This window comes from Tachysurus vachellii, chromosome 23, assembly GCF_030014155.1.
Source record: "Tachysurus vachellii isolate PV-2020 chromosome 23, HZAU_Pvac_v1, whole genome shotgun sequence".
Lineage (NCBI taxonomy): Eukaryota > Metazoa > Chordata > Actinopteri > Siluriformes > Bagridae > Tachysurus > Tachysurus vachellii.
In genome coordinates, this window is record NC_083482.1 from 2,809,851 (window position 1) to 2,881,939 (window position 72,089).

Here is a 72,089-nt window from a genome sequence, read left to right on the forward strand (position 1 = left end):
ATTTGTGTATCACCCAAAGATAAAAAAAATAAAGAAACAAAATGAACTGAGAGTAAAAGTACAAAGAGGAAATAAAAATAAGACTATAAACTCTGCCATACAGGTAGCATAGGCTATGTGTGAGCCTCTCAATCTTGGACCATCACACAGCTTTTCTCATTCTGTAGAGCTATTTTCATACATTTTTATTGACTTCTCCAGGGGCTGCATTTTACGGTACGTCCAAAAATATCGAATGAGAAAATGAAAAATGAGAAGCTGTCTATGAGAAGATAGATCCTGAAAACATTCCTCACTTCTATTATCACACAAAGAAAAAAAAATAATTCAAGTGCACAAACATCTAAGAATATAAAGCATCAGATTCTCAAGCTTCCAAATAAAGTGCTGCGGAGTTTCCCAGTGTGTATCGAACGCTCTGAGAGAGGGGTCTCCGTGTGTCCCCGTCAAAATGTATGCGGGAAATTCAGTCAGCCATATAAGGAGGAATGATAGGACCTTTCCAGCTCGTAAGAAGATAAAATTTTCCATAATGCACAAACGGTATTCTGATTCCTTGGTGAAAGTTCTCCCAGGAGAGCAACATGTAAAAAATTATAAATAATAAATGCCAGAAACAAAGTTCACAGGCAAGACTATTTAGGTCCAAAGTACAAAAAAATTCCTCAGATTAGTTCTCATAATGAAATCAAGTGTTTAAGCCGAACACCCCAAAATGGAAATCAGGCTTTGGAGGACAAAAAAAAAGCCAGGTGCTGCACAAAATAACCGTGTTCTCCGTACGAAAAAAGGCCCACAGAGGTTTTTTTTCCCAGAGCAACTCCAACTGAAGTAGAACCTGGCAATAGGTCTGGACTTATTGGACGTATTGAACGCCAGTTGGGATGTTTTCAGTTTATTCTCCAAAAAATGGAGCAACTGAAGCAAAACCACCTGATCCACCATGGAGAACAGTTTTATTGGGCCACCAGATCCTCGAGACCAATCTGCCATGCAGCGTCCAGGAAAAAAGTGTCCACTTGGCAAATGGGCTCCAGATCAGAACAGCTCCTTCGATTCCCACTCCAAAGCAGTGTTTCATTACGGCTTTCGCTACTAGTCAACTTAAAAATATGTCTCACCTACGTCAGCCGAGTGACCTCGGAGCGGCGTGCAGAAACCATCACTCCACTTAAAGTGATTTCCTAGGAGCCCAATTCCTTGAAAACAATATCGTCGTATCAGCGTTGCTAACTCGCTAGCGGAGGAACGTGACAATTAACATCAAACACACCGTGTACAGATGGAGTGACCCAATTGAGAAACACAACACAGCAAATTTATTGCGTAGTGTGTGTTCTGCTCCTGAGGTTTATAGTAGTTAACTCAATGCCTCAGTGCCACTGAGTTCCAAGAAATTATCTAACAAGTTTCCCCAAAGCTCATAAAACGTAGGAAAAGCTTTTAGAAGTGCAACAGAGATTCAGACAAAGTGAAATGACTAAAGAACCATGACAAAACCTTTTCTTCTAGAGCCACATCTATGGAACCATTAACAGTTCCTCAAAGGTAAAACCGTAGAAGCTAAGTCTCTGGACTTTTGTAAGCGTTTACAAATTTTTTTCTTAAAGTGACACTCGGACTTTTAGTTGAGCCTTCGAAGCTTCTACATGCCTTTAAAGACCACAGTGTTGTTATGTATCACCAATTATTATGCTGTAAGTATTCTTCTAATTTCTAAAACATCAGTTCTTCCAGCTAGCGCACTACACACCAGCTATATGGTGACCAACTGATCGGGTGAGTGCATGTTCAGGCTGAGACGTAGCTTTGTAGTTTTCAACACACAAAGTCTCCAGATTTCCCCAGTATGCTTTAATTTCTGTTTTAAACAGTGATCAGGGCCTTAAGCTAATAATAATAACATATTTTACTTTCAAAACTTTGTTATGCAAGAATTTTGATATGATTTTCACTAAAAACTTAACAATATTTTTTACCAGTTACTGTGCTGTTTTGTTTTAAACAAAAAACAAGATTGCGTTTTAAATTTACAATTTAAAATTTATAAGTACAACAATTTTTTTGAAACCTCCTTTTTTTTAATCCTTTTTTAATTTTCCTTTTCTTTATCCCTTTGAGCTATTCGTGTTTTTCCAATTAATACGCATTTTTGTTGTTGAAACAAAGGTATGTACATATTTATGGTCCTAGCTAACTGGTGCAAAATCCGATAACGATATTGTGGGACCATTTGAACATAAACATACATGACATAATGCTGGGTTCCATTTTAATCAGTCGTGTGCAAATGTTTACGTTTGTAAAAATAAAAAGTAAAAAAAAAAATCTGTAATTCTGATTTCTTCATACTCACACACACATGCTGAAGAAAGCTGATTTAACATGCAGCTCATTTGCATTTAGTGATGCACAAAACTCCATATAAGGGATAGATTCAGTCACAGTGACTCGAAAATATGAGATGAGAATTCAAAATATAAATAAATAAAAATCCAAGGCAGAAATGGAAGTTATTTTAATTCACATCTCATTTTTTACCGCTTATCCGAACTACCTCGGGTCACGGGGAGCCTGTGCCTATCTCAGGCGTCATCGGGCATCAAGGCAGGATACACCCTGGACGGAGTGCCAACCCATCGCAGGGCACACACACACACACACTCTCATCCACTCACGCACTCACACACTAGGGACAATTTTCCAGAGATGCCAGTCAACCTACCATGCATGTCTTTGGACCGAGGGAGGAAACCAGAGTACCCGGAGGAAACCCCCGAGACACGGGGAGAACATGCAAACTCCACACACACAAGGCGGAGGCGGGAATCGAACCCCCAACCCTGGAGGTATGAGGCGAACGTGCTAACCACTAAGCCACCGTGCCCCTCACATCTCAGTCAATTAAAACATATATATAACCGAGCAGCATACTGACTAAAAGGTGAATAAGATGTGAATTAACTGAGGTGAAAAGGAAATGGTTTGACGTGACTGTATATTTTTTCCCCCCAGATGAACAGAATTGTCATGAATACTACATTTATTCTGTCCAAACGATATGCGAAGGAATTTCATTTGATAAATGAGGCCTATTATTTTGATCAAGATTTGATTTCATTTCGTTCCACTTTCTCATGTTCCCAGGCTACTAATTGTGATTGCACAAGATTTTGGCATAAGAAATTCGCTGCATATTATTTCTCTTGTGATTTCAGGTGAATTATGTGTAACCAGGAAAAAAATACTTTTTTTTTTTTTTTTTTAAAGGTGGTCAGCCAAAAGGAAATTGAAGCCAATAAATCTGATCAACATTGTTGCTTTTAAACAACTCAGTGATGTTTAAATAACTAAACTCCAAGAGCGTGTACGGAGGTGATGTTATCTGTGCCGGGTAACAGGTCAGTAACCATTCCCCGTTTGTTTTCTTTTAGTTTATATGAAGAGAAAGCAGATGATTGGGTAATGTGTTTAAAATGCAGAAAGAAGAATTGAAGAGGGTTTGAAGAGATTTTGTAGAATTTTTTTTCTCTCACTGTCACAGCCTTTCAATGCATGAAGAAAATTTGATTTTCTACATCAGGAAAAAGCATAATTTAATTGACGTATCAGTTATTTAAGCTACCGGAGAAGTACATTACCACAACAAAGTCGTGAAGATACGTTACCACATTGTGACTAGTGCCGAGTCACATGGTAATGGAGTTACATAGCAACAACATGACCAGTACGGTTACATCGTTCTTAGATTCCGTTATCACGTTAGTACTAATTCACAATGCTGCGTAGTTTCACTGCTACGTCGCAAATATGACAGATTGACGTTATTGTGGTGTTGCATTGTCACAATTTGATTGGTGAAGATAGTAGATTGACTAGTTCACTAGTAAGTTCACGTAGTTGTTAGTTTACTGTATCACAACATGATTATTATAACTTCACAATGTTGTGGAAATTTATTTACACAAAGTCACTATAGCGCTGATACACAATGTTGTAGAATTCTGCTGCCACATTGTGATTATTGCCGACTCAAGTTGTTGCGATGTTGCTCTGACACGACGTAACTAGTATTGATTCACATTCTCGCAGTGTTGACGTTGTATTCTTATAGGTTATGTTAACACAACACGACTAGTGCTAATTCACAATGCTGTAGTGAAACATTGCCTCAAAATAACTAGTATTTGTTCGCAAACTTGAAGAGTTACGTTGCCAAAACCACACAAGTACCAATTCACAACATTGTGCAGTTTCGTTGCCACAGCGACCAGTGATTATTAACGATTCTCATATTTGTAAAATTCTGCTGCCTCAGTGGGACTGTTAACATCAACACACCATCACAACGTTGCTACAACTTTTGATTTTAGTTCTCACATCATAAACGTTTTACATTACGCCATTTTACCAGAAACCTTTCTTCATCCAGAGTGACTGACAGAAGTGCTCTGAAGTCTCTATCAATCAATACATCAGTACTGGTTCACTGGGTCACAGACTAATACCGTCACTCTGTTTTTAAGTAGTTCAGGAAAAGGTAGCTGTTTAAACATCATTAAGTTATTATGTTGGGGAACAGAAAACACCGCGGCAACGTAATGACCGTGTCTTTTGGTGTTCTGGCCTGTCACTTGTGCCAGCTGTAATATGTCTGATCTTAATAAAGACATATATCATGAAGATGGTGTAAGTGACAGATGTTTTTGGAATTCAGTTCCAGAAACAGAACTAGCCTGAAAAAGAAAGTATAATGAGAAAACAACCCAATAAAGAAACAACCCAATAAACTAAAGCTACTAAAACCTACATTCTACTCATAACTTCCGGACAGGATCACAGGGGTTGATTTTGGTATGAAATTCACTCAAAAAACTTTTCAGTACAAAAAAGGTAAAAAAAACAAAAAAACAAACTGCGTTTATAAAAAAAAAAATCACCTTATTTCAAGATTTGTGAGACATTAAATTCTGTCATTGATTAAAAACATGCAATTTGAGCATTCAAATCTATTAAAGGGACTTGTTTATTAAAATGACTCTGGAGTTTGTGCTGGCAGTAATTCCATCTCCATGGAAAAACACCCTTAAGTCCAAACTGGATTTCACAGAACAGACATTTTTAGCCATTTTGTGTCATTTAAACAAGTAAAGACCTCTCCTGTATTTTCGCCAACTGGCGCCTGACGAGCCATTGTAGGCCGCGGTCTATCGGGACACACAGCCTTCGAGGCACCGGCAAATCCGTTATTAGACTATTGTTTTGTTATCGTTAGCGCCGGTGATTCAGACAGAGTGGCTACTTTTCCATCCATTTCTCACTCTCCCACCTGTGATCGGTAATGACCAATACAGCAGGCGGCGGCTTAGCGTGAACACATTCCTCTCTTTGTTATTCGGACATTTCCTCCTTAGCGCCATGCTGAGCCTGTTTCCAATTTACTCGGGCCGGGTGGAGCGGCTGCCCTCGCTGTAGCCATCCTGTTCTGAGCGCTAATTACTAATAGATGTGCTGCTTGGCAGGTCACGCTGACCCGAGCCATCCGTCATAATTCTCATGCTAAATTTATTGTAAACTTCACCTTATGATTTAAACGTATCTGAATTATTATGAAATAAAAGTTAGGTTTTTGGCTCCAGCTTCGCATGTGGCATTCAGTGTTGAGTTACATGACAAGATCTTCACCGCTGATTCATTTTCGAAAGCAGCCGCTCTGACAGAAGTGTAAAAGCAAATCACAGCTTTATCCAAATGTTCACATTTCACTGTCAGATTCTCGCAAGGCATGATGGGAATCCGCATGATATCTTGTATTTATTTCCAACAGTGCACGAAAATGTAATTTTATAAGTTAATAAAACTCAAAACAAACTCTCTGATACATGAGAATGTGTTTCTTTTTTCTCCACGGCATGAGGTGTACGGGACAGTAAATAAAATCTCTCGCTCTGTAGGAGGTAAAGATAAGAAAGAGGAAAAGGTCACGAATGTTTTGGAGACAATTTTGTGGATGAAAAGCAACTCATGCTAATTTAATTGTGTGTGTGTGTGTGTGTGTGTGTGTGTGTTTCGATTTTTCAGTGATTTTTAGATGATTTTAGTCTTTAAGTCTGATGATAAGAATAAAATAACATACAGTGATTTTGCCTCAAAGCTAATATGTGTAGATTTTTAAAATAAAAATGAACTCATTATTGAGTCAGAGCATGGAGAAATTCCTCTATAACACGTTCCTGAGCTTTGAGGAGTCAATCTGGAAATACTGTGTAAAAAAAAAAAAAAAAAAAAAAAAAGTAAGTAATTCACAGTATGAACTGAAATTGGCAGGCATTTTTCCAACATCCATTCCAGCTCACACTGGGCACATTGATGTGCATGATAACATTTCCACTCTACGAGAGAATTTTACACATTTGGCAGTTTCTCCTTATCCAGATCAACTTACATTTTATACAGCTGAGCAATTGAGGGTTAAGGGCCTTGCTCAGGGGCCCAGCAGTGGCAGCTTGGTGGATGTAGGATTTGAACTCACAACCATCCGATTGGTAGTCCAACACCTTAACCACAAGGCCACCGCATCCCTGTTTGCACTACGTCCTGATACATGGATCGATGTTCCGTGTGAAAGACGAAGCAGCTTGCAGAAAAATTCTTCTACCTGAGAGAGTAAAATTCCTAAATCTTACTTACAGCAGCTTTAAAGATGAGAGACTAATAAACAGCCAGACATTTAGTATTCAACTATTTCTAGTATTCCACACCGCTGTCAGAGTCTTCGATCAGAGATTTTTTTGTTCGTTCATTCATTCATTCGTTCTCATTACTAAGCTCTTTATCCCTGTCAGGATCGTGGTGGATCTCAGGAACACTGAGGCATTACATCACTTCAGATCGGACCATGAGATCACTGATCTAATACCCACCCTGTAATTTTATTTAAATTGTTTGTTATGGAAAACAACGGGAAATCCTACGAGACAGCGAGGTTTATTTCCCCTTTTGGAAAAGCGAGACACAAAGTTGCTTTGCCAAAAATAACGGATCCGCGAACAATACAGGGGACGAAATCCTTGAACGGGGGACACGTTTTATCTTTCAGCCTGTTATTATTCTGATTATAAACACAGTGTTGTTTTGAATCAGTCACCATTTGCACCGGTTTTAGTGAGTCCTAAAACACAGGAGTAAGACTGGGTTTAATCAAGCTGAGCATCCGCACTGACGGTTATCTTTATAACAACAAAAACATTACATTTATGCTGATCTGAATCAAACTTTATGAGTTTAACATTTCTATAAAGGACGCACTTATTCTTGCCATTCCTGATTCCTGTTTTTGTTTTGGTTCTTAGGTTGAAGGTCCTAATGTGGCCTTGTGAACTTGTTGTGTTACACCTTTATTCATTTGTGTATTCCAGCTCTGTACTACTGTATACTGATTGTTACTTTAACTGCTGTGGCACTGGGAGCCTCAGTGATACCTGTTCTGCTGTACATTCAGTATAGTTGAGTATCCTAATGTGTTCACATGTTCCGTGTTACAGCTCTGGCACTTTATGTTCCTGTTCACATGCTGCCCAAGTCCTGTTTTCTAATTCTTTTGACTCAGCTGCTTTTTTTCTTCCCCCATGGTCTGTTCTCTTATAAGACACTTTGATCCTAATGACTGGATTCACCAGTTTACAAGATAACAGTATATTATGTGACGTTTTTGTCCCATTTTAATTCATTTCCATGACATTGTACATATATATATATATATATATATATATATATATATATATATATATATATATATATATATATATATATATATATGTATACACTCACCGGCCACTTTATTAGGTGCACCTTACTAGTACCGGTGTGGTCTTCTGCTGCTGTAGCCCATCCGCCTCAAGGTTCGACGTGTTGTGCGTTCAGAGATGCTCTTCTGCATACCTCGGTTGTAACGAGTGGTTATTTGAGTTACTGTTGCCTTTCTATCAGCTCGAACCAGTCTGGCCATTCTCATTGGTTCCGCATTTAACACTATGCTCTTGGTGATGATTCACAATGTGTTTGATGCTTTCTATTTAAATTCTCAGCTAGTTTGCATAATATGTGTAATCAACCTTAATAATTAGCCCAAGAGTACATGACTAAAACACAATGATGAAAAGTCCCTTGAGTGTGTTACAGAGAAAAGGGAAGGCAATCCTGAACAAAACAGATCTGATGTCTGAAGTGTAAACTGTAAAGTAATAAATAATTAAAAATGTTTTTTTTTTTTTTTTTTCGTATTTAGAGTGAAGTGAAAAATGTTAAAAATGAGATTAATTTTGTTTATTTATGCAGTCAAGGGGAAAAAATACCTTAACTTAGATTATTTAAAATGAAAAAATATATATTGTTTATAGACTTTTTGAAAATTTAGCCAATAGAATGACTGTAAAAAAATGTATTATTATTTAAAACTGATTAAATAATTAAACCAGTAGATTTTTTTTTTAAATTGGAGTCACAGATCTTCATTTTATTTTTGTTTATTTATTTATTTATTTATTTATTTATTATAAAAATGGACATTTTAAATATTTTGTCTAGATTTGGATATATATTGTAAAACCTTGTACGCTACAATTTATAAAAGAGATTTTATATTTGGACAGATTTCTCCCACTTTAATATGATCCTCTTTGATAATGTAGGGGTATAAGCAAATAGTGAGAACTGTAATATTGACCATAGATGAAATTTATATGGATTTATACATCACCTTACATAAGTATTCACCCCCTCAGGCAAGGCTTGGTCAAATCACTTTTGTCTATATGTACATGGTGCACAATTACAATATTTCTAAACATAAATACTATATAATAATGCACATTCAAAATGATATCATAAGACAATAGGCAATAATTTGTGCTGGTAAACGCACTTTACCAGATAGAGGCTGTAAATGAACAATTAAATGATATCATTTGGTGCAATAAAATGTACAGGAAAAAAAAAATGACATTGTGCCATTATGTGCTATTCATAACACACACACACACACACACACACACACACAGTCTCGTAATCACTCTGGAGTCCAAAAAATGTCGATACGCATAAACACAGGAAATTGCATTGAATATAAAACAGCATGGCAGCACACTCGAGGTCAATGCAATATTGTTGATCAAAGGAAGCTCTTCCTTCAATGCACACTTGGAGTGTACAAAAAACAAGTCAAAGTGCACTTCCTATTGCAAGATTACTCGGTCACCACCCGGAGTCACAAAAAGGACTATAAAAGTGCCAGGACGCTTTTCAATACTCGGACGTTTTGGAGGGGATACGCAGCTTTGTTCTTTTGTCTGATTCACTGATCTGAAGGTGTGTCTTATACCGAGCACATATGAGGGCTGATTTATTGCTCTATGGTGTGGGACCATGTCAAAGGCTCACCTATAGACATATAACAACACACTCCTGCTTTATCCATCACTACAACGCCAATCTATACAGTGTGCATAATCACATGCTTTTCTTTGTTTTGTTTTTTTTTTTTTTTCAAACTTATTTTTTGGATTCTCTTATTGGTTTGTTGAAATATGTTCAGCATGAACTTTTAAATCTTTACACCCAAGGATAATTATGTTTAGTTTACGTATTTAGAATAAATAAAGGTTTTCCACATTTGTAGATTAAATATATAGAGAAGAGAAAGAGAGAGAGAGAGAGAGAGAGAGAGAGAGAGAGAGAGAGAGAGAGAATGAATGAATCATCTGGTGTTCTTTGCCCTCTGCTGTTGCAATTAAGATCAAGTTGCAATTACACATATAACATCACACAATTGCGCCCTTTTGCGCCCCCTAGTGGTTCATGCCTGTTGTACAACTACAGAGAGCCAGTAGTCTGAGACTTCAAAGTTTCTTTACACAAACACGCCCATTTTATTAGTACAGCTCCTGTGTTTCTGGTCTCTGGTCCAAAACTAGCAAGCAGAAATCAGACACTGATCTATATGTTTCATAATAAATGCACAACTACAATGCTAAGAGTATAGATATTAAGAAGCGGATGGATAAGCTAAAGTTGATCTGGAAAGTTATCTGCAAAGTACCATGACACTGGCTTCTAGACATAATAAATATTACACGGTTTATTTATTTGTTTTGGACTGGTAGTTTTTTGTTGTTGTTTTTAACCTCTTTTACCTTTATATTTAAGTAACTGACTCGACATACAGTATAATCTCTAAGGAAAAACGCTATTTTAAAGCACACTTACAATATTGTTTAGTTTGGATTGACTGAGCAGAAACCCAAACACTGTCCAAGTCAAGACCGAGACCCTTTTGAGATCTGAGCTGAGACAGTCAATTTAAACTAAATTAATTAACTTCAAGCTGAAATATACCTTTTAGTTGGTTTCAACAATGTTACCAGTTATGAAGAAATGAAATATTATCAGTAAATTCAAATCAGATTAAAAAAGAAAAGTGTATTAAAACATATCAAATGAACCAACACTTTCCTCCATTACGCTCTTTTCTATCCTCTGTGATCCAGGTAAACATTTCTAATGTCAGTCATGTATCAAGTATTTGCTTTATGATCAGAGACGCAAAAAATAATTCTGGCCTAAGAAATGTAATTAAAAAAAAATCTCAAGCAGTTACTGAAGCCAGTCAGTAATTAAAGAAACGTGTAAGATATAGTCTACGAGAAAAAATTAATAATCAAATGTCAAATAAAAAACTTAAAATTAAATTAAACATACTTTGATCATTGTTCCTATATTCCTTTTGTTTTACATTAACGACATAGGCAGCAGCAGATATATAATATATTGATATATTGATATATTGTATATATCGATACAAATAATTTTTCTGTTTACCGTATTTGAAGAAATATCAGATTGTGTTTAGATTAATACACGACAGATAAGACGGACATCAAGCGTAACAACCATAAAAAGAGAACTTAATACATTACTCGCACGTGGCCTGAGAGGCGTTTTTTTCTGCCCAGGCAAGTTCCAAACTGAGTTCTCTTTCGCAGCCTATTTCACTTTTAATTAACTCATTTAACATCAACCACATTCCTCTATGTATTTTCTTCATAGTCCATTTTCTTTAACCCCATAATGTTACGTTTAATATGCTAAAACGGGTGGAAAAAAAAGTCTACCTGTCTTTGAGCTTCCTCTTAACATGTCGACGGCGTTTGAAGCTCTACCCTTATAATTAAGTTGCTTTGTGCAGTACATTCATTTTTTTTTTAATGTCTGCATGGAGTTGAAAGTTTTGTGGATCACATTATGCGAACTTAATAATCGACGAGGTTTAAGACGTTCTCAAAACTCATATTGTGTAACGCACGTGCTCTCCATACAACCTCACGCAGGTAGAAGTCATGCACCAAAGAAAATATCGGATGTCAATCAAGTCATCATTTTAGATTTAAAAAAAATTGTGGCGAAAATGAGCTACTGCTACTACTACTAACTAACACTGGATCCAATCAATAACTACTTAGCTGTATGGGACTGAATAAAAATGAAATCAAATCATTAGAGATTTTAGGTACTTGTTTAGGTGAGATTTAAAGGGAATGAAATTCGAATTACAAATCAGACAGGACTTGACGAGAAACCATAAAAAGTAAAATATGACCACGTTCTGGTATAAAAATTAAATATACTTATTATACCCTGTAACCGCATTGTAAGGAAATGTACAAACATACTATTCTCATCCCTTTTCCTGCAGTGAAGGTATGTTCACACACTGGCAGTACCTTGGGTGGTACTGCCACACTGTGGTGATGCTGGGTGGTAATGCTCTTGAAACTGTGCTAGGAGAATCAACAAACCTCCTTGCAACAGCAGATATGGACATGCCATCCTGGTGAAGCTGGACTACTTTTACCTCTTCATTGGTTACTGCCTCATGTTACAAATTGTGACAAGGAACATAAAACACAAAACTCAGTCAAATCAGTCAGGAAGGATAAGGAGAGGGCAATTGTATGTGGCCACCACTTGCAAAACCATTTACGACATTTGGCCTTATCCAGATCAGTTTGCTTTTTTTTTTATACAACTGGGCAATTGAGATATAAAGGCCTTGCTCAAGGGCCCAGCAGTGGACATTTGGTAGACCTGGGATTCAAACTCATGATCTTCCAATCAGTGGCCAATACTTTAACCACTAGTCTAACACATCCCACATGGAACCACTTAATGTGAACATGTAATCGTCGCAGTCTAACTCCATCACCCAACAGCTAAACACCATACTCTACATACTATACCTAGTTTAGAACCCTGGTAAGTTAGGATGTCGAGGAATATTCTGGAGACAGACGAAATGCAAACTGAACTCTCATCTTGCGTTTATTCAGTTCATGATCTCGGCACACTTTCAAAAACTTTCAACAAAAGTCAAAACAGTTCAACAGAAACATTCACAGTTTTCTATCCATGCTCAGCTGATTCTCCCCATTGTGGGAGAGTAATCCGCCATGACCAACTGCACCCCTTGGCTGTGGGCCACCTCAATTTAAAAAATTTGAGAAACCAACGAGTGATCAGAAAGTTGACATACTTTCTGCCATGAAGCCATTTGAGTGGGGTAAGATGATGGCCAGAAACACTGTCTTTTTTCTTCGTTTCACTTGCCCAACACATCAGATTGCAGAACAAAAGGGAGAAAAATGTCAGTTGAATTTAACAGCGTGCCAACGAGTATAAACTTTTGATAATAGCCCCAGGAACTACCTGACACCTTATTTGTCTTGAATGTTGATGATCAATTTGGAGATGCCCTCATATGTTTTTAAGGCTGTTGGCAATCATTAGACAGCATGATTAGGGGATTAGGATTAGGTTAGGGACAACCTGGAAGAAAATGTGATACAGTAAATTGGTGTAATCCAAACAGCGTGGAAAATGCAATTTTTACAAGGGAATCTGTGAGGCCTCTTAGGTTAAGTCCAGTGTCAAATTAAAGTGAGCTGCACCTAACAAACTGACACACTATTGACACACCAAAACAGACCAACCCCTTGGCTTTAAGCACCAAAACTACCAGACTGCTCACATTGAGTATAGCCTTTAGCTTCATCTGAACCACGTTTTTCTGTGGTCAAACCACCAATATGAGCAGCTGCGCACAACCACACCCCCAACCACACCCCCTATACTCCTCCTCCTTGACCTTTCAGCAGCGTTTGATACGGTCAACTATAAGACTCTCTTAGCCACCCTCAGGAGTCTTGGGATTTGCGGATCACCTTGGGAATGGTTCGCTTCCTACCTGGAAGGACGCTCATATCAGGTAACATGGAGGGGAGTGACATCTGCTCCACGCAGACTCTCCACTGGCGTCCCACAAGGCTCAGTACTTGGTCCTCTTCTTTTCTCCCTGTATACTCACTCTCTTGGTGAAGTTATTTCCTCACATGGGTTCTCTTACCACTGCTATGCTGATGATACACAACTTATCTTCTCTTTCCCACCCGCAGATGCCACAGCTTCTGACCGGATCTCTGCATGTCTGGCAGAAATTTCATCATGGATGACTGCTCATCAGTTAAAGCTTAATCCTAGCAAAACTGAGCTGCTCTTCATCCCAGGTGATTCATCCCTCACTCGCTCATGTCGGTTTCTTCTCTACAACATTAGAAGGATTCGACCATTTCTGTCCACACAGGCTGCTCAGGTACTTGTTCAGTCTCTTGTCATTTCTAGACTGGATTACTGCAATGCACTGCTGGCAGGTCTACCTATGAACGCAATCCCTCCTCTGCAAATGATCCAAAATGCAGCTGCCCGGCTTGTTTTCAACCTGCCAAAGTTCTCTCATACCACCCCGCTGCTGCGATCCCCACACTGGCTTCCGGTAGCTGCACGCATCAGATTCAAAACACTGATGCTGGCCTACAAAGCCAAAAATGGACCAGCTCCGTCTTACCTCAAAGCCCTCATAACTCCTCGCACTGCACCCCGCACCCTCCGATCTACCAGCACTGCTCGACTGGTTCCACCATCTCTCAGGGTAAGAGGCAAGTATACTACAAGACTCTTCTCTGTACTGGCACCAAGGTGGTGGAACGAACTTCCCCTAGAGGTCCGGACAGCTGAGTCACTGGAAATTTTCAAGCGGTGGTTGAAGACCTACTTATTCAGGAAACACTTCAACTAGCACTTCTTTCATTATCTTTTGCATTTAAAAAAAAAAAAAAATAACACACCTTTGACACTTTCATTGTAACTTTGAACAAATGTTTTAAACTCATGGTATCTTAAGTATGTAACTTAGTGAGCCAGCATTAATGTATTCAATGTTAGAGATTTAAGCACTTATGTACGTCGCTCTGGATAAGGGCGTCTGCCAAATGCTGTAAATGTAAAAATGTAAAAATGTCTATAGGCATCTTGGTGTGGTGCTTTATGAGATGCAATTGATCTGCTAGAGGCAAAAACATATCAGAAAATTTCCCTTGCGAGCTGCCATCATATGCTCTCTGGGACAGTGTGATGTGGTCTCTAAAATAAACCTGCATTTGGGACTTGCCCCTGGTCCCAGCTCCTATCTCTCTGGAACCACCATCATTAGTGCCACATGGGCCTCTCTCCCTGGTTTCAGGAGACTGAGTTGGTATGTTTAGAGTGTATATACTGCAGTGTATGTAGAGTGCATAGTCTCTATCCATTCACCTGACCTAATAGTCGACTTTTCTGACTCTTTGTGTGACATTAAAGGGTTCTTGCCACTTTCCAAGTCATTTAGAGCTTGTGATAGGTAGTAAAACAAGTACTTCTTTTATCCAATGCAAATTCCCATAGCCAAGTACCTATCATACAGCTGGGATTGACAATCTAGTGCCTGAATGTACCGAATTTCATTTCTGCTGGTAGAAGATCCATTCTCTCAATTTTCTTAACGACATCTGGAATGGTGCATGGCTGTGTCCGTACAAGAATTTGAAATGGGAAAACTCCATGTAGGTTTGCAGAACCTCTGGTACTACAAATAACAATACATGCATCATCGTGAATTTGATTAAACTGTTCAACCTGCCAGTCCGTCAGTGTATGGTAAATGCCAGGGCAAATAAATTTAATAGCCAAGTTTCCAGTAGCTCTTTGGTACTAACTGTTGGGTTGTCTCTTCTTTAGGGCCTGAGTCACTTTATACAACCTCTTCCCCTCTCCTCAAAAAGTAAATGTGGGACAGCGGAACATTAGGCTGTATTGGACAACCATGCTTTCGAGGAAAGTCCCAAGGGGAATCCCTAACAATAAAGGAAAACCACCACACCAAAAAAAAACCCTGATAAGGATTTGTTGATGGCACCTGCCTTCCCAGTCAACCCTAAGCACATGCCACACCATATCTTGTGTTTATTGCAGAACCCATCCACAAATATTTCCCACTATTGCTTAAAGGCCTGACCAAGTCATTGTCACAACCAGGAAGGAGACAGACCGTACGCAGGATAGCTTCAAATGAATGGGGTTTAATAAATAATAAGACATAAAACAGGGACACAGACGAAAACTAAACAAAACAATGGACGATGAAATGAAGCCGTTACACAAACATGACAATGATGGTACACATGACGATGATTCCGCACTGCCATCGGGAACGCGGCATAATTAAATAGACATGATAATGACAACGGGAAACAGGTGTGTGGAGACTGGAGGAGCAGACGAAGGCGGGACAGACACGTGACGAGGAACATAAACAAAGGCAAATGACCAAAAGTCCAGGCTGAGTCCTGACAGTACCCCCCCTCGAGGCGCAGCTCCCGAAGTGCCAATCCCGTCTTAACGACAGTCCCGACCAGGTCCAGGAGGGGGTGAAGCACATGGCGAGGCAAAAAGGGGGGAGCAAGGCTCAAGGCGAGGCAGGCGGGTCCACAGCCGAGCAGAATGGCCGAGCGACATCCACAGCCGAGCAGAAGGGCAGAAGGGCCGAGCGACATTCACAGCCGAGCAGAAGGGCCAAGCGACGTCCACAGCCGAGCAGAAGGGCCGAGCGACGTCCACAGCCGAGCAGAAGGGCCGAGCGACGTCCACAGCCGAGCAGAAGGGCAGAAGGGCCGAGCGACATCCACAGCCGAGCAGAAGGGCCGAGCGACGTCCACAGCCGAGCAGAAGGGCCGAGCGACGTCCACAGCCGAGCAGAAGGGCCGAGCGACGTCCACAGCCGAGCAGAAGGGCCGAGCGACGTCCACAGCCGAGCAGAAGTGCCGAGCGACGTCCACAGCCGAGCAGAAGGGCCGAGCGACGTCCACAGCCGAGCAGAAGGGCCGAGCGACGTCCACAGCCGAGCTGAAGGGCCGAGCGAAGTGAGGAAGTGAGGGCCAAGGAAGTGAGGCGACGTCCTCCTTGGACGGAACCGGAAGTGGAGCCGCGTCCCTCACCGGAAAAGATGCGGGACGATGCCGCAGGGCACCAAAAAATAAAAAGGGGCAAAACCGGGATGGTGACATCATCCGCAGATGAAGTGAGGTGGCGTCCTCCTCGGACAGAACTGGAGGTGGAGCGGCATCACTCACCGGATAAAAATGCGACGCGATGTCATCAACAAAAGAAAACAGGTCCAGAAGAGAAGAAAAAAAAGCCGGTCCGAGCTAGAAGCTATCCTGCTGGGTCTTAGTTTGGGCGGAATCATTCTGTCACAACCGGGAAGGAAGGAGACAGAACCGTATGCAGGATAGCTTCAACTGAGTGGGGTTTAATAAATAATAAGACATGCAAGAGGAACACAGACGAAAACTAAACGAAATAAAGGCGTTACACGAACATGACAATGACGGTTCACACGATGACGATCGGCAACGTGGCACGATTAAATAGACATGATAATGACAACGGGAAACAGGTGTGTGGAGACGGGAGGAGCAGACGAAGGCGGGGCAGACACGTGACGAGGAACATAAACAAAGGCACATGGCCAAAAGTCCGGGCTGAGTCCTCACAGTCATCCTAAGAATGAGTGGATTTGTGAAGCAAGGACACAACACTACCTCTATGCTTTTTCCCCCTCAGAATTTAATCCTGTCTGACACATGTGGATATTTGTGAACAGCCTTGTGCACAAACTTCACCATCACCAACTTTGCATTTTCCAATTCCCCACATTGAATCTTTGGTGGCAGGTGGTCTGGATACACCCCAAATATCAGGCGCTGGTTACACCAAGGCCGATACGTACTCCCTTGTATACTAACTGACATGTTGTATGTTCCTGCTCTGGTGAGCACAAGATGTTCTCCCTGTGGAGAACAGCATGGTGAGACATTAGAGCGACAGAGAAAATAAAGCAAGGTGGGAACCGTAGCCCCAGCACCACAGATCCCTGTTCCTCAGAAGAGTTCTTTAACTGCATACAGATGGCAGCGGCGCTCCTCAGGTGTCTGACCTGACTGTCATCTACTGAAAAATGTAGCGACATGCGACAGCTATTTACAGCCAATATTATGTACAAAAAATAAAAATGGACAGATGAGTTCACAAAGAGTTTCATTAAATTTAAATGTTTATTGAGGGAGTTAATCAGCTGTCATTGGATTACAAATGAATGTGAAGTAAAAAGCTTTTCTGTTTTTCCTCTATCTTGGTTTAAGTTCTTGTTCTACAGATACAGTGCATAGAGATAAGTGGAAAATAAAAGCCCTTGTGTCATAGACATCATATGTGAAGGACTAAAACTCAGTTAAATGGAAATGAATAAAGTTAAAGAAATAGACTATTTGGCTAGTGGCACTTCAAGCTTTGGACCAATAGAGGGCACTAGTGATTCTAATTATTCATTCTATTCTGACAGTTTTTTAAAATACAGAAACGATAACACAATAGAACAAATAGAACAAAATGAGCTACAGCAGAAACTATAGAATCAGCACCTTCTGACCAATCAGAATCGAGAAAGCAGTGTACTGGGATAAGTCATCAAACCATAAACAAACCCTTAATAATGACCCTAATAATAATCTATATGGAATATAACTGGACAGTATACATGCCCACACACAGTGTTGTGTGTGTTTAAGTGCCTTCATTAGTGACACGACAGCCTTTAAAACCACTGGTGAAATTAAGAGTCATCTAAATGATAAATAAAGTCTCAACAAAATAAAAGTCTTATATTTATCACAAAAAAACAGATAAAGAAAGAGTATATAAAGAACTACAAACAGAAAACACCAAATTCTTTAGCATTAAAATATGATGGGACAAATATAAGGAAAAGCGTAGACAAAAAAAAAATTCTTTCTCAACCCGCATACACAATTTTTTAAGGTAAAACAGTATACAAGCACTACAATACACTACTATAGCATCAATACTGCTACTGATGAAATGCCAAAGCTGCCCCTCTTCTCTTAATCAGTTTAGATACAGAACAGTATGATCACATCTCTCTCAACTTTTGCTTTGTCTGGGGATTTTCTGGACCTTGCTGTAGATCTGAGACGTATCATCATCCTCTTCATCTGCCACAAGCCTGTAGAACAAAAGGAGGTCATTTACAAATAAGGTATAGTATTAAATTTATAATCAGTCACTAAATGGACTTAATGATGTTGACTGAGCAGCACAGTTACTGTTGTTATAATGATAATGATTTGCTCACTGGATAGTAGCAGTTCTCCTGCTAACGTTCACTTCAGCGTACTGAACATCCTCTTCCTCTGTGCTGTGTGCAGGAAGTCTCGGGGACAGAGACCCTTCCTGTGTGTGGGAGCTTTTAATAACAACACTGGCGTAGTGAACGTCATCCTGTTCGTCTGAGACTCTTCTGCTACGGTTTGAGGCTGAGATATTTTCATACACTGATGCAGACTGAGGCTGAAAACAAACACAGTATTAAGTTTAATTCTGAACATGTCACATGATCAAACAGTCCCTCCTCCTTTCAACCGCACTCACCTGTCCACTCTCACCAGTGCTGCTGTGGCCATTAGCTGAGCTCCGCTTCCTCTTCCTGAGAAACGACAAGCATGTGTTCAAGCCAATTGTACATAATAATTTAAATGTAAATTATGTTTCAAAAACATTCAGTATGTTCACGTTTTACATACCATATCCACAGAGCTCCTGGGATGAGTGTTAATGCCAAGAAGACAAACAGTCCCAACATGGTGAATGTTAACACATTGTTCTTAGGCCCTTAATAAAAAAAAACATAAATAAAATTTATACTTTATACAGCTACACAAATGTTTTACATTTACATCATTTGGAAAATGCCCTTATCCAGAGCGATGTAAAAAAGTGTGTAAATCCCTATACAGTAATTGGATACATTAACTCTGGTTGAGTAGGTTTTATGCTGCACTTACTGAACACATCCAGGTGTGTTGGTGTAGAGTTGTGGTGTCCCAGCTGGTTGTGAGCAGTGCAGTAGTACAGTCCTCTGTGCTGGGAGCTGATGTTACTGATGCTGTAATTCTGGCCTGTTATCAGCAGTGTGTCTGCAGCTGAACTCTGTTTAAACCAGGAGTAGGTGAGAACAGGAGGGTTTGCATCACTGCTACAGCTCAGAGTCACTGAATCCCCCTCAACTGTCACTCCAGAGGAAAGAACCACTGCTGTGGTGTTTTTAGGGGAATCTGAACAGAAATAAAACACCTGAATCAGCTGCTGTGTGTTCAGGATCAGTGTTTGATAGAGATGTAGATGGACTCTGAATGAGGAGAGTAAAATCCACACTCACACACTGGAGGAGAGAGGAGACTGTCATGGCCTTCAACAGCACAGCTGTAACTGACCGCACCACCGACTGCAGCTACAGAGCAGGAGGCAGATTTACACTCAGACACACGCTGTCCGTTCTTGTACCAGATGTAAGTGGGTTTGTTAGACAGACTGCAGGTGGTGATGCAGCTCAGATCGATTTGTCCGCTACCCGAGTCTGATACTGTAACCTTCAGATCTGCAAATATTAAATTAGATTGTAATTACTTTTATCTGTAAAACTATAGATAAATAAATGTATAATAGTGTGACATTACCTGTGACAGACAGAGAGACTCCAGGTTCTCCGGTGTATTTTACTGTAGGATCATCAGTGTAGAATCTGAACCTGTATGTTTGAGCGTCTCTCTCTCTCAGGTTAGTGATTCTCAGACTACAGTCATTCTGGGAGCTCTGTGTGTACTGCACTCGGCCCTGATACTCTTCATCCTCTCTCACATCCTCCAGGTCTTTAATGAACCACATCATTTCTGTGACCTTGTATTTATTAGGGAAGATGTAATAACTGTGTATGTCCACTGATGAGCCAATCAGAGAACAGATAGTCTGGGTGGAGTAAATCACACTCCAGCAGCTCTTCTCATCTAAATTGCCTGAAACACACAAAATACAATAGACTTAAAAAATAATTTATATGTGAGTTTATTGCCATCTATTAGGTTTGAGCCAAGTGTAAATAATAAAAAATAAGTTTGGATCTTTTACTCTGTTTAGAAACATAATTTTCTTGAGATCAGAATAAAAGAAAAAGACACTTAAAAAAAAGGTTTTTGTGAATTGGAGCATGTTGTTGAATCAGGCCAAAATGCCATGAGCACACCTGCTTTTCACATCCTCAAATTTGTTCCAAAATCTAGCAGAGTAAAGTGTAAACCTGGCAACCCTACATGCATTGTGTTTTATCATGATACACACTCTGAGAAAGAGCAATTAGCATACGAACAATTACGGTTATGATTTCTATTTAGATTTAACATTTATAGTTACCATTTAAAGTTAGTTTTAAGATTGATGTCACTTTTAAGAAGAGTTACTATATGTTTAATGTGTACATAACATTAAGATTTAAAATTTACTCTAAAACTTAAAACTATTATTTGATGTGTTGCTCTTTACATACAATGACAGAGTGAGTGAAGTTTAAAGTGAGTTCTTACAGACAGCAGGAGAGCGAAGTTCCTCATGTCCTCTTACAGCACAGGAGAAGCTGCCTGCATCCTCACTGCTGACATTCAGTTCATTTCTGTCCTGGTCAGTAACACGCTGTCCGTTCTTGTACCAGATGTAAGTGGGTTTGTTAGACAGAGTGCAGGTGGTGATGCAGCTCAGCTTCTTCTTCTTGTACCAGTCTGATACTGTAACCTTCAGATCTGCAAATATTAAATTAGATTGTAATTACTTTTATCTGTAAAAATGTAGATAAATAAATGTATAATAGTGTGACATTACCTGTGACAGACAGAGAGACTCCAGGTTCTCCGGTGTATTTTCCTTTAGGATCATCAGTGTAGAATCTGAACCTGTATGTTTGAGCGTCTCTCTCTCTCAGGTTAGTGATTCTCAGACTACAGTCATTCTGGGAGCTCTGTGTGTACTGCACTCGGCCCTGATACTCTTCATCCTCTCTCACATCCTCAGGCCCAACATTAACCTGCTCTTTAATGAACCACACTGATTTTATCACTGTGTGACCTGCAGGATATTTATAAGAGCAGGAAAGATCAACTGATGTGTTTTTCAGAGCACACACATGTTCAGCAGTGTAAGTCACACCCCAACACTGTTTACCCAGTACACCTGAAACACACAGAGACGTACACACAGGAAGGAAGAAGTCAGAACTGCAAATTTTATATCTTTATAAACATTTAGTTTATTCTGTGTGTCAATGAAAATGAAGTAAATACTGTGAGACAGAATTGTGAAATGAAGCGATGTGTTTAAACTACAGTTGAACAGCACCAATGATTTATTGTAGGATTCTGAGAGCACCATCAGAATAAAGAACACTGTTCCAGGGACAAAGAATCAGGAATCCTGATTATATGGTCATAGGAGCCATAAAACCACAAACTGTCACTCACTGACACTGTGGAACCAGTTAATTACTGCTGGTTTGTGGTCATCTAACTTCAGCTGTCCTGTGAACAACTAGGAGAGTGTGAGAGCAACTCTGACCAAGGGAAGACCCTCTCAGCACAAGGAAATCTTTAACAAACCTACTGATTCATGTCACTGGTCAAGAACAGATAGAACCCAAGAGATAGAACCCAAGACTCCTCACCCTTTGTTCGTTCCCACAGGCACACAAAGTTCCCCATGCTCTCACCACTATTCATACAATCCACAGAACTCCTGTTTAAACAAACACATCAGAACTCTCTACAGTCTAAAGGCAGATGTTCAATTGGAAGCCTGCAAGGTCATTTGTTCTGGCCCTTCAAGTGCATTTTAAAGTGCATTTAAGTCTCAGTTAAATGAGTTAAATGAGTGTGATATGACTCTCTGATTTACCCATTTGAATGTAGAAAAAAGATCAGAAAGAAGATCACGCAGACTCTGAGATCAAGACTCCACATCAACACAAGTTCACACAAAGACTCAGACTCCAGGCTTTTGCACTGCCAAGAACCACATCATCATTCTTCAAGCACTTTCACTTCATTCACCTCCTGACTGGTCTCCTGAAACGCTACTGAAAAGTCGTCCAGACCACCGACGAATAAAATCGTCTGAAAATCCACCAGTCAAAGGAACTAATGAGGGATTTCCTCGTCCAAACACACCACACAAACACAAGTACAGGACCTCTAGATTCTCTGTGAACTGGTGCTCTTAAACACAAGGTTTAAAGCCCTACTAAAGAACTAAAAGAAGCTTAAACTGATATGATGGTTTGTTCAGTTCATGGTGTGAGATCTAACATACGTTACTAGAAACGTGAATTCATTTCTAACATTTATTTCATTCCCATCTCTGTTCTAAATCCTTCTGTGTTGACCTTTGTGTGTGTTTATGTGTTAGTTTAGTTCTGTGTATTAGAATAGTGTAATAAAGTCTCATCAGTGTTTAAATGAAAGTGTCTTGTGTTTCATGAATTTACTGTGTTAAGCTGTCGATCCTGTTACTGTACTATTAACACAGTGTTTTCACTACATGTAGGATTTTATCACCGGTGACCACGGAGGCAACATCACATGCAGAATTAATAAATAAACTACATTCATCTTATCGCTGTATGAATAGTGAATCAGCTGTGGAAGTGTTAAGTTTGTAATATTTCTCGCTCTGAGCCGATCAGACAGTTTCCCATCACATGTACTGGTGGAGAATGAGGGCAGTTCAAGTGCAAATTCCCCATCATTATTAACTGAAATATTATTTAATTATTTGTTATCTCATTAACTAAAGTCCTAAATGATACACACCATCACATCACTGATTATTAAACATTAAAAAATAATAAAATTAAGTCCCCTTTATCAGAAACAATGCTATGAACAAATGATGATGTTTTAATGACAGTAATATGAGCTACTGGTTTCAGTTGGATGCTGAAGGACAGATTTACTCTGACACTTACACACTGGAGGAGAGCGGTGTTCACTCCCATACACCTGACAGGAGTAGCTGCCTTCATCATATTGACTGGTGGAGTAAAGTACAGTGGAGGCGTTATCTGAGTATTTGATATGATGTTCATTCCTGTACCACGTGGAAAGGCGTGTGTCGAGTCTGCAGGTGGAGCTACAGGTCACTTTCACTTCTCTCTGTCCTACAGTGTTAGGATCCACCTTCACCTGCAAGTCTACACACAATTATGGACCAAATCACTGTAAATACATACTACATATTACACAATAAAGTGTGTGTGTGTGTGTGTGTGTGTGTGTTACCTGTAACATTCAGTTGAACTCCAGATGAAGCTGATATCCAGTCACTGCTCTGTGTTTTAAATCTAAAGTTATAAACTCCAGAGTCACTCACTCTCACATTACTCACTGTCAGACTACAGTCAGACCCCCAGGTGTTTACAGACACACGTCCTGAATATTCTGGATCTTTTCTCAGGTCTTGTGGTTCTCCTTCAGAGCTCTGGACTCGATACCACTGTCTCTCTGTGACTCTGGAGTGATCAGGTGTAAATGTACAGGGGATTTTTACTGTAGATCCAATAACAACACAGAGACTCTGAGAGGAGAAAGTTACACTGTGCTGAGCCTGAACTCCTGGAACACACACGCACACATACACAGACACACACAGACAGACACACACACAGACGCACACACAGCACAAACAGACGCACACACGCACGAACAGACACAGACACACACACACACAGACACACACATGCACAGACAGACACGCACGCACAGAAACACGCACGCACAGACACACACAGACACAAAAGCACGCACAGACACACGCACATATAAACACACACACACACGCACATACAAAGACACACGCACGCACACAAAGACATACACACGCACACACAGACACACGCACACACACACACACACACACAGACACACGCACACACAGACAGAAGCACGCAGAGACACACACATGCACGCACACACACACACACACACACACACATACACGCACAGACACACAGACACCAGAAGCACAAAGTAAAATAAGTTAAGAACATAAAGTAATAACTCTTGCACTGACCAGCAAGACAGTAAACACAGTGTTAACTGCTGCTGTTGCTGTTCTCAGTCACACACAGCGAGATGAGGACGTGTGAAAACGACAAAAAAATAAACATTGGTGTGAAAACGCCCATGAACTTCATTCTGGTTTTCAGAATTTACTTTAGTATTTTTAGAAAAAGAAAGCTGCAGGACATTAATATATAATTTATCATATTAATAACAATGTAATATTTGATTATTTTAAAAGAATAATTATTCAATAATCCTTTTATGTTTCAAAAGAATTTGTAATAATTAATGTTCTTTCTTGCTCCATAACTCTTGTCTTTTACTCTCCAACATCCTACAAATTTTCTTGTCTGCACCCAAATCGTGTCAGATTTATAAAACACTTCCAAACACACAGACATGTGGAGAGATTTTTCTGAACTGTTGCAGTAGAGACACAACAGCACAGTAAAACAGTAGAGAGCTGAAATATATGAAAAGTTTACCTGTCAGTAACATGAGGATTGTTGTTACTGTAATATTTCTCAACATTCTATAAAACATGGTGACATCAGCCTTCAGACAGACGACACTCGAAGATCCACCACGTGTAGAATTTACACCAAAATTATCCTTATAAATATAAAATAAATCTCTTACTCTTCTAGTGAATATTAACGGTCTTAATCAGCCTGTTCCTCTTTCACTCGTACTGCACTCGTAAGCAGTTATGAGCTTCTTTATGACTACAGAAGTAAAGACACGGAAGTTGAGAAGCGCATTGTGTCATCACACCTCTCTAATTTAGATTAGTCTCTTCCTTTACTGTATATCAGAACAGACATACAAGTGTAATGAACGTGTCTTTCTTACACTGGTGCTCTTTATTTTGTGCTAAAAAAACACATCTCTATAACTTAAGTATTTATTATCGACAGAGACGCCATACTGTTCTTCTTCTTAGATCCAGGAAACTATTCAGGAATTACAGGAATAGTGAACATGTGCTTTTGGGAAAGATCGGAATTACGGTTGGAATATAATGGGAACCACCTACAACACACTAGCAACTAACTACGTTAGCATAGCAACAAGCAACACCATAAAAAGCAATTGAAATTTAGCAACCAACCAGCCACATGCTAGCAAAACACAGGGATTACCATAGCAACCCCCTAGCAACACCACAGCAAACACCTGGATAGCATAGCAACCTGCTAGCAACACCACAGATCCATCCTTCCCTTCCCTTGTTGAGACAATAAGGGAGACGGTTTGTCCCATATTTCTCCTACACATTGTTTCATACACACCAAGTCTTCTTAGTGTTGACAATAACACAATGGTGAATGGTGAGTGTTATGGGGCAGAGAATGGTGGGATACGTGTTGTGTGAGTTTGTACGTCAGCGTCATCACTGAATAGAACTCAAACTGTACACTTTACCTCAGAGCACACAGGAGGTGATTAAATGTAGGTAAAAACTAAATCCTCACATATCCTCCTCAGGGGAAGTCTGAGGTAAAAGTTACTGAGGGATTTCACACTGTTCTTTTTCTACATCTGATTGAATAATTACAGTTTCATTAATAATCATAAAAAGGCATCAAATTATTTACTCAATTCAAGTCAAGAAGCTTTTATTGTCATTTCAACCATATACAGTACTGTGCAAAAGTTTTAGGCAGGTGTGAAAAAATGCTGTAAACAAAGAATGCTGTCAGAAATATAAATAATGAGTGTTTATTTCTGTCAATTTACAAAATGCAAAGTGAGTAAACAAAAGAAAAATCTAAATCAAATCAATATTTGGTGGGTTTTTTGCCTTCAAACCAGCATGAAGTGATGGCACGGCCCCCACAGAGCCCTGATCTCAACATCATCGAGTGTGTCTGGGATTACATGAAGAGACAGAAGGATGTGAGAAAGCCGACATCCACAGAAGATCTGTGGTTAGTTCTCCAAGATGTTGGAACAACCTACCAGCCGAGTTCCTTCAAAAACTGTGTGCAAGTGTACAGAGAAGAATTGCTGCTGTTTTGAAGGCAAAGTGTGGTCACACCAAATATTGATTAGATTTAGATTTCTCTTTTGTTCATTCACTGCATTTTGTTCATTTATGAAAATAAATGTTTAACACTTCCATTTTTGAAAGCATTCTTTGTTTACAGCATTTTTTCATACCTGCCTAAAACTTTTGCACAGTACTGTATAGCTGTTGCAGTACACAGTGAAATGAGACAACGTTTCTCCAGGATCATGGTGCTACATAAAAACAAAGACAGAGCTAAAGACTTAGTAAGTAAGTCCTAGCCACATAAAGTGCAACTGTGAAACCTGGTGCAAACAGTGCAGGACAAAAGACAAACAAGACAGTGCAGGACAAATATTACAAGACAATACAAAAAAAGACAATACACAAAAGATATAGTAAAGGATTGTACAAAACAGCAAATGACTGAAATGTGAGACAGCATGTGCAAAGAGCAAAAAGTGTGCAAAAACAGCATGTAAACAGGATGATGGATGTATATTGGAAGTGTGTATATGGTGTAGGTCTGTGCAGTTGATGTGCGTGTGTGTTGTGCTCAGTAGAGTTCAGTTCAGTTATTAAGGAGTCTGATGGCTTGTAGAAAGAAACTGTAACACTGTTGGGTCGTGAGGGCGTGAATGCTTCGGTTCCTTTTTCCAGACGGCAGGAGGGTGAAGAGTGTGTGTGAGGGGTGTGTGGTGTCATCCACAATGCTGTTGGCTTTGCGGAAGCAGCGTGTGGTGTAAATGTCCATGATAGAGGGAAAAGAGACTCCTATATTCTTCTCAGCTGTCCTCACTATCCGCTGCAGGGTCTTGCAATCTGAGATGGTGCAGTTCCCAAACCAGACAGTGATGCAGCTGCTCAAAATGCTCTCAATGGTCCCTCTGTAAAAAGTAGTCAGGATGGGGGGAGGGAGATGTGCCTTTCTCAGACTTGGTAAGAAGTAGAGACGCTTCTGTGTTTTCTTGGTGATGGAGCTGGTGTTGAGTGACCAGGTGAAGTTCTCCGCTAGATGAACACCAAGAAATTTGGTCCTCCGGACGATCTCTATAGATGATCCGTCGATGTTCAGTGGAGAGTGGTCGCTCTGTGCTCTCCTGAAGTCAACAACCATCTCTAGTTTTATCAACATTCAGAGAAAGGTTGTTGGCTCTACACCAGGCAGTTAGCTGTTGCACCACCTCTCTGTATGCTGACTCATCGTTCTTGCTGATGAGACCCACCACGGTCGTGTCATCGGCAAACTTGATAAGTGAGACGAAAAACAATCTGGGCAAGGAAAGAGGAAGTAAAGGAAACAGAAACATTATAAAAAACGAGGATAGCAACACACAAAGAAACACTGCGTTTAAACCAGACGATCTTTCTGAAAGCACGGTTCATCTCGCTACACGTACATTATAAAGGCGCGGCTTTTAGAGACTTAGCGGTAATAGCACTAATCCACAGTAAAATTGTTTGATCTTTATTGAGAACATAAAGCAGGTCATTATGAAGTGATCTGAGTTGGTTTGATCTGATAACAATTTAACTTTTTATTTTATAATGGATTAAATACTGCTTCAGGCTGAATTATAGTGACTTTGTAGAAAAATATCTTCCTAATTCTACAGTAACATTAATTTATCTGTTTTTCTGGAGTTTTTCCCATCATTACAATGTAAATGGTTATAAAACCTTCAGCTTTAATACTCTTTAATTGTTATCTATACTTTGAATAGTTGTGTATTGGTTTTGTTACACATTTATTAAAGTGATAGTTTTATATTAAGTTATTGTTCTGTGCTGTAGGAGCTCGAGAAAGCTCGCTTTCCTTTCAGCGCTATTACCGCTAAGTATCTAAAAGCCGCGCCTCTACAATATACGTGGGTCCAGATTAACCGTGCTTTCAGAAAGAGCGGCTGGTTTAACCGAACGGCTTGATAACAACTGGTGATAAACGTCTAGTTCATCAGGAACACAAACATACGAGGGTTTAAATACATTTGCAGTGAACAAGAGTGTAAATAATCTACCATAAAGTGTCCCTTATTGTTCCTTATGGAAAAGGTCAATCCTAATACCAAACCCTCAAACAACACGGTCGCGAACACCAACACAACTTAGTTTGTTTACTTTAAATGACATTTTTAATGTAATTTAGTTAAAATTAATTTTACTTAAATGAAGTAGTACGAATAATAAACCTACAGACATTATACATTATTCATTAAACTACTTTATCACAAGAGTTTCCCTTATTTTAACCTCCTTTTCTTTGTAGCACGGCTACCAGTCATTTTGTACAGAAACTCTTTGACTTCTATTGGTTTACACTGCACTCACCTACCGCCGTTTTAACACCGACTACAGGCTGAGGGCTCGCGCACACACCGTGTTCACCCGCTTAGCATCCTGCTAGCCGACGTCCAGTCTCTGGAAAACAAGCTCGACGACCTCAGGGCCAGGGTTAAGTTCCAGAGGGACATTCGGGACTGCAACCGCCTCTGCTTTACCGCGACACGGCTGTATCCAGCGGTACCGGACCACGCCATCTTCTCGGTTTGGACGGTGTGTCTGATTGTAAACAGCAGCCGATGAGACAACGCGAGTATTTTTCCTCTCACGCGCTCCTCCACACACAACCTGGAGCTCCTGACCGTCAAACCCTTCTTTCGTCCTCGGTTATTGACCTCGGTCATAGTCAGTGGTGTTTAAATTCCACCCCAGGAAGACACGGACACTGCCTTGTGTGAACTACATGAGGTTGTCACTCTACACCAGACCAGTCACCAGGACACTGCTCTCGTAGTGGAGGGGGACTTTAACGGCGTCAACATCAAACACGCGCTGCTCAACTTCCTCCAGCACGTCACCTGCACCACCAGGGGCAAAAGGTTCTGGGACCATTGCTACACTCCGTTTAAAGACACATACAAGGTAAACACTTGGAAAGTCGGACCGTGCCGCCATCTTTACTCATGTCTGGATATAAACACAAGCTGAAACAGGAAGCTCCGGTTTAGTGAGAGGTCGCGCGCTAGACGGACCAATCGGTGGCCGCGCTTCAGGAAGCTCCTGATGACGTCAACTGAGTCGTGTTCAGTCACAGCTCTGATGACGTCGTTGTGTTTACTGAAGCTGTCTGTGAGAGAGCAGACTTTGTAAACCATATAGTTATAAAAAAAAAAAAACATCATGAGAACGTTTTAAAACCACAAATCGATACGTGTGTGTGTGTGTGTGTGTGTGTGTGTGTGTGTGTGTGTGTGTGTGTGTGTGTGTGTGTGTGTGTGTGTTCATTCAGTATAAGTTCAGTTACAGGGTGTAGAGAAGCCTGATGGCTTGAGGGAAGAAACTGTCTGGTTGTGAGGACCGCATGCTACGGTACCTTTTCCCAGATGGCAGGAGGGTGAAGGGGGTGTGTGAGGGGTGTGTGGGGTCATTCACAATGCTGTTGGCTTTAAGTCTATTTACAAGATAATAATTGCAAGGATAATACTTATAGATGATACTTGAAAATTATTTGGTTTATTATATATATATACGTATATACACATATATATACACACACACATGTCCTTCATGGTTAAAACGTTTATCATTAACAAACCATGAACAACATTTTCAAGGTCATACCACAGCATCTCAATAGGATTCAGGTCAGGACTTTGACTCGGCCACTCCAAAGTCTTCATTTTGTTTTTCTTCAGCCATTCAGAGGTGGACTTGCTGGTGTGTTTTGGATCATTGTCCTGCTGCAGAACCCAAGTTCGCTTCAGCTTGAGGTCATGAACACATGCAGGCCATTTTTTCCCAGTCTCTTTCTTATGGTGGAGTCATGAACACTGACTTTAACTGAGGCAAGTGAGGCCTGCAGTTCTTTGGATGTTCTGACTTTTGTCTTTTGTGACATCTTGGATGAGGTGTCGCTGCGCTCTTGGGGTAATTTTTGTCGGCCGGCCACTCCTGGGAAGGTTCACCACTGTTCCATGTTTTCGCCATTTGTGGATTATGGCTCTCACTGTGGCTCGCTGGAGTCCCAATGCTTTAGAAATGGCTTTATAACCTTTTCCAGACTGATAGATCGCAATTACTTTCTCATTTGTTCCTGAATTTCTGTGGATCTCGGCATGATGTGTAGCTTCTGAGGCTCTTTTGGTCTACTTCACTTTGTCAGTCAGGTCTTATTTAAGTGATTTCTTGATTGTGAATTGATTTCTTGGGTGTGACTAGAGAAATTGAACTCAGGTGTGATAAACACAGTTATGTTTTAACAGTGGGGGCAAACACTTTTCACACAGGGCCATGTGGGTTTGGTTTTGTTTTCCCTTAATGATAAAAATCTTCATTTAAAAACTGCATGTTATGTTTACTTGTGTTATCTTTGACTAATATTTAAATTTGTTTGATGATCTTTTTTTATTCTTTTTTTTTATTAATATTAAGTGACATACGGCTAAGTACGGTGACCCATACTCAGAATTTGTTCTCTGTGTTTAACCCATCGAAAGTGCACACACACAGCAGTGAACACACACACACCGTGAACAAACACCCGGAGCAGTGGGCAGCCATTTATGATGTGATGCCCGGTTATGACGCCGCGCCTAAGGTTGTGGGTTCGAGTCTCGGGCCGGCCACGACTGAGGCGCCCTGCTCCCCGGGCATCCCCTGAAACATTAGTGTGACAAACGTAAAAATAAAAAATCAGGAAGGGGTCAACACTTTTTCACACCACTGTAGGACTATCACAATAGATTTTCTATAAAAACAGAGGAATCCCTTTCATTAAACCTCCATTTGTAAAGACTGCTATAAAAGGTCGAACAATAATCTACAATATCACGTGAATCTTGTGTTATTATACCATTTATATTCAGATTCAAAAGTGCATTTGTTACACCCTCTGATAAAGGGGGAAAATAGACATTAATAAATGAGAACACGGACTCGTGCTGTTGTCTCTGCGTCAGTCTGTATTAGCTGTGACGCACAGCACAAATTGCGGCAGCCACAACCTGCAACCTTCGATCTCCCCCTAGTGGACACTCCAAAAGTTACACTTAAATCATATTGATTTTAACCTCTACACATTTCTTTTTGCTTGGAATTTTTCCAGTTACAAAAGTGAAATTTAAGGACAGTTTAGGGATGGATATTCGACAGAGGTTCAGTCAGTTAATTCAAAATAAATTCAATTCAATTTATTTGTATAGCGCTTTTAACAATTTCCCATTGTCTCAAAGCAGCTTTACAGAAGTATGGAAACAGAAGAGAGAGAGAAATATATATATATATATATAAAATAAAAAAAGAGATATAAATAAATTTATTCATTCATTCATTCATCTTCTACCGCTTATCCAAACTACCTCGGGTCACGGGGAGCCTCAGGTGTCATTGGGCATCAAGGCAGGATACACCCTGGACGGAGTGCCAACCCATCACAGGGCACGCACACACGCCTTCACTCACGCAATCACGAAATCACTACGGACAATTTTCCAGAGATGCCAATCAACCTACCACGCATGTCTTTGGACCGGGGAAGGAAACCGGAGTACCCGGAGGAAACCCCTGAGGCACGGGGAGAACATGCAAACTCCACACACACAAGGTGGAGGCGGGAATCGAACCCCGACCCTGGAGGTGTGAGGCGAACGTGCTAACCACTTAACCACTAAGCCACCGTGCCCCCATGTAAATAAATGAATAAATAAATAAATGCATATATACATATTATATATATATATATATAATTAAAGTTTAAAATGAATTTAAAAAAGATTAACTTAGATCTTAATATACTACATATCTTTCCCTATCCCTAATGAACAAGCCTTCTATTACTGTTTTTACTGTAAATATTTTATTCTATTATTTTCTTACATTTATGACAGATTGTGGAGAACATTTCATTACGTCATACCGTGTATGGTTGTGTATGTGACATAAGATTTGAAGTGTAATATAATCATGAGATGATATTGTGCTACTGGTGATGTGTAACTTTAATATACTTGTTTTATATTGAATTGATTTCTACTCAATGGGTTTCAGTCTCTACTGATACAGTTTACTGTATACATGTTAAAATTCTTACTTATGTTGTGATTAAAAATGGAACAAACTGTTTATGATTTCATGGATATAAATTGTGTTTTATTTTGTATTTCTACTTAATTCTGTTCACATTTTTTGAATAACCAGGATTGTTCTCTAGATTATGTAAAGAAGTTTGTACTGCTGTTTGAAAAACCTCTAAAAAGATAAAATAATAAAATAAATAAAACAACAACATAAATGGTCATGAGCTCAATTTTATTCTCGTAAATAGAAAATTTTAAAGATTTTACAGAAACAGACCCGACATATTAAAATCCATCTTGACTTTGGTCAGAATTCTTTGCTTTAACAGATCAAGCGAGTGAAGAGACGATGAGAAAAATCAGGATATAGTAGAAAATGTGCAGGATTTCTGCAGGCGGCTACACGTTATATATGTATGTGTGTGTATAATATATTAAATGTACAAAAAGATAACTGATAAACAAAAGAAGCTGCCTGAATAACAAACGAATGACGATTAATTAAGACAGAAATGAGTTAATTGGATTTAAATCTAACACTAAAACATCATGATGCTGAATGTAAAGTCACTAAATAAACTCAGCTGTTAGTGATCAGTCTTTAGTTCTGCAGTTCTTCTCTTTGCTGAAGCCACATTCTGAAATAAAAACCATCTCATTACACACTGTAAAATCATGAATGCGATTTCTTAATAATTTTTTTTGGTTCGTTCCAAAGGTCAGACATGTATTTATCATTAAGTCCAGAGAAAATTTAAGGTTTTGATAATAAGATAATCTACTTTTTCACAATATAATGCATAGTGCTAGTAGGTGTAAGTTTATTACTTACATTCTTCCACTTGAGTAAATGTAACGGTACCTATTTTTTATAGTAATTATTTTTGAGAGACTTTTATTTTGACAAGCAGACTGGTTTTCATGCGTGTGGCGAGAGTGAAAAAAGGGAGCGCGCGCAGCAGAAAAAAAAGGGTTAGCAGAAGTGAGTGTTGTGTCACGTCTGAGAATCTGTTCTATAAAATTTCTTTAAGAGAACTAACTTAGATCGGAGCTTTAGTCGGATAAAGGACAGCACTGTTTTGTGGACTGTAAGTTCTTCACAGTTAAGGACTGCGTTTTGGGTCGATTTGTTCCTGAGAAGCTTAGCCGCTGCTGGAGTGAGGCAGCAACTTTATGCTAGCTGCAAGCACGCTCGTGGGTGCTCAGTGTCGGCCGCTGTGTGTGTTCGTGGTGTGGAGCACTGTTTTGAGAAGATTTGAATTTGAGTTTACCCTGCCATCCAAACGACAAGAGTGATTCGTTTATTATTCACTCCTATGTGATTCATTTGATTGATTCATCGGGATACTACGGAAGCGTATTGCATTCACTTGAGTAAAAAAAAATCTACTCTGTTTTTCTGAATTAACGACTTAATGTGGATTGCATGGAAGTAAACATGTCCCGCCTTTCAAGTTTAATCCGTTTTTATTTTACTTTGTGTTTGAGACATTGGGAGATACTGCTGTCTTTAAGTAATATAAATGGTGTTGTTATTAGTGGATCAACTTTGCGCAGACACCTGAAGACTTTGCGCCTGTTCAGACGAAAAGAACGTAGCCGTATCACCATTCGTGAAAACCCGTCGATTGCACCATTCATGCAGATCCCATATGGTTTGAGGTTATCATATGAATCAACATGCCATAAAAAGTTCGGGCCTGGATTATGATACAAACGTCGCCGAAGACGATTCCGGCGCCTCAGTTGCACTCCATGGAGATCCAGTATTTTCAACAATTGCCTGATTGTCTCTTGTGTCACCACATAGCTCCTGAATGCATTTCAGATGCATCATCTTATATCCGTGAAGCATACCATATCGGTTCAACTGATTAAACTTGAAAGGCGGGACATGTTTACTTCCATGCAATCCACATTAAGTCGTTAATTCAGAAAAACAGAGTAGATTTTCTTTTTACTCAAGTGAATGCAATACGCTTCCGTAGGATACTGCTACTGAAAGAGGCAATTAAATTACATCTCTTGAGTTAATTGCAACGCGCGCTACGTCAAGACAACGTATTTCCACTCATCATTCTACAGACTGGTATTTCCTATTTGTTCTTTTGGGATATCGTGGTTTGATGGATGGTACAGTTAAAACTTTAAGTTGAGCGTTTGGTGTGTGAAATTGTGAATGCTCATTGAGAACTGTTATTTTCTCACTGTTTTGAGTGTATTTGTGTTCAAAAGGTCAATTTAAGTGTTGTGTTGTGTGTTTGGGTGACAGTACAAAGAAATCCATGCAATACATTTGTTTATGTAACTTTTCTGTTTATTTTCTTTGATGTTTTCATTATATTGAGTATTGAGACTAATTCTTGTTTAAGAAATTATATATAGAAAATAAACAAGGTTTATATTTCTTTATACTTACCTGAAGAGTAATCTTTAAGTGAAGACTGTCAGGGAGTAAGGGCGTCTCACCTACCTTAATAGACTTGGGGAGGGAGGAGTATGTGAACTTTTCATATATAATTCTGTCTCACATATAGTTTTACTCCAGAAGGCTTTCTCGTGACGTTAAACTAACTGGAGCCTACCTTTGTCAGTCTGTAGGGCCATAAGGTAGGAAACAACATACAAAATCCATCGTGTACAGAGACTAAAAGCACTGGGGGTGGGGACAAAGATCCTTTTGTTACTCAGTCTTCCAGGGCAGCACAAATTTATTCCCTTACTGTACGAGAATAATTGTTCCCGTTACATAAACTTTAAATGAACAATCACTACTTACCTTGTAGCCTACTGCATGTAACACTGCTACAATGGTGTGACTATACATGTTTATTTAAACATTTAAATTGTATTGGTTTATTAAATATGATACACAAAGCAATTTGCAGGTGGAAGCAAATCACAAATTTGAGAGGAACATAATGTGAAAGTTAGATAGTTGAGGTGCCAAAGACCGTTCAACCTTTTATTTATTCCTTTCCCGCGATACTTTTGCCACATTAAATAAGTATGTAATAAAGTCACATAAACCAAAAAAAAACAAAGTTTGACTTTGAGGCTGAACTTGTGTGTTACACTGCCAAGCTAACTGGTGACATCCTTCCAGAACTGTCAGCTGAGTTAACCATTAAAAAAAAGTGTTTAGTGTCCCTGCAACTTGTCCATGACGTCTCTGTTTTTCACTTGGGAATCTACAAACAGATTCAGATTCTGATTATTTTATTTAATACCATGTCAGCAATCAAAAGCTATTTTCATGGCAAAAATTCTATTACAAAAACACAAATATCATATAAATACAATAAAAACAAAACAGCAAGTCATATTATACATTTTTTTTAATTAACATACGATATCTTTTCAGGTATAATGTCATTAAATATGTCCTAAAGTGAAGTAACTTGAGGGGGGCACGGTGGCTTAGTGGTTAGCACGTTCGCCTCACACCTCAAGGGTCGGGGTTCGATTCCCGCCTCCACCTTGTGTGTGTGGAGTTTGCATGTTCTCCCCGTGCCTCGGGGGTTTCCTCCGGGTACTCCGGTTTCCTCCCCCGGTCCAAAGACATGCATGGTAGGTTGATTGGCATCTCTGGAAAATTGTCCGTAGTGTGTGATTGCGTGAATGAATGAGAGTGTGTGTGCCCTGCGATGGGTTGGCACTCCGTCCAGGGTATATCCTGCCTTGATGCCCGATGACGCCCGATGACGCCTGGCACAGGCTCCCCGTGACCCGAGGTAGTTCGGATAAGCGGTAGAAGATGAATGAATGAATGAATTTACCTGTCTGCCAATTCCCGCTGGAAACAGCCGGTTGCCAAGAATCCCAGAGTGGTGAGGACTTGTATTTGGACTGGGATGGCATGGTTCCGGCGTGTTGCCCTCTCTAATACTGGACCCAATTCAACACATAGATCTAAGAGCACAGCTCTAGGGAATCTAAATCGGCTTATTAGCCAGTCATCATAATGGGCCAGGATATCATCATGGTCCCTGAAAACTCGTTCTTTCCTTATTCTGCCATTGGCGTAATCCTCCAACAGTGCCATCATGAAGCATTACATACCCGGGTCACCGGAGGATTTATATATTTTTAGCAATTAGACTGATCGTTATCACCTTGACAAAATCACAGAATTAATTTGTGGCCGGAAATTTAAGCCGAAAATGTTATAGTGAACACATGCTTCTTCATGACGGTTTTGTAATGAACACCGTAATAGTTAGGACCAATGATGAGTAGCGATTGTGCTTCATGACTGTATTTGCAGACTTTGACATTTTATGATAGCTATATGTACATTAAGGAAAATATTTCGTTTTTACACTGTGTTCTGCAGTTCTCTAATAAAAGGGTATTTCATGCTATTCTGTATCACATGTAGTCGCGCCATCTCCTCCTGCGCTCCCGTTGTGGACAATGTGACTGTAAGGCAGCGCTGATTATTCATTCATTCATTCATCTTCTACCGCTTATCCGAACTACTCGGGTCACGGGGAGCCTGTGCCTATCCTCAGGCGTCATTGGGTATCAAGGCAGGATACACCCTGGACGGAGTAGCGCTGATTATTATTATTATTATTTTATTTTTAATACATTTTGAATTACGTTTAGATTTTACTAGATGTATATAACACTGTTGGATTTAATCCTCATGATAATGTGGATATAACGTATGAAATGGGGTGAAAATTAAATGTCATTAATTCTTATAATCGTTCTTCTCACATGTATTTTCTACAATCTATCTTCAGTTCACGACCTCACCATCTGTGTCGCCAATTCCCTTTGTCTCCAGAATGTGCGTACGCACGTCTCAAAGTTTGCTTAAAGGTGCGCACATTTTCCCGTCAAGTTGTTTTTTTATAGATCACAACCTTTGCGCGAAAACTGGCGTACGCACGTTTCCAGCTCCGTTTTGTGCGTATGCACGCTTTATAAATGAGACCCCTGGTCTATTTAAGCTCACTCAGAACTTTCGTATGACGCGAAGTATTGTTAGCCTGTCTGCATACCGAGCGTATTTCTCTGTTCTGTTTATTGCCTCGTTTTTGACCCTGCCTGTTTTTCGTGTTTGTGATTGTTTGCTACCTGCCCTGACCTACGCCTGGATTATTGACTACTGCTTTTGGATTTCCTTTGTTGTTGCTGTTTGCCTGGTGTTTTGACCCTTGCCTGTTTTTGGATTTTGCAAATAAACCTGCACTTGGATCTAACCGGTTTCACGCTTATGACAGTAATATAATAATAATAATTATTGACTTATTATTAATTATAATAATTTATTTTGACAAAATACCATGAAACAATGATATTTTCCATGTTGTAAAATTTTTTTAGTGCATTTAAGTCTGAGTTACGATGATATGACTCTCTGATTTACCCATTTGAATGTAAAAAAAAGGATCAGAAAGACAAACACGCAGACTCTGAGATCAAGACTCCACATCAACACAAGTTCAAACAAAGACTCAGACTCCTGGCTTTTGCACTGATATGAACCACATCATCATTCTTCTCATCATTCCACTTTCACTTCATTCACCTCCTGACTGGTCTCCTGAAACGCTACTGAAAAGTCGTCCAGACCACCGACGAATAAAATCGGCTGAAAATCCACAAGTGAAAGGAACTAATGAGGGATTTCCTCGTCCAAACACACCACACATACACAAGTACAGGACCTCTAGATTCTCTGTGAACTGGTGCTCTTAAACACAAGGTTTAAAGCCCTACTAAAGAACTAAAAGAAGCTTAAACTGATATGATGGTTTGTTCAGTTCATGGTGTGAGATCTACCATACGTTACTAGAAACGTCAATTCATTTCTAACATTTATTTCATTCCCATCTCTATTCTAAATCCTTCTGTGTTGACCTTTGTGTGTGTTTATGTGTTAGTTTGGTTCTGTGTATTAGAATAGTGTAATAAAGTCTCATCAGTGTTTAAATGAAAATGTATTGTGTTTCATGAATTTACTGTGTTAAGCTGTCGATCCTGTTACTGTACTATTAACACAGTGTTTTCACTACATGTAGGATTTTATCACCGGTGACCACGGAGGCAACATCACATGCAGAATTAATAAATAAACTACATTCATCTTATCGCTGTATGAATAGTGAATCAGCTGTGGAAGTGTTAAGTTTGTAATATTTCTCACTCTGAGTCGGTCAGACAGTTTCCCATTACATGTACTGGTGGAGAATGAGGGCAGTTCAAGTGCAAATTCCCCATCATTATTAACTGAAATATTATTTAATTATTTGTATCTCATTAATTAAAGTCCTAAATGATACACACCATCACATCACTGATTATGAAACATTAAAATATAATAAAATTAAGTCCCCTTTATCAGAAACAATGCTATGAACAAATGATGATGTTTAAATGACAGTAATATGAGCTACTGGTTTCAGTTGGATGCTGAAGGACAGATTTACTCTGACACTTACACACTGGAGGAGAGTGGTGTGTACTCTCATACACCTGACAGGAGTAGCTGCCTTCATCAGATCCACTGGTGGAGTCAAGTACAATGGAGGCATCATCTGTGTATCTGATATAACGGTCATTCCTGTACCAGTAGAAACCATGTGTGTTGAGTCTGCAGGTGGAGCTACAGGTCACTTTCACTTCTCTCTGTCCTACAGTGTTAGGATCCAACTTCACCTGCAAGTCTACACACAATTATGGACCAAATCACTGTAAATACATACTACATGTTACACAATAAAGTGTGTGTGTGTGTGTGTGTTACCTGTAACAGTCAGCTGAACTCCAGATGAAGCTGATATCCAGTCACTGCTCTGTGTTTTAAATCTAAAGTTATAAACTCCAGAGTCACTCACTCTCACATTACTCACTGTCAGACTACAGTCAGACCCCCAGGTGTTTACAGACACACGTCCTGAATATTCTGGATCTTTTCTCAGGTCTTGTGGTTCTCCTTCAGAGCTCTGGACTCGATACCACTGTCTCTCTGTGACTCTGGAGTGATCAGGTGTAAATGTACAGGGGATTTTTACTGTAGATCCAATAACAACACAGAGACTCTGAGAGGAGAAAGTTACACTGTGCTGAGCTTGAACTCCTGGAACACACACACACACACACACAGACACACACGATCAGACATGCGCACACACAAGCACAGACGCACAAGTACAGAAACACATGCACAGAAACACACACACACAGAAAACGAGACGCACGCACAGACACACACACAGACGCACACGCACAGAAACACACACAGAAACAGAGACACACAGGCACAGACACACACACGCACAGACAAACACGCACGCACACAGACACACGCACAAAGGAACAGAGACACACGCACACAGGAACAGAGACACACACACACACATGAACAGAGACACACACACAGGAACAGAGATACACACACACAGGAACAGAGCCACACACACACAGGAACAGAGCCACACACACAGGAACAGATCCATACACAGGAACAGAGCCACACACAGGAACAGAGACACACACACACAGGAACAGAGACACACACACATGAACAGAGACACACACACAGGAACAGAGACACACACACACAGGAACAGAGACACACACACAGGAACAGAGCCACACACACACAGGAACAGAGCCACACACACACAGGAACAGAGCCATACACAGGAACAGAGCCACACACAGGAACAGAGACACACACACGCAGGAACAGAGACACACACACAGGAACAGAGACACACACACAGGAACAGAGACACACACACAGGACCAGAGACACACGCACACACACACACACACACACACACACACAAACACACAGACACCAGAAACACAAAGTAAAATGAGTTTCAGTCACACACACGATTATGTCACACACAGTGAGATGAGGAGGTGTGAAAACGATGATAAAATAAATCTCAGTTTTGTGAATAGATATTTTAGGAGTGGAGTAACTGCCATATCACATGTAACTGCCATACAACTGCACCTGGTTATCCTTATGTGACAATCTCATCCAATACAATAAAGAAACAAAGTGAAATAAATGCAGCAAAAAGAGAAAAACAAATTAAAAGACAACAAAGACAGAAAGCAAAGAAAAAGGAAGCTACAACAAAAGGAGAGAAGAAAAAAAAGAAGAAGAAGAAGAAGAAAAAAAGTATAAGGAGACATCAGGGTGTATAATAAGAATTCATTATTAGCTATTGGCATGGTAAATGAAGTTTATAACAGGTTTATCTATATGGCAATGTAAAATGCATTATGGAACAGTCAGTGTTAGGATGAGCAATGATAATCTTGGTTAAACTATAGCCACGTAGTGATGTTTGAATCGCGATAGAGTATTCCATTCACATAAAGTTTATCTACCGATAATGTAGCTCGCTTTCCTTCTTCACGGAACTGTTTCATTAGTAGTTTTCGTCTGCGGTCTTGAATTTGTTTGGGAAACTGATCATACATCCCATACATGGTATTCTTCAAACGATTTCCTCTGCTTTTTTTTTTTTCTCTCTCTCTCTTTTTTCATTTATTGCTACAATGTTATATCTGCATCAAGCATCACATGCATTGTGTCATTATCTCTATGTATTTTTTTTCTCTTTGTTTGTTAATCTTTACTCCCTCTATCTGCCTCTGACATGGTCAGAATTTCTATTTGTGTGTGGTATTTGTATATATGTCTTGTCTATCTATGTTCAGTGTAGTATTTATATATCTATCGTGTCCATCCATGTATTGCGTTTATCTATCCCAGCTGAGGAAACCTTCCACCCCTTCTATATATCATGGCTACCTACTTTAGGTACAAATAACACATTCTACACACTACCTACTTTCAGCCATGCAAACACTTAACTTAATAACATGGAATGTACGTGGCTTTCATACTACTTCTAAGAGAATTAAAGTTATCAACCACCTTGTTAAATTAAAGGCAGATATTTGCTTTTTACAAGAAACACATTTAACAGATAAAGAACTACAACACATCCATTTCAAACAATTCAACAAAATATTTTCATCTACATTTAACAGTAAACAAAGAGGCGTTTCCATCTTAATAAATAAAAACATCAGCTTCACTCTCAATTCTTCAATCTCAGACCCAGAAGGAAGATTCATTATCATCAATATATCTATTAATCACTTAACTTTCACACTGGCAAACATATACGCTCCAAACAGTGATGACCCACTTTTCTGTCATAACCTTTTTTTTTTCGCTGTATAACACCACAAATCTCATAGTAGCTGGAGATTTCAATACTGTTCTCAACCCATCACTTGACCGTACACACAACCACAGCAACACACGAACTGGTCACTCATCAGAAGTAATTAAACAATACATAATGGACTATGGCCTTAGCGATAGCTGGAGAGCAAGGAACCCACTATTAAGAGAATAATCTTGTGTTTCTTCAGCACATCGTTCTTCCTCTAGAATAGATTTCTTTCTTGTTAGCAACTCACTAATTCAACAGATATCAGAAAATACTATCCATTCAATTATTATCAGCGACCGTGCCCCTGTATCTTTAACATTAAACATTTCAGTACTATCCAATTGGATAGTATCATAAATAAAAAAACACAGTTCTGTATACAACAACTCAAATATGATCAATTTCACCTCAGTAATAAAGCAGGTAAATATCTGGCAAATATGTTACAATATAAAAAAGACAAGTCACTTATCACATCCATTTTGGACTCTTCTGGTAAAACTACACAGGACCCTCAAGAAATTAATAACACCTTTCGCCAGTTCTACAGCTGTTTGTATTCTCCCGGCACTCAACCTTTACAATCAGAAATTGAATCCTTTCTTAACACTCTGGACCTTCCCTCATTAACCACAGAAGAATCAAACTTTTTAGAACAACCCATCACCGTTGAAGAACTCAGCAAAGCATTAGAAAACATGCCAAACAACAAATCACCTGGACCCGACGGACTACCGGCAGAATTTTACAAACACTTTTGGGATATTTTAGCACCTACTTTTAATAGATTACTCACAGAAATTCAAAGTACATCGACCATTCCCACACATATGAACACAGCACTTATCACTGTCTTCCTGAAACCAAACAAGGACCCAACACATCCCTCTAGTTATCGCCCACTATCATTAATCAATACTGACCTGAAAATTATCACAAAGACTCTAGCAACCAGGATTGAAACAGTTATGCATCAGATAATGTTCGCAGACTCTTCAACCTTATCAATATCGCACAAAGACAGCCACAGGAAACCATAATTGCATCATTAGACGCAGAAAAAGCATTCGACAAGGTCAATTGGACATTTTTATTCACCACCCTCCGTAAATTTGGTTTTGCAAACTCATTCATCCAATGGATTACAACCCTATACACTTCCCCAAAGGCAACAGTTGTCACAAATGGGATCACTTCACCAAGTTTCACCTTGCACCAAGGAACTAGACAAGGTTGTCCACTCTCTCCATCCCTTTTTGCCATATTCATAGAACCACTTGCTGTAGCAATACGCCAAAACGAAAAATTAAAGGAATTCAAGTCAACAAATCTCAACACAAAATTAGTCTTTATGCAGATGATTTATTATTATATTTACAAACTCCATCCCAATCACTCCGCGAAACATTCAACGTCATTAATGAATTCTCTAAAGTCTCTCATTATACAATTAATTGGAACAAATCAACTTCCGCTATCAGGAGATGGTGTGGACTCTGCAATTCATGATCTCTCCTTCCCCTTTAACATAGGCAACATCAAGTACTTAGGTATTTCAATCTCCCCTAAGATGTCAGAACTATACAATCTCAATTATGCCCCACTTCTCAAGAGTATAGAAGATGATTATAAACGATGGAACAAGCTCCCACTTACACTCATAGGCCGTATTGCAACAGTTAAAATGAAGACTCTCCCACAGATTAATTACCTATTCTCAATGATTCCGACTACTCCGACAGACTATTGGTTCAAAAAACTGGACTCTCTCACCACTCAATTCTACTGGAAAGATAAAAAACCGAGGATAGCACTTACAACACTCCAAAACTCAAAACAGTTAGGCGGACTTGAAGCACCAAATTTCTTGCACTATTACCTGGCAAACCAACTACAGCACTTATATAAATGGACTCAACAACATACATATTCCAACTCATGGCTTGATCTTGAGCAATATCTGTGCTCCCCGAATTCAATCGCAGACCTTCCCTTTTTACCACAGTCAATCAAAAAACTAGATTTCTATAATAATATTACAATTTCAACAACTCTGGCAGCCTGGTGGAAAACCAATAAAATTACAAAATCATTTTTAGCACCATGTAGATACACCCCAATTTGGCACAACCCTGACTTCCGTCTTCACAATGAATCGATCCATTTTCCTAAATGGCAGCAAAAGGGCATCACCCACCTCCACCACATATTTGAAAATCACAAATTTATGCCATTCACCTCAATTATCCAGAAATTTGAGATCGAGAAAGACCAATTTCTTCACTATCAACAGCTTAAATCTTTACTCAAAAGTAAAATAACTTTAACTAATACCTTACAGCCTTCTAAAACCAGTGAACAGTTAATGGAAATATCCAACCACCCAAGAAAACTCATATCTAAACTTTACAGACTCATCACTTCATCTAACCCCACAATTACCCTGCCCAAGGAAAAATGGGATATTGACCTCACGCTACCTTAAGACCCGGATTTATGGACACAGATCTGTAGAAACACCTTCAACATGACTACCAACACCAATTTACAACTCATACAATATAAAACCATCCATAGAACCCACATCACTCGGAGTAAACTATTTAAAATGGGACTATCTGACACAGATATCTGCTCACAGTGCACCTCTGGGAACACAGACACCTATCTCCATGCTACCTGGCTATGCCAGCCCGTTCACTCTCTCTGGACTACAGTAACTAACACACTGTCTTCAATCCTGGACTGCAGAGTACCACTGTCTCCTAAACTCTGTCTTCTAGGAGTTATTTCAGATACCCCCATCCCTCTCAAATATAAAACCTCAGTCCTTGTCTCTCTAGCTGTCGCTAAGAAAATAGTCTTTCAAAACTGGAAATCGAAATCATCTTGTCATATCAACCATTGGACTAACCTAATCACAGAATTCACTTTGACAGAAGAAACCATTGCGCATAAAAATAATAATATATCTGCCTTTAAAGAAACCTGGAAACCATTCATAGTCTCTCTACAAATTCAACAGTTAATGTGAACCAAGTGCATTCCCATTACCCTCTTTCCCACCTCACTTCAACCACCCCTATCCTTACCCCCCATAATAACTAATAGACACACGTACAGATATACCAACCCTACACTCATAAATTCTCGCCTGTCTGTTTCTGTCTGTGTGTTTGTCTATGTCTGTCTCTGTCTGTTTGTTTGTCTGTCTCTCTGTTTTTCTGTCTCTATCTATCTGTCTGTCTTTGTCTATCTGTCTGTTTATGTCTGTCTATGTCTGCCTGTCTGTCTGTCTGTATATGCGTACCTAGCTGGTGTGTACCCCCCCTGAAATCCCCTTTTTTTTTTCTTTTTTCAAAAATTTTTTTTATGTTTGTTAAATCTTCATATGAATAAAAATAAAGTTGTCCTCCGAAGTCGGGTGGGTGGTGGCTGGGCAGAAAAAAAAAGAAAAAAAAGAAAAAGGAAGCTGTGGAAAATAAACTAAAAGAAATGGGGAAATTGTATGACATAAAGAAATTGAATATATCCGATTAAAACTGTAAAGAAGAAGATCCAGAAGGAAGCTGATTCAACCCAAAGAGGAACAGACACTGTACCTAGACAGTTGGATCAAGACCCATCATATTGCTGAAAGAAGATTATAGAATTGTTATAAGTTTTCTTTTCCATTTTATAGAATGACAAGTTTCCTTTACCTTTTATATGAATTTATGTAACCATTTTGTGATTAAGAAATGATATAATGTTCAATAGTATGTTTAGATATTAAGACAGAGAGTAACAGTGAAAGCTTAAAAGGAAATCACAAGGTTTGTGTCAACAGCTTTGTGCAAGCAGAATAGGAACACACAGTCAGCCGTGCAGCTGAGGAGACTTCTCAGGATGTTTTGCAGAAGCATGAGATCATGAGAGACCTGACAGGATGCTGACAGAAGCAGAATGACCGTTATGAGCTCATACTAATAAAGGGTATAAATAGGGTTTTAGAACCAGCTATTGGTGTGCATTCACCTTGAGGCAAGCTCATTGTGTTATACTTTGTTATTGCTTATAGAAGGTGCATCAGGAGAACAAACGCAGGCTTACACTTGGAGAGTGTTTCTTGGTTTGTTTTATCTTTGCATTTTATTTATTTCTACTCGCGCTAGAATTGTTTGACTATTTGAAGGAGATTTTGTTTGTAATTTTCTTTTCTTTTACCTTACATATATCACACACATCTATTTGTATTACAGTACTTTTAATAAAAACAAGGCCTCCCATTGTGAGGATACTGAAAAGACAAAAAGGTCTAAGTCTGACTCCTTCAACTAAAGATTCAATCAATAGAATAGGTAGAAGAACTTGGAGCAGAACCTTTGTTAGAAGACCGAGGGACTTCGAAGGATACCTGCGTTCAAGGTAAGAGCAACTCTAATTGTTGATCTTGTGTTTTCAAAACTAACCCGTGCAAACTAGGACACATCCTTTATTGGGATTGTGGAAGGGTTTTCTACGCAATCCGAAAACAAGTGTCACTAAAGGACACGTATGTAAGTATAATTACTTCAGTTTGAAAAAGCCAATAAACTTCATTCTGGATTTTAGAATTTACACACACAGAAAAAGAAAGGTGCAGGACATTAATATATAATTTAACAGATTAATAACAATGTAATATTTGATTATTTTAAAAAGAATTATTTTAGATATTTATGTTTCAAAAGAATTTGTAATAATTAATGTTCTTTCTTGCTCCATAACTCTTGTCTTTTACTCTCCAACATCCTACAAATTTTCTTGTCTGCACCCAAATCGTGTCAGATTTATAAAACACTTCCAAACACACAGACATGTGGAGAGATTTTTCTGAACTGTTGCAGTAGAGACACAACAGCACAGTAAAACAGTAGAGAGCTGAAATATATGAAAAGTTTACCTGTCAGTAACATGAGGATTGTTGTTACTGTAATATTTCTCAACATTCTATAAAACAAGGTGACATCAGCCTTCAGACAGACGACACTCGAAGATCCACCACGTGTAGAATTTACACCAAAATTATCCTTATAAATATAAAATAAATCTCTTACTCTTTTAATGAATATTAACGGTCTTAATCAGCCTGTTCCTCTTTCACTCGTACTGCACTCGTAAGCAGTTATGAGCTTCTTTATGACTCCAGAAATAAATACACGGAAGCTGAGAAGCGCATTGTGTCATCACACCTCCCTAATTTAGCTTAGTGTCTTTCTTTACTTTATATCAGAACAGACAAACAAGTGTAATGAACGTCTCTTTCTTACACTGGTGCTCTTTATTTTGTGCTAAAAAACACATCTCTACAACTTAAGTATTATTTCTTGACAGAGACGGCATACCTTCAATTCAATTCATTTGTCTCAAAGCAGATTTACAGAAGTATAGAAACACAAAAGAATTTCAGCCAATCACATGGCAGCAATTCAATGCATTTAGGCATGTAGACATGGTCAAGACGAGCTGCTGCAGTTCAAACCGAGCGTCAGAATGGGGAAGAAAGGTGATTTAAGTGACTTTGAACGTGGCATGGTTGTTGGTGCCAGACGGGCTGGTCTGAGTATTTCAGAAACTGCTGATCTACTGGGATTTTCACGCACAACCATCTCTAGGGTTTACAGAGAATGGTCCGGAAAAGAGAAAATATCCAGTGAGCGGCAGTTCTGTGGGCGCAAATGCCTTGTTGATGCCAGAGGTCAGAGGAGAATGGCCAGACTGGTTTGAGCTGATAGAAAGGCAACAGTAACTCAAATAACCACTCGTTACAACCGAGGTATGCAGAAGAGCATCTCTGAACGCACAACACGTCGAACCATGAGGCAGATGGGCTACAGCAGCAGAAGACCACACCGGTACTAGTAAGGTGTACCTAATAAAGTGGCCGGTGAGTGTATATATAAAATTATAAGAAAAATATATAAATGAATACACACATTTATAGTTTAAGATTAATTTGAAAATGCTATACATCTCTAACATCTATCCCTTATGAGCAAGCCAGAGGCAACAGTGGCAAGGAAAAACTTTATATGAGATGATATGAGAAAGAAACCTTGAGAGTAACCAGACTCAGAAGGAAACCCATCCTCATTGGGGTGACAATGGACAGGAAATAATGTAACTGTAAATAATGTCATTTTTACAACAGCTTTAATAGTGCAAACGAGAGCTCCTGAGGAACTAATGGGTCGGCGTAAACTCTGAGATCAGCACAGACCCAACAAACAGCTGACTGACGCAACAATGGTTCTAAGAAGGCATGACAGTCTCTGGGCAGCCCCATCCACAGCAATCTCATGAGTCACTGATCAATCCCTGCAGGGTGACCACCGGGTGACAAGACTCAAACCAGGGGTAGAACATCAGGATTGATGAAGTAGGTCCGTAAGAAGAGCTGATCAGACAAGGAACTCAGAACACTGGGAGCTCAGGAGTGACGTACTGTTCTTCTCCTTAGATCCAGGAAACTATAGAAGGATTATAGGAATAGTGAGCATGTGCTTTTGGGAAGGATCTGAATTAAGTTTGGAATACCATGGGGAACCACCTACTACACACTAGCAACTATATAGGTTAGCATAGCAACCAGCAACACCATAAAAAGCAATTGAAATTTAGCAACAAACAAGCAACATGCTAGCAAACCACTGGAATATCCTAGCAACCAAGTAGCAACCACCAAGCAACACCATCAAAAGCACTTAAAATATCAAAGCAACAAATCAGTCACATACTAACCATTTACATTGCAAAGAATTTGGTTAACACAGCTACCACGTGGATAACATAGCAACGACCTAGCAACACTGGAATACCCTGCAGTAGCAACAACCATGTTTACCATAGCAACCACCCTAGTAACCAAATAGGGTCTCCATCCTTCCCTTCCCTTGTTGAGACAATAAGGGAGACGGTTTGTCCCATATTTCTCCTACACTTTGTTTCATACACACCAAGTCTTCTTAGTGTTGACAATAACACAATGGTGAATGGTGAGTGTTATGGGGCAGAGAATGGTGGGATACGTGTTGTGTGAGTTTGTACGTCAGCGTCATCACTGAATAGAAGTCAAACTGTACACTTTACCTCAGAGCACACAGGAGGTGATTAAATGTAGGTAAAAACTAAATCCTCACATATCCTCCTCAGGGGAAGTCTGAGGTAAAAGTTACTGAGGGATTTCACACTGTTCTTTTTCTACATCTGATTGAATAATTACAGTTTCAATAATAATCACAAAAAGGCATCAAATTATAGTCAAGTCAAGAAGCTTTTATTGTCATTTCAACCATATATAGCTGTTGCAGTACACAGTGAAATGAGACAACGTTTCTCCAGGATCATGGTGCTACATAAAAACAAAGACAGAGCTAAAGACTTAGTAAGTAAGTCCTAGCCACATAAAGTGCAACTGTGAAACCTGGTGCAAACAGTGCAGGACAAAAGACAAACAAGACAGTGCAGGACAAATATTACAAGACAATACAAAAAAGACAATACACAAAAGATATAGTAAAGGATTGTACAAAACAGCAAATGACTGAAATGTGAGACAGCATGTGCAAAGAGCAAAAAGTGTGAAAAAACAGCATGTAAACAGGTTGATGGATGTATATTGGAAGTGTGTATATGGTGTAGGTCTGTGCAGTTGATGTGCGTGTGTGTTGTGCTCAGTAGAGTTCAGTTCAGTTATTAAGGAGTCGGATGCCTTGTAAAAAGAAACTGGGTCGTGAGGGCGCGAATGCTTTGGTTCCTTTTTCCAGACGGCAGGAGGGTGAAGAGTGTGTGTGAGGGGTGTGTGGGGTCATCCACAATGCTGTTGGCTTTGCGGAAGCAGCGTGTGGTGTAAATGTCCATGATAGAGGGAAAAGAGACGCCTATGTTCTTCTCAGCTGTCCTCACTATACGCTGCAGGGTCTTGCGATCTGAGATGGTGCAGTTCCCAAACCAGACAGTGATGCAGCTGCTCAAAATGCTCTCAATGGTCCCGCTGGAAAAAATAGTCAGGATGGGGGGAGGGAGATGTGCCTTTCTCAGCCTTCGTAAGAAGTAGAGACGCTGCTGTGCTTTCTTGGTGATGGAGCTGGTGTTGAGTGACCAGGTGAAGTTCTCCGCTAGATGAACACCAAGAAATTTGGTCCTCCTGACGATCTCTATAGATGATCCGTCGATGTTCAATGGAAAGTGGTCGCTCTGTGCTCTCCTGAAGTCAACAACCATCTCTTTAGTTTTATCAACATTCAGAGAAAGGTTGTTGGCTCTACACCAGGCAGTTAGCTGTTGCACGTCCTCTCTGTATGCTGACTCGTCGTTCTTGCTGATGAGACCCACCACGGTCGTGTCATCGGCGAACTTGATAAGTGAGACGAAAAAAAAACTGGGCAAGGAAAGAGGAAGTAAAGGAAACAAAAACATTATAAAAAATGAGGATAGCAACACACAAAGAAACACTGCGTTTAAACCAGATGATCTTTCTGAAAGCACGGTTCATCTCGCTACACGTATATTGTAGGGGCGCGGCTTTTAGAGACTTAGCGGTAATAGCACTAATCCACAGTAAAATTGCTTGATCTTTATTGAGAACATAAAGCAGGTCATTATGAAGTGATCTGAGTTGGTTTGATCTGATAACAATTTAACATTTTATTTTATTATGGATTAAATACTGCTTCCAGGCTGAATTATAGTGACTTTGAAGAGGAATATCTTCCTAATTCTACAGTAACAATTTCTTTTCTGGAATTTTTCCCATCATTACAATGTAAATGGTTAGAAAACCTTTAGCTTTAATACTCCTTAATTGTTATCTATACTTTGAATAGTTGTGTATTGGTTTTGTTACACATTTATTAAAGTGATAGTTTTATATTAAGTTATTGTTCTGTACTGTAGGAGCTCGAGAAAGCTCGCTTTCCTTTCAGCGCTATTACCGCTAAGTATCTAAAAGCCGCGCCTATACATTACACGTGGGACCAGATTAACTGTGCTTTCAGAAAGAGCGGCTGGTTTAACCGAACGGCTTGATAACAACTGGTGATAAACGTCTAGTTCATCAGGAACACAAACATACGAGGGTTTAAATACATTTGCAGTGAACAAGAGTGTAAATAATCTACCATAAAGTGTCCCTTATTGTTCCTTATGGAAAAGGTCAATCCTAATACCAAACCCTCAAACAACACGGTCGCGAACACCAACACAACTTAGTTTGTTTACTTTAAATGACATTTTTAATGTAATTTAGTTAAAATTAATTTTAGAAAATGTCGTCATGAGTTGAAACGTGACATTAAATGAAGTAGTACGAATAATAAACCTACAGACATTATACATTATTCATTAAACTACTTTATCACAAGAGTTTCCCTTATTTTAACCTCCTTTTCTTTGTAGCACGGCTACCAGTCATTTTGTACAGAAACTCTTTGACTTCTATTGGTTTACACTGCACTCACCTACCGCCGTTTTAACACCGACTACAGGCTGAGGGCTCGCGCACACACCGTGTTCACCCGCTTAGCATCCTGCTAGCCGACGTCCAGTCTCTGGAAAACAAGCTCAATGACCTCAGGGCCAGGGTTAAGTTCCAGAAGGACATCCTGAATAAACAAAAGTAAAATACACACAAACTTACAAGTTAAAATAAAAGTTTAAGTAATATATAAATAAATATATAAATAAATAAAGTTAAACAAAAATGTTTACAGATAGAAACAGATTACAGATTTACAGCTTTCTTATTTCTTAAACATAATGCATTTAAATATTGTTGGACTTCTGCTTTTAAAATGAATAATAAGGGCTCATTTCCCCAAATTCACATATATGAACACTAAAGTTAGCTTAAAGAAGTAGCAGGTTAATTAAAATGATTCAATATGATATTTATGATTATTCAATAAATTGTCAATATGACAATTAAGCCCAGTCAAGAAGCTTTTATTGTCATTACAACCATATATAGCTGATGCAGTACATAGTGAAATGTGACAACGTTCCTCCAGGATCATGGTGCTACATAGAACAACACAGAGCTAAGGACTGAAAGTAAGTTGTCCTAGAAACATAAAGTGCAACGTGAGCAACCTGGTGAAAACAGTGCAAGAGAAAATACAGTGCAGACAGACAAAAAACACTACAGGACAAAAACCACAAGATAGCACTGACCAGTGTGTATTCTGTATGTTGTACAGAAGATTGTGCAGGTGTATGGAGTCGTAAACATTGTGCAAAAGAGAGTCGTAAACACACGGTTTTTGCAAACATTTGCAATTGGGTGAGGGATTAAAATGTGGTGTGCAAAACAATTTTAATGAATGTACTAAACAGATAAGACATTATCTGGGGGCACGGTGGCCTAGGGGTTAGCACGTTCGCCTCACACATCCAGGGTTCGATTCCCGCCTCCACCTTGTGTGTTCCCCGTGCCTCGGGGGTTTCCTCCGGGTACTCTGGTTTCCTCCCCCGGTCCAAAGACATGGTAGGTTGACTGGCATCTCTGGTAAATTGTCCGTAGTGTGTGATTGCGTGAGTGAATGAGTGTGTGTGTGTGCCCTGTGATAGGTTGGCACTCCGTCCAGGGTGTATCCTGCCTTGACGCCCGATGACGCCTGAGATAGGCACAGGCTCCCCGTGACCCGAGGTAGTTCGGATAAGCGGTAGAAAATGAGTGAATGAATGTATAGCGCTTTTAACAATTTCCCATTGTCTCAAAAGCAGCTTTACAGAAGTATGGAAACAGATGAGAGAGAGAGAGAGAGAGAGAGAGAGAGAGAGAGAGAGAGAGAATATATATATATATATATATATATATATATATATATATATATATATATATATATATATATATATAATAAAAGATGAGGATAAAAATAAATAAATAAAGGAATACATACATATTATATATAATTAAAGTTTAAAATTAATTAAAAAAAAGATTAGCTTAGATCTTAATATACTACATATCTTTCCCTATCCCTAATGAACAAGCCGGAACAAGAAAAACTCCCTGAGAGGACATGAGGAAGAAACCTTGAGAGGAACCAGACTCAGAAGGGAACCGTCCTCATTTAAGGGACCGTCAATAAATTACCACTGAATGCGGAAACGTCTCTGACAGACGAGCTGAAAGCTTTTTACGTTCACTTCGAGGCTGCAGCTCACAGCTCTATTACAGATATCACACACAGCTGCACACATCTGTACTTTATTCACAACAGTCATACTGTTCTGTTCACCATCAGTGTTCATAATTAGTTATATTTGTATATAATTTCTGTGATGTATTTGGCTAAAGTTATTATTGTTTATTACCACTAGAGGGCACCCTCGGGTGTATGTGTTATTATGCTGCTAATTGATTGAGAAAATGAAGTTAGCTTTAATAAGTGATGGATATTATCACTATATCGGTATATTGATACACAAATATAACAAAACCCTTTTCCTGTACAGGTAAATCTATTACTGTTTTTACTGTAAATATTTTATTCTATTATTTTCTTACATTTATGACAGATTGTGGAGAACATTTCATTACGTCATACCGTGTATGGTTGTGTATGTGACATAAGATTTGAAGTGTAATATAATCATGAGATGATATTGTGCTACTGGTGATGTGTAACTTTAATATACTTGTTTTATATTGAATTGATTTCTACTCAATGGGTTTCAGTCTCTACTGATACAGTTTACTGTATACATGTTAAAATTCTTACTTATGTTGTGATTAAAGATGAACAAACTGTTTATGATTTCATGGATATAAATTATGTGTTTTATTTTGTATTTCTACTTAATTCTGTTCACATTTTTTGAATAACCAGGATTGTTCTCTAGATTATATAAAGAAGTTTGTACTGCTGTTCAAAAAACCTCTAAAAAGATCAAATAATTAAATAAATAAAACCACAATATAAATGCTCATGAGCTCAATTTTATTCTTGTAAATAGAAACATTTTAAAGATTTTACAGTAACAGACCCGACATATTAAAATCCATCTTGACTTTGGTCTGAATTCTTTGCTTTAACAGATCAAGCAGGTGAAGAGACGATGAGAAAAATCAGGATATAGTAGAAAATGTGCAGGATTTCTGCAGGCGGCTACTTAGCTGTATGGGACTGAATCAAAATGAAATCAAATCATTAGAGATTTTAGGTACTTGTTTAGGTGAGATTTAAAGGGAATGAAATTCTAATTGCAAATCAGACAGGACTTGACGAGAAACCATAAAAAGTAAAATATGACCACGTTCTGGTATAAAAATTAAATATACTTATTATACCCTGTAACCGCATTGTAAGGAAATGTACAAACATACTATTCTCATCCCTTTTCCTGCAGTGAAGGTATGTTCACACACTGGCAGTACCTTGAGTGGTACTGTCACACTGGCGATGCTGGGTGGTAATGCTCTTGAAACTGTGCTAGGAGAATCAACAAACCTCCTTGCAACAGCAGATATGGACATGCCATCCTGGTGAAGCTGGACTACTTTTACCTCTTCATTGGTTACTGCCTCATGTTACAAATTGTGACAAGGAACATAAAACACAAAACTCAGTCAAATCAGTCAGGAAGGATAAGGAGAGGGCAATTGTATGTGGCCACCACCTGCAAAACCATTTATGACATTTGGCCTTATCCAGATCAGTTTACTGTTTTTTTTATACAACTGGGCAATTGAGATATAAAGGCCTTGCTCAAGGGCCCAGCAGTGGACATTTGGTAGACCTGGGATTCAAACTCATGACCTTCCAATCAGTGGTCCAAGACTTTAACCACTAGTCTAACACATCCCACATGGAACCACTTAATGTGAACATGTAATCGTCGCAGTCTAACTCCATCACCCAACAGCTAAACACCATACTCTACATACTATACCTAGTTTAGAACCCTGGTAAGTTAGGATGTCGAGGAATATTCTGGAGACAGACGAAATGCAAACTGAACTCTCATCTTGCGTTTATTCAGTTCATGATCTCGGCACACTTTCAAAAACTTTCAAGAAAAGTCAAAACAATTCAACAGAAACATTCACTGTTTTCTATCCATGCTCAGCTGATTCTCCCCATTGTGGGAGAGTAATCCGCCATGACTAACTGCATCCCTTGGCTGTGGGCCACCTCAATTTAAAAAATTTGAGAAACCAACGAGTGATCAGAATGTTGACATACTTTCTGCCATGAAGCCACTTGAGCGGGGTAAGATGATGGCCAGAAACACTGTCTTTTTTCTTCGTTTCACTTGTCCAACACATCAGATTGCAGAACAAAAGGGAGAAAAATGTCAGTTGAATTTAACAGCGTGCCAACGAGTATAAACCTTTGATAATAGCCCCAGGAACTACCTGACACCTTATTTGTCTTGAATGTTGATGATCAATTTGGAGATGCCCTCATATGTTTTTAAGGCTGTTGGCAATCATTAGACAGCATGATTAGGGGATTAGGATTAGGTTAGGGACAACCTGGAAGAAAATGTGATACAGTAAATTGGTGTAATCCAAACAGTGTGGAAAATGCAATTTTTACAAGGGAATCTGTGAAGCCTCTTAGGTTAAGTCCAGTGTCAAATTAAAGTGAGCTGCACCTAACAAACTGACACACTATTGACACACCAAAACAAACCAACCCCTTGGCTTTAAGCACCAAAACTACCAGACTGCTCACATTGAGTATAGCCTTTAGCTTCATCTGAACCACGTTTTTCTGTGGTCAAACCACCAATATGAGCAGCTGTGCACAACCACACCCCCTATAGGCATCTTGGTGTGGTGCTTTATGAGATGCAATTGATCTGCTAGAGGCAAAAACATATCAGAAAATTTCCCTTGCGAGCTGCCATCATGTGCTCTCTGGGACAGTGTGATGTGGTCTCTAAAATAAACCTGCATTTGGGACTTGCCCCTGGTCCCAGCTCCTATCTCTCTGGAACCACCATCGTTAGTGCCACATGGGCCTCTCTCCCTGGTTTCAGGAGACTGAGTTGGTATGTTTAGAGTGTATATACTGCAGTGTATGTAGAGTGCATAGTCTCTATCCATTCACCTGACCTAATAGTCGACTTCTCTGACTCTTTGTGTGACATTAAAGGGTTCTTGCCACTTTCCAAGTCATTTAGAGCTTGTGATAGGTAGTAAAACAAGTACTTCTTTTATCCAATGCAAATTCCCATAGCCAAGTACCTATCAAACAGCTGGGATTGACAATCTAGTGCCTGAATGTACCGAATTTCATTTCTGCTGGTAGAAGATCCATTCTCTCAATTTTCTTAACGATATCTGGAATGGTGCATGGCTGTGTCCGTACAAGAATTTGAAATGGGAAAACTCCATGTAGGTTTGCAGAACCTCTGGTACTACAAATAACAATACATGCATCATCGTGAATTTGATTAAACTGTTCAACCTGCCAGTCCGTAAGTGTATGGTAAATGCCAGGGCAAATAACTTTAATAGCCAAGTTTCCAGTAGCTCTTTGGTACTAACTGTTGGGTTGTCTCTTCTTTAGGGCCTGAGTCACTCTATACAACCTCTTCCCCTCTCCTCAAAAAGTAAATGTGGGACAGCGGAACATTAGGCTGTATTGGACAACCATGCCGTCGAGGAAATCCCCAAGAATAAAGGAAAACACCACCACACCAAAAAAAAACCCTGATAAGGATTTTTTTGTTGATGGCACCTGCCTTCCCAGTCAACCTTAAGCACATGCCACACCATATCTTGTGTTTATTGCAGAACCCATCCACAAATATTTCCCACTATTGCTTAAAGGCCTGACCAAGTCATTGTCACAACCGGCAAGGATTAGACAGACCCGTATGCAGGATAGCTTCAAATGAATGGGGTTTAATAAATAATAAGACATAAAACAGGAACACAGACGAAAACTAAACAAAACAAAGGACGATGAAATGAAGCCGTTACACGAACATGATAATGACGGTACACATGACGATGATTCCGCACTACCATCGGGAACGCCCCTTACGAAACAAAAATATATTGCAATATACTAGAATTTATATTGCAATACATTAGAAAATATATTTCAATGTATCAGAAACTTCCTCATATATTTGAAAATATATAGCACTATATGCACGGACAACCTATTGCTATATATTGATTCATATATTAAAATACATTGATATACAAACAAAACTGTATTACATTATTGCATGTATGTTTATTGAAACAAAGTAATTTTTTTATGAGTTAAGCAAGCTCATGCATAGGATTACAGAGAGGTTGATTAACAATAGTCCAAATCAAATTTTGCATGACATTCATTATATAGCCATATGGATGGACCATATATGGCTATGTATTCATTCATACTGTATATTGTAAAATGGAGATGAGAGTATTATAAATTAATTTATCATTAACAGCAGCAATTACAACATTTTTTTTTTTGAGTCCACATTTTATTCCTCCACGACATTTCATCATCAACATGACTGTACTGTACATGCATAAAGGTTGGCATAATGTGGCAGATCAGCTAACATACATTTCCTGTTGAATTGCATCACATAAAAAACCTTTTTCGGCCCTGTAATACTCTTTTCAAGCCAACTACATTTTCTAAATTTAGCACTGAACTGTGTGATGTCATACTATCTTCCAACAGCAAAACATTTGTCATCAAGTCTCTCTACCACTATGTAAATAATACACAGTGAATATGTGTCCATTATCCAACAAAACAGTGAAGCTGTTCCTTCTCATTACTCTGCATGCGCAGATGATAATCCTGTTTACGACACTGCACAATCAAACGCTTGCGCACCTTTGCACCGCGCGCGAACCTATTGCGGATGCGCATAACCGATAATTATATATAATATATTATGTAATATAAATCAATATATTTAAGATATATGTTCCCATATAAATCTGATTATATTATCTTGTACATTGAGGTATATTATCACATACTTTTACATATATATTTACATACATATACAATGGCTCAATATATAATTTCATACATTTTGGGACATTTCAATATACATAACAATATATTAAATAGTATATTATGTATTTATTCAATATATGAAAGCGGCAATAATTGCAGTATTTTCCGATATATTGCAATATATCACTTACATATATAATATTATTAGTAATATATTATGATATATATGTAAATGCCACAATATATGGAGACACATGAAATATTGTCACGCAATATATTGAGAAATATATTTTTGTTGCGTAAGGGGCGGCATGATTAAATAGACATGATAATGACAACGGGAAACGTGTGTGGAGACGGGAGGAGCAGACGAAGGCGGGACAGACACGTGACGAGGAACATAAACAAAGGCAAATGACCAAAAGTCCAGGCTGAGTCCTGACAGTACCCCCCCCTCGAGGCGCAGCTCCCGAAGCGCCAATCCCGTCTTAACAGTTCTGACCAGGTCCAGGAGGGGGTGAAGCACATGGCGAGGTAGATGGGGGAAGCGAGGAACATGGCGAGGAAAAAAGGGGGGAGAAAGGCACACGGCGAGGCCGGTGGGGGGAGCAAGGCTCAAGGCGAGGCAGGTGGGTCCACAGCCGAGCAGAAGGGCCGAGCGACGTCCACAGCCGAGCTGAAGGGCCGCGCATAGAAGGGCCGCGGCCAGACCCACGTCTTGATGACCAGAGTAGGAAGGAGGGTGGGAGGGCAAGAAAGATCCTCCGCCATGGGCCTGCAACACCCCCCGTGGATGAAGTGAGGCGACGTCCTCCTTGGACGGAACCGGAAGTGGAGCGGCGTCCCTCACCGGAAAAGATGCGGGACGATGCCGCAGGGCACCAAAAAATAAAAAGGGGCAAAACCGGGATGGTGACATCCTCCGCAGATGAAGTGAGGTGGCGTCCTCCTCGGACAGAACTGAAGGTGGAGTGGCATCCCTCACCGGATAAAAATGCGGCGCAATGTCATCAACAAAAGAAAACGGGTCCAGAAGGACTGGCGGAACAGCCCAGGGGAGAAGAAAAAAAAGCCGGTCCGAGCTAGAAGCTATCCTGCTGGGTCTTAGTTTGGGCGGAATCATTCTGTCACAACCGGGAAGGAAGGAGACAGACCCGTACGCAGGATAGCTTCAACTAAGTGGGGTTTAATAAATAATAAGACATGCAAGAGGAACACAGACGAAAACTAAACAAAACAAAGGTCGATGAAATAAAGGCGTTACACGAACATGACAATGACGGTTCACACGACAACGATCGGCAACGTGGCACGATTAAATAGACATGATAATGACAATGGGAAACAGGTGTGTGGAGACGGGAGGAGCAGACGAAGGCGGGGCAGACACGTGACGAGGAACATAAACAAAGGCACATGGCCAAAAGTCCGGGCTGAGTCCTCACAGTCATCCTAAGAATGAGTGGATTTGTGAAGCAAGGACACAACACTACCTCTATGCTTTTTCCCTCAGAATTTAATCCTGTCTGACACATGTGGATATTTGTGAACAGCCTTGTGCACAAACTTCACCATCACCAACTTTGCATTTTCCAATTCCCCACATTGAATCTTTGGTGGGCGGTGGTCTGGATACACCCCAAATATCAGGCGCTGGTTACACCAAGGCCGATACGTACTCCCTTGTATACTAACTGACATGTTGTATGTTCCTGCTCTGGTGAGCACAAGATGTTCTCCCTGTGGAGAACAGCATGGTGAGACATTAGAGCGACAGAGAAAATAAATCAAGGTGGGAACCGTAGCCCCAGCACCACAGATCCCTGTTCCTCAGAAGAGTTCTTTAACTGCATACAGATGGCAGCGGCGCTCCTCTGGTGTCTGACCTGACTGTCATCTACTGAAAAATGTAGCGACATGCAACAGCTATTTACAGCCAATATTATGTACAAAAAATAAAAATGGACAGATGAGTTCACAAAGAGTTTCATTAAATTTAAATGTTTATTGAGGGAGTTAATCAGCTGCCATTGGATTACAAATGAATGTGAAGTAAAAAGCTTTTCTGTTTTTCCTCTATCTTGGTTTAAGTTCTTGTTCTACAGATACAGTGCATAGAGATAAGTGGAAAATAAAAGCCCTTTTGTCATAGACATCATATGTGAAGGACTAAAACTCAGTTAAATGGAAATGAATAAAGTTAAAAGAAATAGACTATTTGGCTAGTGGCACTTCAAGCTTTGGACCAATAGAGGGCACTAGTGATTCTAATTATTCATTCTATTCTGACAGTTTTTTAAAATACAGAAACGATAACACAATAGAACAAATAGAACAAAATGAGCTACAGCAGAAACTATAGAATCAGCACCTTCTGACCAATCAGAATCGAGAAAGCAGTGTACTGGGATAAGTCATCAAACCATAAACAAACCCTTAATAATGACCCTAATAATAATCTATATGGAATATAACTGGACAGTATACATGCCCACACACAGTGTTGTGTCTGTTTAAGTGCCTTCATTAGTGACACGACAGCCTTTAAAACCACTGGTGAAATTAAGAGTCATCTAAATGATAAATAAAGTCTCAATAATTAACAAAATAAAAGTCTTATATTTATCACAAAAAAACAGATAAAGAAAGAGTATATAAAGAACTACAAACAGAAAACACCAAATTTTTTAGCATTAAAATATGATGGGACAAATATAAGGAAAAGCGTAGACAAAAAAAAATTCTCTCAACCCGCATACACAATTTTTTAAGGTAAAACAGCATACAAGCACTACAATACACTATTATAGCATCAATACTGCTACTGATGAAATGCCAAAGCTGCCCCTCTTCTCTTAATCAGTTTAGATACAGAACAGTATGATCACATCTCTCTCAACTTTTGCTTTGTCTGGGGATTTTCTGGACCTTGCTGTAGATCTGAGACGTATCATCATCCTCTTCATCTGCCACAAGGCTGTAGAACAAAAGGAGGTCATTTACAAATAAGGTATAGTATTAAATTTATAATCAGTCACTAAATGGACTTAATGATGTTGACTGAGCAGCACAGTTACTGTTGTTATAATGATAATGATTTGCTTACTGGATAGTAGCAGTTCTCCTGCTAACGTTCACTTCAGCGTACTGAACATCCTCTTCCTGTGTGCTGTGTGCAGGAAGTCTCGGGGACAGAGACCTTTCCTGTGTGTGGGAGCTTTTAATAACAACACTGGCGTAGTGAACGTCATCCTGTTCGTCTGAGACTCTTCTGCTACGGTTTGAGGCTGAGATATTTTCATACACTGATGCAGACTGAGGCTGAAAACAAACACAGTATTAAGTTTAATTCTGAACATGTCACATGATCAAACAGTCCCTCCTCCTTTCAACCACACTCACCTGTCCACTCTCACCAGTGCTGCTGTGGCCATTAGCTGAGCTCCGCTTCCTCTTCCTGAGAAACGACAAGCATGTGTTCAAGCCAATTGTACATAATAATTTAAATGTAAATTATGTTTACGTTTCACGTTTTACATACCATATCCACAGAGCTCCTGGGATGAGTGTTAAAGCCAAGAAGACAAACAGTCCCAACATGGTGAATGTTAACACATTGTTCTTAGGCCCTTAATAAAAAAAACATAAATAAAATTTATACTTTATACAGCTACACAAATGTTTTACATTTACATCATTTGGAAAATGCCCTTATCCAGAGCGATGTAAAAAAGTGTGTAAATCCCTATACAGTAATTGGATACATTAACTCTGGTTGAGTAGGTTTTATGCTGCACTTACTGAACACATCCAGGTGTGTTGGTGTAGAGTTGTGGTGTCCCAGCTGGTTGTGAGCAGTGCAGTAGTACAGTCCTGTGTGCTGGGAGCTGATCTCACTGATGCTGTAATTCTGGCCTGTTATCAGCAGTGTGTCTGCAGCTGAACTCTGTTTAAACCAGAAGTAGGTGAGAACAGGAGGGTTTGCATCACTGCTACAGCTCAGAGTCACTGAATCCCCCTCCACTGTGTCTCCAGAGGAAAGAACCACTGCTGTGGTGTTTTTAGGAGAATCTAAAATCAGGCACAAGGTCTTAATATTAAAAGCCTCATTTAGGAAGATGGTTAGCTGAAGCATCTAAACAAGAAACATGATACATGTTGAAAACTTATTTTTTTATCACTTGAGGTTATTGTTATTAAAGTAGTGTGTTCTTTGTTTTTACTCCCATTACTATTGTTTTTTATGAGTACATTCATATTAAGGGGTGTCACATACACAACACATCCAGGTGTGTTGGTGTAGAGTTGTGGTGTCCCAGCTGGTTGTGAGCAGTGCAGTAGTACAGTCCTCTGTGCTGGGAGCTGATGTTACTGATGCTGTAATTCTGGCCTGTTATCAGCAGTGTGTCTGCAGCTGAACTCTGTTTAAACCAGGAGTAGGTGAGAACAGGAGGGTTTGCATCACTGCTACAGCTCAGAGTCACTGAATCCCCCTCCACTGTGTCTCCAGAGGAAAGAACCACTGCTGTGGTGTTTTTAGGAGAATCTAAAATCAGGCACAAGGTCTTAATATTAAAAGCCTCATTTAGGAAGATGGTTAGCTGAAGCATCTAAACAAGAAACATGATACATGTTGAAACCTTATTTTTTTATCACTTGAGGTTATTGTTATTAAAGTAGTGTGTTCTTTGTTTTTACTCCCATTACTATTGTTTTTTATGAGTACATTCATATTAAGGGGTGTCACATACACAACACATCCAGGTATGTTGGTGTAGAGTTGTGGTGTCCCAGCTGGTTGTGAGCAGTGCAGTAGTACAGTCCTCTGTGCTGGGAGCTGATGTTACTGATGCTGTAATTCTGGCCTGTTATCAGCAGTGTGTCTGCAGCTGAACTCTGTTTAAACCAGAAGTAGGTGAGAACAGGAGGGTTTGCATCACTGCTACAGCTCAGAGTCACTGAATCCCCCTCCACTGTGTCTCCAGAGGAAAGAACCACTGCTGTGGTGTTTTTAGGAGAATCTAAAATCAGGCACAAGGTCTTAATATTAAAAGCCTCATTTAGGAAGATGGTTAGCTGGAGCATCTAAACAAGAAACATGATACATGTTGAAACCTTATTTTTTTTATCACTCGAGGTTATTGTTATTAAAGTCGTGTGTTCTTTGTTTTTACTCCCATTACTATTGTTTTTTATGAGTACATTCATATTAAGGGGTGTCACATACACAACACATCCAGGTGTGTTGGTGTAGAGTTGTGGTGTCCCAGCTGGTTGTGAGCAGTGCAGTAGTACAGTCCTGTGTGCTGGGAGCTGATGTTACTGATGCTGTAATTCTGGTCTGTTATCAGCAGTGTGTCTGCAGCTGAACTCTGTTTAAACCAGGAGTAGGTGAGAACAGGAGGGTTTGCATCACTGCTACAGCTCAGAGTCACTGAATCCCCCTCCACTGTGTCTCCAGAGGAAAGAACCACTGCTGTGGTGTTTTTAGGGGAATCTGAACAGAAATAAAACACCTGAATCAGCTGCTGTGTGTTCAGGATCAGTGTTTGATAGAGATGTAGATGGACTCTGAATGAGGAGAGTAAAATCCACACTCACACACTGGAGGAGAGAGGAGACTGTCATGGCCTTCAACAGCACAGCTGTAACTGACCGCACCACCGACTGCAGCTACAGAGCAGGAGGCAGATTTACACTCAGACACACGCTGTCCGTTCTTGTACCAGATGTAAGTGGGTTTGTTAGACAGACTGCAGGTGGTGATGCAGCTCAGATCGATTAGATTGTAATTACTTTTATCTGTAAAACTATAGATAAATAAATGTATAACAGTGTGACATTACCTGTGACAGACAGAGAGACTCCAGGTTCTCCGGTGTATTTTCTTGTAGGATCATCAGTGTAGAATCTGAACCTGTATGTTTGAGCGTCTCTCTCTCTCAGGTTAGTGATTCTCAGACTACAGTCATTCTGGGAGCTCTGTGTGTACTGCACTCGGCCCTGATACTCTTCATCCTCTCTCACATCCTCCAGGTCTTTAATGAATCTATTAGGTTTGAGCCAAGTGTAAATAATAAAAAATAAGTTTGGATCTTTTACTCTGTTTAGAAACAATTTTCTTGAGATCAGAATAAAAGAAAAAGTTTTTTGTGAATTGGAGCATGTTGTTGAATCAGGCCAAAATGCCATGAGCACACCTGCTTTTCACATCCTCAAATTTATTCCAAAATCTAGCAGAGTAAAGTGTAAACCTGGCAACCCTACATGCATTGTGTTTTATCATGATACACACTCTGAGAAAGAGCAATTAGCATACGAACAATTACGTTTATGATTTCTATTTAGATTTAACATTTATAGTTACCATTTAAAGTTAGTTTTAAGATTGATGTAACTTTTAAGAAGAGTTATTGTATGTTTAATGTGTACATAACATTAAGATTTAAAATTTACTCTAAAACTTAAAACTATTATTTGATGTGTTGCTCTTTACATACAATGACAGAGTGAGTGAAGTTTAAAGTGAGTTCTTACAGACAGCAGGAGAGCGAAGTTCCTCATGTCCTCTTACAGCACAGGAGAAGCTGCCTGCATCCTCACTGCTGACATCCAGTTCATTTGTGTCCTGGTCAGTAACACGCTGTCCGTTCTTGTACCAGATGTAAGTGGGTTTGTTAGACAAGGTGCAGGTGGTGATGCAGCTCAGTTTCTTATTCCTGTACCAGTCTGATACTGTAACCTTCAGATCTGCAAATATTAAATTAGATTGTAATTACTTTTATCTGTAAAAATGTAGATAAATAAATGTATAATAGTGTGACATTACCTGTGACAGACAGAGAGACTCCAGGTTCTCCGGTGTATTTTCCTTTAGGATCATCAGTGTGGAATCTGAACCTGTATGTTTGAGCGTCTCTCTCTCTCAGGTTAGTGATTCTCAGACTACAGTCATTCTGGGAGCTCTGTGTGTACTGCACTCGGCCCTGATACTCTTCATCCTCTCTCACATCCTCAGGCTCAACATTAACCTGCTCTTTAATGAACCACACTGATTTTATCACTGTGTGACCTGCAGGATATTTATAAGAGCAGGAAAGATCAACTGATGTGTTTTTCAGAGCACACACACGTTCAGCAGTGTAAGTCACACCCCAACACTGTTTACCCAGTACACCTGAAACACACAGAGACGTACACACAGGAAGGAAGAAGTCAGAACTGCAAATTTTATATCTTTATAAACATTTAGTTTATTCTGTGTCAATGAAAATGATGTAAATACTGTGAGACAGAATTGTGAAATGAAGCGATGTGTTTAAACTACAGTTGAACAGCACCAATGATTTATTGTAGGATTCTGAGACACCATCAGAATAAAGAAAGCTGTTCCAGGGACAAAGAAACAGGAATCCTGATTATATGGTCATAGGAGACATAAAACCACAAACTGTCACTCACTGACACTGTGGAACCAGTTAATTACTGCTGGTTTGTGGCCGTCTAACTTCAGCTGTCCTGTGAACAACTGGGAGAGTGTGAGAGCAACTCTGACCAAGGGAAGACCCTCTCAGCACAAGGAAATCTTTAACAAACCTACTGATTCATGTCACTGGTCAAGAACAGATAGAACCCAAGAGATAGAACCCAAGACTCCTCACCCTTTGTTCGGTCCCACATGCACACAAAGTTCCCCATGCTCTCACCACTATTCATACAATCCACAGAACTCCTGTTTAAACAAACACATCAGAACTCTCTACAGTCTAAAGGCAGATGTTCAATTGGAAGCCTGCAAGGTCATTTGTTCCCTTCAAGTGCATTTTAAAGTGCATTTAAGTCTCAGTTAAATGAGTTAAATGAGTGTGATATGACTCTCTGATTTACCCATTTGAATGTAGAAAAAAGATCAGAAAGAAGATCACGCAGACTCTGAGATCAAGACTCCACATCAACACAAGTTCACACAAAGACTCAGACTCCAGACTTTTGCACTGCCAAGAACCACATCATCATTCTTCAAGCACTTTCACGTCATTCACCTCCTGACTGGTCTCCTGAAACGCTACTGAAAAGTCGTCCAGACCACCGACGAATAAAATCGTCTGAAAATCCACCAGTCAAAGGAATTAATGAAGAATTTCCTCGTCCAAACACACCACACAAACACAAGTACAGGACCTCTAGATTCTCTGTGAACTGGTGCTCTTAAACACAAGGTTTAAAGCCCTACTAAAGAACTAAAAGAAGCTTAAACTGATATGATTGTTTGTTCAGTTCATGGTGTGAGATCTAACATACGTTACTAGATACGTGAATTCATTTCTAACATTTATTTCATTCCCATCACTGTTCTAAATCCTTCTGTGTTGACCTTTGTGTGTGTTTATGTGTTAGTTTAGTTCTGTGTATTAGAATAGTGTAATAAAGTCTCATCAGTGTTTAAATGAAAGTGTCTTGTGTTTCATGAATTTACTGTGTTAAGCTGTCGATCCTGTTACTGTACTATTAACACAGTGTTTTCACTACATGTAGGATTTTATCACTGGTGACCACGGAGGCAACATCACATGCAGAATTAATAAATAAACTACATTCATCTTATCGCTGTATGAATAGTGAATCAGCTGTGGAAGTGTTAAGTTTGTAATATTTCTCGCTCTGAGCCGATCAGACAGTTTCCCATCACATGTACTGGTGGAGAATGAGGGCAGTTCAAGTGAAAATTCCCCATCATTATTAACTGAAATATTATTTAATTATTTGTTATCTCATTAATTAAAGTCCTAAATGATACACACCATCACATCACTGATTATTAAACATTAAAAAAGAATAAAATTAAGTCCCCTTTATCAGAAACAATGCTATGAACAAATGATGATGTTTTAATGACAGTAATATGAGCTACTGGTTTCAGTTGGATGCTGAAGGACAGATTTACTCTGACACTTACACACTGGAGGAGAGCGGTGATCACTCCCATACACCTGACAGGAGTAGCTGCCTTCATCATATTGACTGGTGGAGTAAAGTACAGTGGAGGCGTTATTTGAGTATTTGATATGATGTTCATTCCTGTACCACGTGGAAAGGCGTGTGTCGAGTCTGCAGGTGGAGCTACAGGTCACTTTCACTTCTCTCTGTCCTACAGTGTTAGGATCCACCTTCACCTGCAAGTCTACACACAATTATGGACCAAATCACTGTAAATACATACTACATATTACACAATAAAGTGTGTGTGTGTGTGTGTGTGTTACCTGTAACATTCAGTTGAACTCCAGATGAAGCTGATATCCAGTCACTGCTCTGTGTTTTAAATCTAAAGTTATAAACTCCAGAGTCACTCACTCTCACATTACTCACTGTCAGACTACAGTCAGACCCCCAGGTGTTTACAGACACACGTCCTGAATATTCTGGATCTTTTCTCAGGTCTTGTGGTTCTCCTTCAGAGCTCTGGACTCGATACCACTGTCTCTCTGTGACTCTGGAGTGATCAGGTGTAAATGTACAGGGGATTTTTACTGTAGATCCAATAACAACACAGAGACTCTGAGAGGAGAAAGTTACACTGTGCTGAGCCTGAACTCCTGGAACACACACGCATACATACACAGACACACACAGACAGACACACACACAGACGCACATACAGCACAAACAGACGCACACACGCACGAACAGACACAGACACACACGCACACACAGACACACACACGCACAGACACACACATGCACGCACAGACACACACACATGCACAGACAGACACGCACGCACAGAAACACGCACGCACAGACACACACAGACACACACGTGCACAGACACACACAGACACAAAAGCACACACAGACACACGCACACACACAGACACACGCACACACAGACAGAAGCACGCAGAGACACACACATGCACACACACACACACATACACGCACGCACACGCACAGACACCAGAAGCACAAAGTAAAATAAGTTAAGAACATAAAGTAATAACTCTTGCACTGACCAGCAAGACAGTAAACACAGTGTTAACTGCTGCTGTTGCTGTTCTCAGTCACACACAGCGAGATGAGGACGTGTGAAAACGACAAAAAAATAAACATTGGTGTGAAAACGCCCATGAACTTCATTCTGGTTTTCAGAATTTACTTTAGTATTTTTAGAAAAAGAAAGCTGCAGGACATTAATATATAATTTATCATATTAATAACAATGTAATATTTGATTATTTTAAAAGAATAATTATTCAATAATCCTTTTATGTTTCAAAAGAATTTGTAATAATTAATGTTCTTTCTTGCTCCATAACTCTTGTCTTTTACTCTCCAACATCCTACAAATTTTCTTGTCTGCACCCAAATCGTGTCAGATTTATAAAACACTTCCAAACACACAGACATGTGGAGAGATTTTTCTGAACTGTTGCAGTAGAGACACAACAGCACAGTAAAACAGTAGAGAGCTGAAATATATGAAAAGTTTACCTGTCAGTAACATGAGGATTGTTGTTACTGTAATATTTCTCAACGTTCTATAAAACATGGTGACATCAGCCTTCAGACAGACGACACTCGAAGATCCACCACGTGTAGAATTTACACCAAAATGATCCTTATAAATATAAAATAAATCTCTTACTCTTCTAGTGAATATTAACGGTCTTAATCAGCCTGTTCCTCCTTCACTCGTACTGCACTCGTAAGCAGTTATGAGCTTCTTTATGACTACAGAAGTAAAGACACGGAAGTTGAGACTCGCATTGTGTCATCACACCTCTCTAATTTAGCTTAGTCTCTTCCTTTACTGTATATCTGTCAGGGAGCTACCTGACTCTTCTCCCGTGCGTGCCCTGCCCGCACGGAGCGGCTCGCCGGCGTACTAATTAGACACACCGGACTCGCGTTTCAACCTCATCAACCACCATATATAATCCCCTCTCTCACTCTAACCTCCGTCCGTTATTATCTATGGTTCGGCTGTGCTTTTCACTACACGCCTGTGTAAATGCCCAGCTTTGCGCTTCGGCTAAAGCGCTCCCTAGGATTTGGACCCAGACTGCCTTTTGCATTCACTTCCGGACTTCGTGGGCCGCGCTCCCTAGCGCACCACCGGATATATCATTGTCTCTGCTGACCAGTGTGTTTATGGCATTAAAACTCTGTTTGCCTTCACTTCGGCTTCCACCTCTGTGTCTAGCATGGTCGCCGCGCTTCGAGCCGCCTTTCCCCCCACCGCCGCTCGTCCGGAACCCCCCGCTATCACCGGCAGTCCCATGGCGCTCCCGGGAACTTTTTCGGGAGAAGCTTCAGCGTGGGAGCCGGCTTCCTACTCCAGGTGAACCTCTACATGGAGATGCAGCCTCAGCGCTTTCCTTCCGAGCGCTCCAAGGTGGCGTTCCTCATTTCGCTCTTGTCCGGAAGAGCGCTAGCTTGGGCTCAGGCCTTATGGGACTCTGCCAGCTCCATGATGGACGTATACGCTCATTTCGCGGCACACTTTTCAGTGCCGCTTCCGGGGTCCTATCCACAGCGGACCAGCTGCTTAGCTTGCGCCAGGGGAAGGATGACATCACGGCGTACAGCTTGCGTTTCTGCACCTTGGCGGCATCTAGTGGCTGGAATGAGGCAGCGCTACTGGGGGTATATCGGCTGGGTCTTTCTCCCGAGATTAAACAGGCCATGGCGGTGTTTGATGACGCTACGGGGTTGGAGGACTTCATTGGGAAATCCATCGGCCTTTCTCAGCGACTGTCCGCATGCCACCCCATGTCACCAACCTCGGGGGAACAGCCTGGACTGGCGGCCACCCCTGACGCCGAACCCATGCAGCTGGGTTCTCAGAGGCTTCCCCGGTGGGGGAGGAACAGCCGCCGGGCTTCGGGCAAGTGCCAGTATGGTGGGAGCCCTGGCCACTCCAGCGCCAGATGCCCCACGTGTCCTGCTCCGGCAGCGGTGAGTACAGTAGAGTTTCCATCTGACATTTCTACTCTGTCCACACTCCCGGTGACGCTTCTAACTCCCTCTCTCTCTCTCTCTGTGGATGCGCTGGTGGACTCCGGCTCGGCAGGGAACTTCATCTCTCAAGCCTGCCTCAACAGCTTGCAGCTCCCCTGGGAGAGGGGTTCCCAGGACTTAGCTGTCCAGACCATCCAGGGACGCCCACTGGGTCGGGGCTGGGTGAAGTACTGTGCGCCCATAGTGACTCTATGCGTGGGGCTGTTCCATAGGGAGGAAATAAGGTTCATGGTGCTCGACGAGTCCACTGTCAGCGTGATCCTGGGTAGGCCCTGGCTGAAACAGCACGCCCCTGCATGCTCCTGGGACCTCTGCGATATCCTGCAATGGAGTGACCACTGCCGGGAACACTGCCTCTCCCGGCTGCCATCCAGGGTCCCCAATGCCTTGGTAGGCGCCACCAGGGTGGAGGAAGCCACGACATCCCAGCAGGCAGAGATCCCCACGGAGTACCAGGCCTTCAAGGACGTGTTCTGTGCCCAGGCGGCTACTCGTCTCCCCCCTCACCGGCTCGGGGACTGCTGCATCGACCTGCTTCCCGGGGCTAAGCTGCCAAGGGGCCGAGTCTACCCCCTTTCCGCTCCAGAACATCAGGCTATGGAGGAGTACGTCCAGCAGGCTCTCCGGCAGGGGTATATCACTAAGTCATCCTCCCCAGCTGCGTCGAGCTTTTTCTTTGTGGGGAAGGACGGGGGGCTACGTCCATGCATTGATTACCGACAGCTTAACGCCCAGATCTCCCCTCTCCCTTACCCTCTCCCGCTTGTCCCAGCAGCTCTGGAAGCCCTAAGGGAGGCACGGGTGTTCACTAAACTTGATCTCCGGAGCGCATATAACCTGGTACGCATCAGGAAGGGGGACGAGTGGAAGACCGCCTTCATAACGCCCTCCGGACACTACGAATACCGGGTCATGCCGTACGGCCTATCTATCGCCCCAGCTGTGTTCCAGGGGTTCATGAACGAGGTGCTCCGACCCTTCCTACAAAGGTACGTCATGGTTTACATCAATGACATCCTGATATACTCAAGGAACCTGGAGGAGCACCATCACCACGTCCGTGAGGTCCTAGGGGCACTTCGTTCCCAACAGCTCTACCTTAACCTCTCCAAGTGTGAGTTTCACCGTGAGGAGGTGCAGTTTCTGGGCTACGTCATCAGTGCACGGGGGATACAGATGAACGACAGGAAGGTAAAAGCAGTGAGGAACTGGCCCGTTCCGGGGACGATTAAGGAAGTCCAACGCTTCTTGGGCTTCGCTAACTTCTACCGTCGGTTCATTCAGGGTTACAGCCAGATCACCGCTCCCCTCACTTCTCTCCTCAGGGGTAAGGTGCGGACCCTGAGGTGGACCAAGGAGGCCCAGGGGGCGTTTGAGGAGCTCCGCCAGCGCTTTTGCTCCGCTCCCGTGTTACGTCATCCAGACCCCCGGAGGCCCTTTGTGGTGGAGGTGGACGCCTCCTCGACGGGGGTGGGGGCCGCTCTCTCTCAGCGATCAGGCACCCCACCACAGCTCCACCCGTGCGCTTTCTTCTCACACAAGCTCTCGGCGGCAGAGCAGAACTACGACATCGGCAACCGTGAGCTTTTGGCTATTAAGCTCGCCCTGGATGAGTGGAGGCACTGGTTGGAGGGTGCAGAGCACCCGTTTACTGTGGTCACAGACCACAAGAATCTCCAGTACCTGCGGGAGGCCCGGAGACTCAATGCCAGGCAGGCTCGCTGGGCCCTCTTCTTCACTCGGTTCCAATTTCACGTCACCTACCGAGCTGGGGCACTTAACGGAAAGGCCGACGCCCTGTCCCGGATGTTTGGGCCTGAGGAACCCAGACATCCGGACCCCATTCTTCCCCCTTCGATCGTCGTGGGGCCTATTGTCTGGGACATGGACAGCGAGATCCGTGCTGCCTCCATCCAGGAGCCCGCCCCGGAGGCTGCCTTGAGGGAAGGGTCTTTGTTCCCACATCCTGCCATGGTGGGCTAATCCAGTCGGTGCATGAGGGACTGGGCACGGGCCACCCAGGACAGAAGAGGACAGTCCAGCTCCTTCAGGCTCGCTACTGGTGGCCGAGGATGGCAGAAGAGGTTACCCGCTACGTCCAGGAGTGTTCCACCTGCGCCATGGCCAAGATACCTCACCACCTGCCCGTCGGCAAGTTGGTGCCGCTCCCCGTCCCTCGGCGCCACTGGTCACACCTAGGGATCGACTTCTTGACCGACTTGTCACGGTCAGGGCACGCTATCCTGGTAGCGGTGGACCGCTTCTCTAAAGCCTGCCGACTTGTGCCTCTGAAGGGGCTGCCCACGGCCCTCGAGACAGCCGAGGCCCTGTTTCATCATGTGTTCAGGAATTTCGGTCTCCCG

General features: G+C 40.5%; 2 protein-coding genes across 3 annotated transcripts; both read right to left on the minus strand.

Annotated features, from left to right (window-relative positions):
- Positions 1–17,518: 17,518 nt before the first annotated feature.
- Positions 17,519–47,069, minus strand: LOC132839002 (B-cell receptor CD22-like). Of its 2 annotated transcripts, XM_060859726.1 has the most exons (13): positions 25,290–25,591; positions 24,923–25,162; positions 23,655–23,987; positions 23,342–23,566; positions 21,208–21,555; positions 20,916–21,128; positions 20,016–20,351; positions 19,718–19,936; positions 19,344–19,613; positions 19,083–19,170; positions 18,931–18,985; positions 18,635–18,849; positions 17,519–18,505 (listed from the first exon to the last, which is right to left on the minus strand). In XM_060859726.1, exons 2-13 carry the CDS (start codon positions 24,978–24,980, stop codon positions 18,424–18,426), a joined length of 2,442 nt encoding a protein of 813 aa, XP_060715709.1. In that variant the 5' UTR covers positions 24,981–25,162; positions 25,290–25,591; the 3' UTR covers positions 17,519–18,423. The 2 variants fall into 2 exon arrangements, with proteins under 2 accessions (XP_060715709.1, XP_060715710.1); XM_060859727.1 differs by lacking the exons at positions 23,342–23,566; positions 23,655–23,987; positions 24,923–25,162; positions 25,290–25,591 and adding exons at positions 38,978–39,202; positions 39,283–39,615; positions 46,674–47,069.
- Positions 47,070–59,690: 12,621 nt separating this feature from the next.
- On the minus strand, positions 59,691–68,497 carry LOC132839006 (B-cell receptor CD22-like). The gene is made up of 14 exons (XM_060859732.1): positions 68,197–68,497; positions 66,969–67,301; positions 66,662–66,886; positions 64,535–64,882; positions 64,431–64,455; positions 63,307–63,500; positions 62,933–63,202; positions 62,457–62,726; positions 61,982–62,251; positions 61,507–61,776; positions 61,247–61,334; positions 61,108–61,162; positions 60,812–61,026; positions 59,691–60,682 (listed from the first exon to the last, which is right to left on the minus strand). The coding sequence occupies exons 1-14, from the start codon at positions 68,252–68,254 to the stop codon at positions 60,601–60,603; spliced, it is 2,703 nt and encodes a 900-aa protein (XP_060715715.1). The 5' UTR covers positions 68,255–68,497; the 3' UTR covers positions 59,691–60,600.
- Between the last annotated feature and the right edge of the window lie 3,592 nt (positions 68,498–72,089).

Bases quoted from the DNA above. Each gene is read 5' to 3' on its own strand.
- LOC132839002 (XM_060859726.1), bottom strand. From the start codon at position 24,980: ATGTTTTATAGAATGTTGAGAAATATTACAGTAACAACAATCCTCATG. The intron at 18,850-18,930 runs GTGAGTGCGGTT...GTTTGTTTTCAG, and splicing joins GCACTGGTGAGAGTGGACAG to CCTCAGTCTGCATCAGTGTA. The intron at 18,506-18,634 runs GTGAGCAAATCA...TTTGTTCTACAG, and splicing joins AGGAGAACTGCTACTATCCA to GCTTGTGGCAGATGAAGAGG.
- LOC132839006 (XM_060859732.1), bottom strand. From the start codon at position 68,254: ATGTTTTATAGAACGTTGAGAAATATTACAGTAACAACAATCCTCATG. The intron at 64,456-64,534 runs GTAATGTCACAC...TAATATTTGCAG, and splicing joins AGTCTCTCTGTCTGTCACAG to ATCTGAAGGTTACAGTATCA. The intron at 60,683-60,811 runs GTAAGCAAATCA...TTTGTTCTACAG, and splicing joins AGGAGAACTGCTACTATCCA to CCTTGTGGCAGATGAAGAGG.